The sequence below is a fragment of the Manis pentadactyla genome, chromosome X, assembly GCF_030020395.1.
Source record: "Manis pentadactyla isolate mManPen7 chromosome X, mManPen7.hap1, whole genome shotgun sequence".
Lineage (NCBI taxonomy): Eukaryota > Metazoa > Chordata > Mammalia > Pholidota > Manidae > Manis > Manis pentadactyla.
Window position 1 is genome coordinate 35,635,126 of NC_080038.1, and position 72,089 is coordinate 35,707,214.

The 72,089-nt window shown below is 41.9% G+C and overlaps 1 protein-coding gene and 1 long non-coding RNA gene across 2 annotated transcripts; one reads left to right on the top strand and one right to left on the bottom strand.

The window, feature by feature from the left end:
• Positions 1-16,307: 16,307 nt before the first annotated feature.
• LOC130681763 (uncharacterized) lies at positions 16,308-22,279 on the bottom strand. Its single transcript, XR_008995036.1, has 4 exons — positions 22,227-22,279; positions 21,478-21,656; positions 18,170-18,279; positions 16,308-16,568 (listed from the first exon to the last, which is right to left on the bottom strand). It is a non-coding gene; the product is annotated as an uncharacterized LOC130681763 (long non-coding RNA).
• Positions 22,280-28,144: 5,865 nt separating this feature from the next.
• Positions 28,145-52,296, top strand: NYX (nyctalopin). The gene is made up of 2 exons (XM_036895377.2): positions 28,145-28,218; positions 48,158-52,296. Exons 1-2 carry the CDS (start codon positions 28,182-28,184, stop codon positions 49,552-49,554), a joined length of 1,434 nt encoding a protein of 477 aa, XP_036751272.2. The 5' UTR covers positions 28,145-28,181; the 3' UTR covers positions 49,555-52,296.
• The last annotated feature ends 19,793 nt before the right edge of the window (positions 52,297-72,089 follow it).

The following is a 72,089-nucleotide window of genomic DNA, read 5'->3' on the forward strand; positions in this document are numbered from 1 at the left end:
CCTTTTTTACTATAAAATAAAACACAGACACAGCAAAACAAATACACGACTTAATGAATTACTTTTAATTAAACATCCTTGTAACTACCACCCAGGTCAAGAAACAGAGCTTTGCCAGACACCCTAGAAATGCCTTCATGTTTCCCATCCAAACATAGCTCCACCCTCCCAATAACCGTGATCCCCATTTTTATGCCAATCACAGAAAACAATAATTTTATAACCCAATTGTGCATCTGTACATATTATTTAACTTATCTTTCAAAACTTTTATTTAAATGGCTTCTAAGTCACTTTTAACCTATCTTCCCCCTCTCATCCTTTATCTGTTGAAGGGCCTGAGCCATTTTGCCCTGGGCGGCTTCCCATAGTCTGGATGTTGCCCATTTATACGCATGGCGCTGTCCGCCATGCTCCCCTGCCCCATGTCTGAGGATATTTTGGCTGTGAAAAGGAAGAATGGCAAACGTGAGTGCCTTAGCAGCCTGTCCATGGTCTTTTCCCAGAAATCTTGTGAATGGGGCTGGGGCATATTTAGCTCTCTGTGGCTGTGCTGGTGCCCAACAACCCCAGCTTCCCTTATGGAACTCCCTCCCAGTGTCCCCCACCGCACCCCATCCCAGGGCCAAGGGGACTCGCACACAGCCACGGTTTCCTGGCTTCCTTCCTGGTGCTGTCTGGCTTCAGTGAGGAGATGGGGAAGCAGCCAGCCCTCTCCACAAAACACGATGGAGAGCCTGCCTGGGATGGGGCCTGTCTTAGCACAAAACCACTTTGCAGCAGGTCAGGCAACCTCTGCCCACAGTAATGCTTTTGGTAAGTTGCTTAAGAAGTGAGCCAGTATCTTGGGACATGGGTGATTGCCCAGAAGCATTCTCTGTCACAGTCTTTTACTGCCCTGGCCTGGATGGGCCCACAACAGGGGCTGGGCTGCTCTAGGAGGCAAAGGGAACTACTAATCCAATATTACCCTTGGACCTGAGCAAGAGGGCCCTGCCCTGTTATCCATGCTGTGGAGGGTGCTACATACCACATGCGGAATAGGCGTGCTAGCGACTGCACAGGTGCTGAAGCTTTGGGATCCAGCGGTCAGTGCTGACACAGCCCTGAGCCCTGCCCTGTGCCCTTCTCTGGACAGCCACTTCCTAGACTAACACTGCTCAGGCCCCAGGCAAACATTCCTCAGAGCCTGCAGTGTGTGTGTGTGTGTGTGTGTGTGTCAGAACAAAGGTGACTATTTGTCCATGCCCTGAAGGCTTATGGGCTGTGCCTCCTCTGCTCTTGGAGCTGGCCAATGCATCACAGTGTGGGGAGGATTTGAGCTACAGAAAGCTTAGGTGAAAGAAAAGACAAATGAACTTGCCAAACCCTTGCTTCCAGATAGCATGAATGCAAGAAATGCACACATAACCAAGGATCATTTCTTGCTGACGCTGCTTCTTGTTTCTTTTTGTGTTGTCAAATTGTGGTTCCAGAGGGACCACATGGTGGCTAAGGAACACCATGAGATATTCCACAATTCATATTATCTTAAAGCTATACATATACGTTGATATCCATACACAGACACATACACATGCACACACATGTAATGTGCAGGAAGCATGGTATCAGTTTTCTCTAATGGCATCCAGATGGGCATTGAATCCTAATGATGCCACAAGTTCTCTATTTATGAAAACATTTAACAAGATTTAATTAAAATTTCAAGTTAATAAAATTTCAGCATGATTCAAACCACTTTGTCTTTAATTCTGATGTATACATTTTAAATAGGCATGTGGTGTGGGGGCCTACAAATATGGCGGCTGGGCCAGACCTCCTCCTTGAACACAATGTCAGGCAGCTCAGAATAAGTCCCAGCAGCCCTTGCTAACTGCAAACTGCTTTCTTTACAGCTCAAGGCCTGAGCCATTTTCCTTTGAGAATACCACTGTGTCCTTCTTTTTTTCTTTACTTCTAATATTTCAATTATGAACAGAGATTACTTGATTAATCCTAAAAACCTTCGACTGTTTGAGGTAGCCCAGAGTAGTATGATGTCAACCTTTCTTTAACTCATATTTTTCTGTTCCTTCCAAATTCTCTACTTTTCTAAATTTTCAAATGGTCCAAGTTGCTTTTATAATCCAAAAAAAAAATTCTAAAGAAAAAAAGACAAGCTTCTGTTGTCATGCAGGATGTAGTTCTTTTTGATTAGGAATCTGATTCATATAAATCCCAATACATTTTAAGAGAATCAGTTCAGTTATTTTGATCTGACTATTGATCGAGCACTTACGATGTGCCAAGCACCATTCTGGAAAGGTTTCATTTTTTGAAAGAAAACATTTAAAGTTCTCTTGTAAAAAAAAAAAAGCCACAGAGAACTGTAGGATGAAGCCAAATGGATGGTCATTAGGAATGAGGAGAGGAACAGGAGGTAAGACTTAAGACTGAATTGATTTGGGATTTGTTTATTTTGTCCCACATCTAAGTCTTCTTACTTAAAAAATGACTTCAATATTCTATACACAAGCTTATGCAGCAAACCCAATTTTACATGGATAATAAGTAATTATTCTAATGAAATGGAATAATTTTTCAGATGGGTTTTTGTGACATATGTATGAATCCTTCTGTTTAAACAGGAATAGGCAAAATTGGTGAGGGGGATTAGGAGGTATAAACTTCCAGTTATAAAATTAAAAAGTAATGGGGATGAAAGGTACAGCGTGGGAAATATAGCCCATAATATTGTAGTAATGTCGTATGGTGACAGATGGTAATGATACTTACCGTGATGAGCATTTTGTAATGAATATAAATGTCAAATCACTATGCTGTACACCTGAAACTATTATAACAATATGTCAACTATACTTCATTTAAAAAATACATTAAAAAAATCTCAATGAGAATGCATAATAATCTAAATCAGCCCCTTTCATGGAGTCACGGTGTCGAAGGCCAGGAGCCATCCGGGCAGACCAGGAGTCCTCTGTGGATTTTGCATTGATCGGTGATTTCGGCTTGCTGCTCAGAGGTATAGCAGAAGGGGTGCTAAGATCCCCCTCCCCCTCAGCGTGGAGGGCACGGTGTGATGAGGCACACCCCGATGAAGCTGCTAACTTGCCAGCTGCTGAAAAGGGCAGGCAGGGTGGAGACACTCGGGAGTAGCTGGGAGCACAAAGTTCAGTCCAGGCCTCATGCCCCTTCCTGGCCAGTTTCCAGGCCTCTAGTCTCAGCATTTGAAATGGGAACATTTTGTACAGTGGCCCCAAATTGAAGAGAGGTCTTCACTTCCCTTGCGGGGTGGAAATGGCATCCCCCAGTCAGCCTGGGGTTGGGGACTGTAGAAGGAGCAGCCCCACTCCGTCTATCTGGTGGTAGGAAGGAAATGGTGAGTCCTTGCTGTCTATCTGCTTCAGGTACTGGCTTCAGGTGCTGTGTGGCCGAACCAGTCCTAGCTGCTTCCTGGTTGACACTGAACTTTAACCATGATGGAACTGCTTACAAAAGCAATGTTGTTTCCTCATGTTTGTAGAACTGGAAGAAAGCTCCTTAAACTCTTGCCAAAGTTCATTTTGATATGATCGAGTCACTACAGCCAGTACCATCCTTTGATCTGGGCAAGAGGGACCCATACCCTGAGCCCTGCATTTCAGAGAGCCCCACAGGTCACAAAAAATATGCATAAAACACATTTATTAACAAAAACACAGGCACCTCTTGGCTCAGGGTCAGCTAGTGGGCATCGGCACAGCCCAGCCCCTGACCTTGAACATCCATTCCCGTTACCGACAGTGCTCAGGCCCCAGGAAACACTTCTCCACAGTTTAGTCCTGTGACCTTCAAATGAAAGGTGACATGGCCGCATGCTGTGGAGATGTATGGGCTGTGCTACTGAAGATGCCAGAGGTGGATGGTAGTCGGAGTGTGACGAGGAGGGCTGGAGGAAGTGAAGTGTTTGGTAAGAGACAACATCAATGAACTCATCAACTCCTTCTCAGAACATTCAAATATAAGCAGCTCCCGCAGTGGTTCCGGGTGTCCACGCTCTTGCTTCTCTTAGAATGCCAACTCATGGTTCTAGAGGGACTAACGAATTAAAGTGATTTTCACAACATGGCAACTGAAGGACATCAGCAAAATATTGAACAACATTTGAAAACATATAAACAATATTTTACAACATTTAGCAATATAAAAATATAAATCATATTACTCTTAATTTGATATATATATATATATATATATAGGTTTGGACTTAATGTGTGAAATGTGATGTCAGGTTTTAAATGTTGTCTTGCTGTTTCAAAATATTTAATAAGAATTAATTACATTTTCAAAGTACAGCATAGGGAATATAGTCAACAACATTGTGTTATCTTTGTATGGTGACAGATGGGAACTGCACTTATTGTGGTGACCATTTTGTAATGTACTTAATTGCCAAATTACTATGTTGCACACCTGAAACTGATATAATATTGTCTATTAACTATGCTTCAATTAAAAAGCAATTAAATTTTCAAAAGCTTAAATTTAAAATGTCTTTATTTAAATAATTTAGATCAAAATTTGACATCTGTGGATTATATTTGCTATTTAGTTTTAAAATGTTTTTATCGTAGTAAAATGTGCATAACACAAAATTAACCACCTCAGCTATTTTTAAGAATACAGTTCAGTTGTATTAAGTCCATTCCCATTGTTGTGTGACCATCACCACCATTCCTTTCTAGAACTCTTTTCATTTTATAAAACTGAAACTCTGTCCCCATTAAACATTAACTCCCTATTCCCCTCTCTCCCAGCCCTTGGCAACTGCTGTCACTTAATTTTAATACACAGTTTTGAATATTTTAGAAGAACAACATTTTCGAAAGATACAAAAATGTTCAAATAGCTTGATCTTTACTATCTATTTTAATTTAAAAATTTGATGTAAATATCTTAAATATGTGTGCAATTTTAGTGCAATCACATCCTGTGAGATAAAAGAAAAATATATATATATATGTCTCTGTCCCCAGTTTCCTGGCACAGAGATCCTAAAACCCTTGTAAATTCCCAAGTAATAAGAGCACTGGGAGCATCTCTTGTTCTAATATTCCGTCTTTGACCCTGGGTCCTGACACAGGGCTCCTAAGTCCCTTGGAATTTCCTGGGGGACAGCAGTGTCTTCTGTCCTAATGAGGTGGCTCCAGGATGGAGGCTGGTCACCAGAGAAACCAAGCTGTGATCACAAGCTTGAAACTTTCAGCCCCACCCCCAACCTCCAGAGAGGGGAGAGGGGCTGGAAATAGCCTTCATGATTGGTGGTGCCTAGGTGAGGAAGCCTCTGTAAAATGCTTTAAGTCCAGGCTGGGGAAGAGTGGCCTCCCCGGAGAAGGCCTGGAAGCTCTGCACCCCTTCCTGCAGACTTTGCCCTGTGCGCCTCATCTGCATGTTCATCTGTATCCTTTATCTTATCCTTTTATAATAAACTGGTAAATGCAAGTTAAATAATTTTCCTGAGTTACGTAAGCCACTTGAGCAAATTCATTGACCCCGAGGAAGGGGCTGAGGGAACCTCTGATTGATAGCTGATTGACCAGAAATGCAAGTGACAACCTGGGACCTGAGATTGGCATCTCAAGTGGCAGCAGGGACCATCTTTTGGGACTGAGCTCTCACCCCGTGGGATTTTATGCTAATTCCAGGTAGTTAGTGTCAGAATTGAGTTAAATTAAAGGACGCTCAGCTGGTGTTGCAGAGAATTGCTTGGGGAGGGAAATCCCTACACGTCTGGTGTCAGAAGTGATGTGAGGGTGACAGTTGTGTGACAGCAAAAGCCATAGGTAGGAGGAAGACTGAGTTTTTCCTAACACACTTCTTATGTTGAAATCCTTTAGATAATTACTATCACTAGAACACAAAGGATGTGAACTTTTTGATTATAGTAACCTAATTTGTGATTTTATAAAATAAAGGCAATAAAATAACCTTTATGGAATACTTGGGCTAATATTTGAATTCTATACATCTTTATTATACATCCAAACTCAGAATTCATAGACATGCACAAATATAACTGATTTCAGTAGTCTTTGATATTTTGCTGACTTTTAGGCATATCAACATCATAGCTTTACATATACACTTATCAATTTTGTCATTGTGTGGGTGTATTTGTCAAGACAGGAAAATAGAACATTTTATTCAACATTTGTTAGTTTGGTGCATAACTTAAAGTCTTTAGACATGTGGTATAGGGCTCTCCATTTGTACTCTTGTTCTGGACACCTTAAGGTAGCTAGATTTAGCAAATAAAAATACAGAAGCCAAGTTAAATTTGAATCTCAAATAAATAATGAATACTTTTTTTAGGATAGGCTTGTTTCATGAAATATTGGAAATATACCAGAAAACCGTGCATTGTTTTTCTGAAACTAAGATTTACTGGGAAGCCATCCTCTACTTTTTCTAGCAACCCTACCTGAATTCCTCAGATGTAAGGAGGAGACTTGCCTACAACCCACTCTAATCTGCTGTGAAATTTTACTCAACTTTGTGTAACTGGCTAGGGTGTTTTAAAAAAGTTCTTCATTGTGAAGGTGAAAAACAGAAAAGGGCCTACAACTTACATGTGTGATTTAACAAAAGGTTATAAAGCAAACACCCATGTCAATAACACACAGATGAATACATAGGACATTGTTCCCACTGGAAGTCCCCAGGTGTCCCTTCTGATCATAGCCCTCTTTTGTTCTCAAAAAATAATCCCTCTCCTTACTTTTATAGAAACCATTTCCTTGCTTTTCCTTATATTTTGATCACTCACATGTGCATTCTAAAACAATCCGGTTTAGCTTTGTCTGTGTTTGAATTTCAGAGAAATCAGTTATACTGTATGTACCTTGGGGGTGGGGGCTAAACACGCTATGCTGTGCACGTAGCCTTAGTTTGTTCACTCTGTCTGCTGTACAGTATTCCATGGTATGGATATTACATAAGTTATTTATCTTTTCTGTTTTTGATAGACAGTTGGGGTGTTTCCAGTTCGGAGCACTCATAAACAATGTTACCATCCCTATTTTTGCACACATATCCTCGTGTACATATACAAGAATTTTGCTAGGAATACTCTAGGTTTTAGAGTACCTAAATATGGAGATTAAATAAACATTCAAATAAGATTCATTGTACATATTGGAAGTCTGTGCTTAAGAGGAATGAATGAAAACAAATGGAAGAATCCTAGATTTCACCTGACCCAATTCAATGAGCAAACTATTGTTAAAGCTTAAACCAGAAGGCTGTGTCATTTCATGTACCTATGAGAATACACAGTTCCACCCCTCTTGCTTCTTTTACTTAAACTTAGAAACCACAGGTTTTTTGTTGGTGGATTTCTGAAGGTCCCAGTCCTAGGAAAAGGGAAATACAAACTGGCCATCCTCAGTTTTCTTGATCTTTTCCTTTTTCTTGCCAGTTTTGTGGTATCTATTAGGTTGTTCCATCAGTTCACCTCTAATTATGGTGTCTGTGTGCAGGGAACAAGACTTGGAAAAAAGGCATAAACAGCTCCTGATGACCCAGATCAATTTTTTCCAAGTGAAATATCTGTAACTAGGCCAGTAATCATATTTTCCTGGATAAAGATTTGAGCAAATTTGGGAAAAAAGTTTTAAATCTCACCAATGCATGATAGGAGGGAACAGTTGAAATGCAAGATAATGTAGGCTTTGGTTCAATATTTATCCAGGCCCTTTCAGTAAGAAACATATTTTTAGTAACATCAACCCTGTTCTTTGAAGAGAGGGAGCTTCTCCAGGAGTAAAGGGATATAAAAGTTTTAGAAGGAAACATGAGTGATCTAAAAAAAATTATTTTGGTTGGAAAAAAGCCTTTTTAAAATAGGTCACCAAAGCAGAATCCACAAAGCAAAAAACTGGTCGCTTTGATAATATAAAATTTAAAATGTCTATGTGAATAAATATACCATAACTAAAGAAAAAGGTAAATACAAACCAAAAAAAATATTTGAAATGCACATGGCAGACTATAGGCTAATTTCCTGAATATACAAAGAGCTCTCACTAATGACCAAGAATAAGGACCAGTAATCCAGCAGAAATGGGGAAGGTCAGGAACAGGGAGTTCACAGAAAAAGAGGTATAAGTGGCTAATAAGCATGAGGTGAGATGCTCAACATAATTTCTAATTAGAGAAATGCAAATTAAAACAACAGTATTCACTTATCTAATAGTGAAAGATATGAAAGTTAGGTAGAATCAGGTCCTGGTGGAAACAAAAATTCTCATGCTCTCTCGCTATGCATGCAAATTGGCAACTCCTGTAGGAGACAATTTAACAGTACCTAGCCCTTTGGCAATGTTGAGCAGTGTAAAAATTGCACAAACTCTTTGACTCAACAATTCTACTTCAAAGGAATTTATCCTACAGATATACTGAAACAAGTGGGTAAAGATAAATGTAAAAGAATGTTCACTGTTTCATTGCTTGTATTGTTCAGTGATGGGAATTGGTTAAGTAATTTGCAGTATATCTTTACTGTTGTAGAATGAGGTAGATCAATTGGTGCTGATGTGGAAAGACCTCCATGGTAGGCATTAAAGGTGTTCTTGAATGTTCTGCCTCTCTTCTCCCTCCCCACACAGGGGAGGGTTGCATTTACCCATCCTCTTTGAAGACAGGTTTGGCTGTGTGGTTTGTGGCCAGTGATATCTGAGCAGAAGTGACATGCCCCTTCTCGGTGTGGGACACCCCTTTCTCCCTGCCCCGGTGATTGTGGACACAAATGCTGAGATGGAGCCTGGGTCTCTGAATGACTGTGATGAGCATGGCCCTCTTATCTATCCAGGTTAGATATGTAGCAGGAGTGGGAAAGAAACAGTTAAACCACTGAGACTGTGAATGCTTTTCCTTACCTCAGCATATTCCAGCCTATCCTGACTAATACGCTTGCCAAGATAATTGTTAAATGAAAAAAAACCTAAGTGCAAAAAGAGTGATCTCATTTGTATGTGTGTGTGTTTATAGGCTTAAGAAATTTCTGGAAGGATTCCTGAGAAACTTAATAAGGCTTACAACAAAGGTGTTGAAAGGAGGCAGAGTTGGGAAGGCAATTTCTGCTTTTCACATTATAACATTTCACATTATAGTTGGATTTAAAACAACCACCATGACCATGGTAAGTTTACATTTAAAATTAGCTAATATTTCTACAAACAGATTTCTACAGGAATGTTCATAGCAGCCTTATTCATAGTAGCACCAAACTGGGAACAGCCCAGATGTCCATCTGTAGGAGGATGAATAAGCAAGTTGTGGTACGTTCATATAATGGAATACTTACTATCCAGCAGCAAGGATCAACTACACTAAATGTAACAACATTGACACTCAGACAGATGTGACATTGAGCAAATGACACCACACATAAAAGAATATGTACAGTTTATTCCATTGATGTAAAGTATAGAATTTGCCAAAGCTCATTTATGGTGTTAGAAGTCAGGATAGTGGTGATCTAATGGAGTGGGTAGTGGCTGGGTTCTGACTGGAAATGGGCCACATGTAGGGCTTCTGGAGTAGAGGTCACACAGATGTGCTCAGTTTGTGGAAATTCATGGAGCTGTATCTCATCATATGTGCACTTTTCCATATATAGACTACACTTCAACAAAAAGTTCGAAACCAAATCTAGTTGATACAAAGAATAAACAAATAGAAATTGGCAGACCTGGGGCAGGCTGTCCTGGCCAGTAAGGCCCTGCCTGCAGTGGCTTCTCAAATGCAGACCTGGGCACGTTGGTGCACTGAAGCCCAGGGAGCTCCATGTCCTGGTGTAAGCCCCCAAATAAAATCTAAGAAGGCTACATTACCCTCCCATGCATGACCTCAGCGTCAGCCAGCCGCTTAGCATCTCATGAAAAAACTCTGCATGAACATCCACTGGAGCCTGGGTGGTGACCAGGGCTTTCTACTGGGTACAGGGCGTCCTTGGCAACCAGGCCAGAAGCCTCGTTCTATTGCAGGAGTGATGCAGAAACACAGGCTCAAATAGCTGCCGGCCTCTTGGCGGTAATACTCAATTAGCTTCCTGCAGGACACTTTCTGTTTTGTTTTTAACATTAAAAAATTAGTTAATTTAAGCCATTATATTGAACAAAGAATTGAATGAAAAAGTCTTACTGTTTAATCAATTCCTAAATAGTGAAATTCCTGGGGTCCCAGGAAGTTAAAACTACTTTCACAACAATCTGAGACATTGTTTGCCTTTTCTCTTGGCATGGCAGTGTCTTTCTCTCGCATGTACAGTAGAGTTTTCCAAGGGCTATCTATGTTTGCTTGTGCGAAAGATTGAAGGGAGAGGCACTTGGAGAATCCAGATGTCTTCTATTAAGCCTGACATGAGAGATTTGCAAAAGTACAGAGCAATGCTCCTTTTCTTGCTAATTTTTTTTTGTTTTAGAAAATAGTTATTTTTCATATATGATTTATGTTAATATACAATAGATTTTTTTATACTTATTTTAAGTGCATTGATGAACAAACACACATTTTAAAAATTGCTCAGTAAATATCAACAGCTATAACCAACATAAATAAAAGCTCTTTGGGGCCCTCAATAATTTTTAAGAGAGTAAAGGGGTTCTGAAACCAAAACAATTGTGAACCACTGCTAGCTCTATAGTTTTTTGTTTTTAACTTTATTTTATAATAACTTTAGATTCATAGAAAAGTCACAAAGCTAGCACAGAGTTCCCAAGCACCCTTCACCAAGCTCCCCCTAATTTTAGCATCCCACATGACGTACATGGTACATTACTCCAGAACCAGCATAGGTGCATTGCTATGAACTCTACTATAGACTTTGGATTTCCTGTTTTTCTGCGAAGGTCATTTTTGTTCCAGGTTCCAATCTAAAAGTAGTAGGTTACATTTAGTTAAAGCATATAGGTTTTTCTAATTTTCAAATTTCAGGAATCGTCTTTATATGTTTTTTAATTTCTGCACTATGGTGGCTGCATAACATTCACCCTTCTCTGCGCTTAGGCTCTGTGATATGCAAAGCTTACACAACCTAAGGACAGAGCGTGGGTGGGGTGGGGAATGTTCACACACAGCATCCACAGCAAGCAGAACATTAGCATTACCCCAGAAGCCCCTCTCATGCCCTATTTCAGATACTCTCTCCAGAGGTAACTACCAACCTGACTTCTAAAAGCATAGAACAGATTTACCTGCTTTTGTGCTTCATGTAAATGAGATGATACAGCCATGTGCTCCTCTGGGTTTGGCTTTTTCTCTCAGCAATCTGTTTGTGAGATTCATTCATTGCATGTACTAATTCATTCATTCTCATTGCTCTATAGCAGGGGTCAGCAAACTTTTTCTGAACAAGGCCAGATGTAAATATTTTAGGCTTCCAGGCCTAAATATGGTTTCTGGTTTCTGTCACAATGGCTTAACTCTGCCTTGGCAGCATGAAAGCAGTCATAGACAGTACGTAAACCAATGAGCGTGGCTGTGTTCCAATAAAACTTTATTTACAAAACAGGCAGCAGGCTGGACTTAGCCTGCAAACCATGGACTGTAGATTCCTACATTTGGTATTTCATTGTGTGAATATCCACAACTGATTGATCCACTCAACTTTCAGTGCGAATTCAAGTAGCTTTCAGTTTGGGGCTGTTAGGTTGATGTTACTCTGAACATCCTAGTACATGAATTTCTCTTGGGTGTATATCCAGGAGTGAAATAGAAACTGCCAAACAGTTTTTCAATACAATTGTACCAATTTACACTCCCGGCAACAGTGCATGAGAATTCTGGTTATTCTATATGCTTGTCAACAGTTGGTATTGTCTTTTCTTTTGAGCCATTCTGGTGAGTGAAGTGGTATGCATTATGGTTTTAATTTGTAATTCCCTGGTGATTAATGAAGTTGAGCAACTTTACATGGGCTTTTGCGAAGTTTGTGTTATGCAGGAAAATAGATATGAGCGGGGTGGAAAGAAAATAAGGCCAGTAAATCCACTAGAAGGGACTTAAAGAGTTAACCAGTTAAAAATAAAAGGCTCGAAGGCCAGGAGCAACTTGGCCTAAAAGTATGAATACTCCCCAGATAAGGAAAAGTATCTCAGCAGAGCCTATGTCTTCACTGTGTCAATTAGCACATACCATTGTAAGATTTACTTTAGCACCTGCTCAAAGGCCCCGCTTATTCAGGAAGAATTCTATCTTAAAGCTAAGATTGCCTTATAGTGAAATGGACAGTGGTTCAGCCCACCTTGGAGGCAGGGCAGACAGTCTGATTGATATGCTTCCAGACAAAAGCTGATATCCTGGAAAGGAATCAAAGCAGTATATTTCTTGTGTTGAGTTAAAAAAGAAGAAACTTAATGTCTTATCAAAGATGAACATTCTGGGACAATTTGGCCGGTCTGCCCCTGGCCCTTTGTCACTTTCCTGAAAATCCTCAACGTCCTATAAAACCCCAGACCCTAAACCTTTCAGTGCGCTGTTCTCTCTGAGGTCGCTCGCACTTTGTAAGTGTGTAGACGTTCTGTCTTTCAATACAGTTTAAACCTTTCAGGGTGCCTCTCCTCCCTGAGGTCGCCTGCTGCACTTTTTCTCTCTTTAAGTAACTTTGAATAAAACTTTTACTCTGCTTCACTACTGTGTCTCAGCCCTTTAATTCTTTGTTGCGGCGGGGACAAGGACCGAGGAGAATACACAACACTCCCCCAACAGTTTGTATTCAGGTCCTTTATCCCTATATATTTGTTATCAACAAGTGCCTGCTATTTCTCTTGCTTTTTTTCACTTTACATTATTTTAAGTGAATATTTTAATATTTTTACATGATCCACATGTTATTAAAATTTTTGCTTAGATGTCACCCATATTGCTATATATCATGCTGTTTTCATAATTCACTATTATCAATAATCTGAATGCTTTTGTTCAGTATAGCATTTTTGAAATGTGTGTATGCATTCTTTGAGTTATACTCCCCAGAATAAAATTACTGTGCTAAAGAGTATGAATATTTTATAGTTCTTGTTATATATGATAGTGGCATATTTTGTATTATGTCTTCATTCTTTAAAAAAATATTCTCTTATAAAGTCATATTGTTTAATTCTTTTGGTTACAAGGTACAGAAACTTAACTCAAAACATTTGAACCTGAAAGGGAATTTCTTGGGGGGAAGGGGCAAGAGAAGTTGTTATTTAATGGGTACAGAACTTCAATCTGGGATAATGGGAAAAAGTTCTGCAGAAGGATGGTGGTGATGGTTGCATAACAATGTGAGTGTACTTACTAATGCCACTGAATGGTGCTCTTAAAAAGGGTTAAAATGGTAAATTTTTTGTTCTATGTATTTTACCACAGTTTTTAAAAAGGAGGGGAGAATTTCTTGGCTCTAGCAACAGGAGCTTCAAGCATGGCTGGATCCAGGAGCCGAAGCAATATCATTAGAACTCCGGCCTTTTTGTTCCCTATCTTAGTTTTTTTCTTTGTGTGGGCTTCAATACCAGGTAGACTCTCTCCACATGGCAATTGAGCTGGTCACCAATATCACTAGGTTTATGCTCTCCTTAACCCTCAGAAGCCTGGAGAATTTATCATGATTCCCTCTCCCTAGCATCTATATCAGTTTCTGAAAAGGGCTCTGATTGGCCTGCTTGGATCACGTGCCCATTCTAGGACAATCACTGTCTTCAGGTGGATGAGTTATTCTGGCCATCTGGGTCACCCTCTCATCAAAGAACCAAGGGACTGACAGTTCCACCAAAGTCATACAGAGTTGGGGAGGGGAAATTCACCAAAGAAAGAAATGACCTCTGTTACCCTTCTGGTAACAGAGAAGAAATGGGGCCAGGCAAAAGCAGCAGATGTCCACTACATATGATCTGGATTTCCTGTGTAACCCAAGCACTACCAAACAGAGCATTAAAGTGTTTCAAAACATTCCTATGTGATTGGCATTTTGTTATTTAAAAAAATGTAATGCTTTGTGGTTTGACCACTTGGTGGATGGTATTTCTGCTGTTCTGTGAATACCAGACCTAATGTGTGGAAAAAAGTCATTAACGTGTGCTAAGTTAATGAAAGAATGAGTGTGGTCTAGATAGGATCATGTTTGTTTTGTGTGTTTGTTTGAGGATGGTTTAATCTATGTACATTTGAAGAGACTATATTAATTTGTCCCATCTTTAGTTTCTCCACATGTCTGTTAAACTCATTATTGTTTAGGGAATTGTCTTCTGGCATGTAGCACAGGCCCTGGAACCTAGTGAGGATCCCTCCCCTAATTTTTATTAAGTGAATTATTCATTCACATAGTAGTTTCCAATTTACTCTTTGTCTATTATGTCCAGAAATGGAATGATGAGAGTTCTAATTAAGGTAATATTTGTTTGTCTTACATCTTGCCTTCTTGTCCATTTTCTTTTCTGGACTTTGTTGCAATGGTTTTTGTAACATACACATTCAATATCTTTGTTTTTGATGATTTAATGTACATTCGGCTATTATGTATTGACCTTATTTATTTGTTATACTGCCTTTTGCTGTGACATCTGCTTTATCTCCTATCAAAATAGTGATCCCAGCTTCTTCTGTTCACATAGAAATATCCTCTTACACTGCTATTCTGTTGATTTCCTTTGTTTGTGTGTCTCTTGTAGGCAATAGATTATTAGATTTTGTTCTTTTAACAGTCAGTGAGCTGCCTTCTTTTTATAGTAAAGCCCAGCCTGTTTACAATTAATGCTTTAATTGATGAAATTTTACCATATCCTATTTCCTTTCAAATTTATTTTAATTTTTACATATTCTCTCTCTTTTAATTTGTAGACTTTATGTGGGTACTTTGAACTTTCTGTTTCCTTTTGAATTATATCAGAAAATAACCTCAATTCACCTGTTTTTCTAACATTGTCAATGTATTAGGCTTTTACACAACTGTCCAGTTATGGTATTTACTTCTATTGTTAACCTGGGATACACTGAATTCTCATGTAAGAATGTTAAAAGTCTAGTTTTGAAAACTTTATTCTCTGTTCTCTGCTCTCCCACCCCCATTCATCTGTGGTTGCTAGATATTCTTATTAAATTTCAATCTGTACCAATTATTTCTCAAAATATTTACTGATTTATTTTGCTTTTACTCTTCAAGCTTGTCCTTTAGTAATGTTAGAATGTACTAATCTTTCATTTGAATCTTGTTATTTGCAAATCTCTTTGTCTCTAAATTTTACTTTTGGGTTAAACCAGATCTGGGAGAGCTGTGTGCCTGTGCCCCATCATTATGGGCATTTATAGCATGATGTTTATGGAAATTTGCTTTGGCATTATTCCCTCCATCTATGTTAAAGACTATAGTAAGAGGTAGCCCTATTTAATTCTTTTCTGTATTTATTAGAAGTGTATTTATTAGAGATTATATGGAGATGTTTTTGAAGGCTTTCTGTTTTTTTTTTTTCAATATGACAGTGCCTTTATGTGGACCTGGGGGAAATTTTTTTCCTTAGTAACAGTGGGCTTGTACAACTGATTGTATTCTATCTTTGACTGGGCTGCTGGAAGTTAAGAGTCAAATTTGAAAGTCACCTCTGAAAGTAATATGTAACCTTATGTTATGAATTTCAGGCATTAACCTTAGCTTCAGCCTATTTTTCCCATCTCGTTTTCCTCTCTGTCCAACTTCTTTACTTGGGTTAGAAAAGATTTGGTTAGAAAAATTCTTACTGTAAATATCCCATGTATTTATTTTTATTTTTACTTCTTTGTATTGTATGCTACTAGAATCCCTTTTGGAATGAGGTTAAGTTTCAAATAAAAACAAATAATAATATTTTACTTACATATTCCAAGTCTGTTCAATGATATTTCCAGAAATACAGGCTGAGCATCTCCAAATTTGTGGCTAATCATCTGTGGACATCCACTGCACTAGAATTTTGTAGCTTTGCTTGATAATCCACTTAAGTGAAGTAATACTCTTCAATCTTTATGATCATCTCTACTGTGTGGCATTCTGTTGTTTCCAAAAAAATCTTACACCCAAGGAAAGCACAGAGAACTCATCACTGATGTGATATTCATAAAATGATTTTAAAGATGGCCTTGGGGATCTGTGATGCAGGATTTTTGCATTAAATTTACTGTTCATCTTAATGTTTGAAAAATAACAGTGCTTTTCTGCACTTTCACTTAACCTGGTGGTTCCAGTTGACCAGAGATTCCCATGAGACCATTTTTGCTAGAAATCTAAGCCTCATGAGATATAGCATGAGAAATATTTATTAGTTTAATACCTGGTGATAGCACTATTTGTTGCTCACCATGCAGCCATTCCCCCATCTATGTGGCTAACAAAGCCCTGATTTTGTTTGGGCAACATGTGCCCAGCCCCAGGGGACAAGGATGCTTGGGTTCAGCTTATCATAGCCAACTTTTTCCCCTTTCTCCAAAGACTTGCTTTCCAATCTTCCATTGCAGTTAAGAGTAGCCATGTGACCCATCAATGCCAATAAGCTTCAAGAAGTCTGCTGGAGCTTCTGAAAGACAAGAAACCAAAATGTAGTGGTGGTGGAATGGGAAGAAGAAAGTACCACGGTCTTTGATGACATTGCTGAACCAATCCTGAGCCCACCTACCTCAGACCTCTTATTAAGTAAACAATAAGTGTTTTTATGTTTTAAAATGGTGGTTCACAAAGTGCGTTCTGGAGATCTTTGGGGATCCCTGAGGCCCTTTAAGAGGTCCCACCAGAACAAAACAATTTTCATAATAATATTAAGATGTTATTTGCCTTTTTTATCCTCATTCTTTCATGAGCATACAGTGGAGTTTTCCAGAAGCCTCCTCATGTATCATATACAAAGTAGGCAGAGAATACAGCTATCTTCTATTAAGCCAGATAAGAAAAAGATTTGCAAAATATAAAAGTGTCATTCTTTACCATATTTTTTGTTTTGGAAAATGAAGTTCTTTTTTATTAAAATGTGCTACTTATGTTAACACATAATGGGCTTATTATTGTTATTTTAAATTAATTAATACAAATTTTTAAAGTTTCTGTTAAAAATGCCTCCTGATGTTGTACACCTGAAACTGTTATATTATGTCACCTATACATCAATAAAAAACAGATTAGTAAATAAAGCTTCTCAGCTTTAATTTTTAATACAATAAATGCTGACAGATATAACCCACATAAACAAAGGCTTTTAGGGATCCTCAATCATTTCTAAGAGTGTAAAAGAGTCCTGAAGCTAGAAGAAGTTTGAGAACTGATATAAGGCATTATTGATGGATTTTTCTGTCAATTGTTGCAGAAATTGTTTATTTCTGAAAAATATTCCTGAGTGATACAGAATAGCGGCTCTTCTTGGGGGAGAACTGACTTTGTTTAGAAAAGCAAGATGGCAGGCCATTGTGACTGCAGAAAGATGGGCTGGGGCCACTTGGGAATGAGACAGAGAGAGAGCCAGACTGCTCGGTATAGGAAAAGAATGAGAATTTAGAGTATTTCCCATGAGTTTGCTAGGGAGAGAAACAAAGGAAGGGGCAAGTGGCTGGAGGTGGAGCTGAGTGGAAGAGAGGCCCAGGGGAAGGGGTCCTTAGTGGGGAAAGGTGGGTGGGGTGATGTTAGGGAGAAAAATAGATAAGAGCAGGGTGGAGAGAGAATAAGGCCAGTAAAGCCCACCAAAAGGGATTCAGAGAGTTACCCATTTAAACCTAGAGAGCCAGAAAAGACTCACAGAGCTAATGAATTAATCAGTTGAAGCTCCAAAGGCCAGGAGTAACTTGGAATGTCCAAATAGTCCCTAGATAGAGGAAAGTATCTGAGCACAGCCCATGTCTTCATTGTGTCAATTAGATCAAGCCATTGGAAGAGTTATTTGCTAAAGGCCCAGTTTATTCTTTAACTTAGTCTATATGCTGTTTTTTCCTCCTCCAGCCACTAATCAAGTAATTTGCAACCTGGGCAGGAGACAGGCATCATGATTAATTTAGCAAACAAGCCCAAATATAAACAGCATAGAAACATAGGAAAGATTCCATCTTAAAGCTAACATTGCATTTTAAAATCCAGAAAGCTAAGAAGTAAGATTCTTAACATATTCTTTAGCAAACAGACAAAAACTCAACTCACCTTGGGGCAGGGCAGGTGGTCTTGACTGATATGTTCCCAGAGGAAGCTGCTATTCTGGGGAGGAACTGTATCAGTAAATTTCTTGTGTTAAGCTAATTTCGTAGAATTACCTGGAGGATTGATAATAGAAGAGATGTAATGTCTCTTATCAAAGATAAACATCTTGAGGCCACTTGACAAGTTTACACCCCCTTGCTCTTTGTCACATTCCTGAAAAAAATCCTTAAAGGGGGAACCCCAACATTTCAGTGCTCCTCCTCTCTGAGGACACCCACACTTTTTCTCTCTTTAAGTGCATAACTTTAAATAAAGCTTTCTCACTGCTCAACGTAACTGTGTTTTGTCTCTGTGCTTTTCCAGTAGTAAGAGTTTTCGTTTCTTAGCGATTTCATTTTATTTCCACGTTTCCCCTTGTTTCTGCTTTATTTCTGTTAAGTAGTGGGGGCTGCTGAGACCTCAGATTTGGGCCTGAGAGTTCCCATCACCTAGGTGACCCTGGCTTCAGGAGCTGGTGAGGGAGACTTCCCTATACCCACAAGGTCAGCAAGCTCCCGCTCCCTCCCACTGCACTTGCCTGCCCTCAGCTGCCTGCAAGGCTGCTGCCATTCATTACTACTCTCGCTTTAATAAATTCCTTCTTTACCTACACTGTTCGGACCTGCACGAGAACTCTTTTTCGTTCAGAGCCAAGGACCCTCCCCTACACAGGTTGAGGTTTCACTTGGTGCCCAGGGAGAGACCTCCCAGATGCAGCTGCTGGGCAACAGTGAGAGCAACCCATTGCTGCCTCCAAATCCTCAGCAAAAGTCTGCTACACATTCATAGCAGCCTAGGTAAGTGGTGTCTTGGGGAGCTCGAGGAATAGGGGCTTTATTACATGTTAGGGCTGACTTGGCATAGAGGGGAAACAAGAGGTGAGATGTGGGTGATGAAATTCTGAACAAGCCAGAAATTAGAACCAGAAGTCACTAGGTGAAATGTACCATTCTCCTGCCCTATCACCCTATCCTACTATCCCCGTAGACACTGGAAAAGGACACAGGGTTTCCCACCATAAGGGAATTTGAGACCACAGTATTAGAATTTCAACAAGCTGCCTTGCTGGAGTTGATGCCTTGCTGGAGTGATTTTCTGGAGGGTTGGGCATTCAATGGCAGAAAAGTTGCTGTCACCCCTTTATGGGTAGGTGCCAAGAGACAGGAACCGTGCGGCTCTTCACCTCCTGGTGTGCTGAGGACTTAAAGGGCAGGTACAGGTCTAGGGTGAGGGGGTGGGGTGTCTTTCTGGAAGCAGTCCAGTTGATTTTCCAAGCATGTAATTTTATTATTGCTGCCCTCTAGATTTTTGGCAGACTTACATAAAAGATGGTACTTTTAATGTTCATTTATTCTGTTTACAAAGAAAAAGGTTTCTCTTTCCAGCATGCTTTTATTCGGATATGGGGAATCTGTACTTATTTAATATGCTTTGAAAGTCTAATGAGGAGTTAGTAAGCATTTGGAAACTTTGCGGCTTTCAGGATGAAAGCAGAGATCTGTGGTTATGACATCATCCGTGTTAATTACCCCTTTGCAAAAATGTGTCTGAATTGAGAAGAGGTGGGTGTGTCTATGTGGGTATTTAATGTGATGATTAAAATATATTAATGATAGTTTTCACTTCTCTAGCATGGTACATCTTTGGGTCTTCTAAAGTGCTTCCACAGGCTTTAATTAGCCCTTAAAACTCTACTAGGAAGAAGTCAAACATCCCTATTTTACAAAAGAGGAAAACGAAACACAAGAAGAGTCTTGTTTGGGGGAAGGATTTCGGTAGAATAAAGCTCTCTCCCCATACCTTCAACCTTTCTTTGCTTGGACCAAGAATTGACATTCACAGCCTTTATAAATGAGGAGCACAAATTTAATCATACCTTGACATGCTAGACAGCTGAGCCAAAAAAGCACATTTTGGGGTCTGTAAGAAATTATTGCTTATTATAAGCCACCCCCTAATGTTATGTACACAAACAACTGCAAACAAGGACACCAGAACAATAAATCAAATCAGTCATAAAACTCAGAGGTTCTGATTCTGTGTCCTCTTTAGTTCAGCCATTTTAAGTTCCTGGTTATATATGGAACTATTTTAGACCAAAAAAGGAAGGAGTGATTGCTAATTATTTTACTTTTCGTAGGTTATTTGCATTTTCAAATGAAGGAAATATAAGAAAATTGATAGGAATGCATGGAAGGAATGCAGAGAAAAATAGAAAATTTTCTTCCCGCCAAATACATTTAGCTATATATTTGAGAGGGGCCAAATGAGGGGTATACTTTAAAAAAGCTATTATGAAAAAATTTCAAACACACAGAAAATTAGAGACTCCAGGTATTATTCATCACCTAGTTTCCACAGATAACAACTTCCTGCTATTTTTGTTTCATTTCTCATCTACCACTTGTTTTGTGGAAGTATTTTAAAGAAACTCCAAGACATCATTTCACCATAAATACATCTGTATTTTTTCCTAATGCATAAAAAGTTTATGAATAGAACCATAATACTCCTTATCACAGCCAACAGGAAACCAGTTCTGGATATTATCTAACGATCAGCCTGTATTTCAAACTGATTGTTTCAAAACTGTCCCAAAATTGCATTGATTGACGTCTCTTAAGTCTCCTAACAGATCTTCCTTCTTCCCCTTCCTTCTCAGTTCTGTTAATTTATTGGAAAAACTGAATCATTTGCCCTGTAGAACTTTCCACAGTCTATATTTAGCTGATTGTATCTTTGCATCTTTTAACATATTTCTCTATCCTCCTTATTTCTTTAAATAGTAGCTAGATCTGGAGGATTGATTAGCTTCAGATTTTTTCTTTTTACAATTCGGAATATTTCAGTGGTAGTGCTGTGTACTTTCTTTTACGACACATCAGGGGGCACCTAATATATGGTTGTGCCATTCTGGGGACATGTTAAGAATGGTCAGTAGGATCCATGATTTCATTACAACATAGTGATTTCCTCATTCTATCACGTCTGTGTTTATTAGTTGTGATTCTTGTATAAAGAAAAACTTTCCCTCATTAACTAGAGTATTTGGTTCCTGTGAAATACAGTCCATAGACGAAAGGCAAGGTAAATGCCTGATTCTTTCCCTTTAGTTATCAACTTTCAGAATAATGTCCTGGTAACTTCCAATGTTTATTGTTGAGAGTTTTTCTTTTTTAAGTATTATTATAAACTAATCGATTTAACAAACATTTTTTATTGGATGCGTTTTCATTCATTACAGTCATTATTTTAATTGATGCTTGACCCACCTTTGGTTAGTGGAACCACTCAACTTTCCTTCTACCCAAGTATCTTTATGGGCTTGTCTTCTGAAATGGTAAGATGTTCCAGGATCATTGTACTTAGCCTGCCCCAGACCTGGAAGCAGCCTTTTTGGCAACTCTGGTTCCTTTCACTGCGAAATGAAGAGTCCCATTTTTGCTGCAATCTAAAGAGCGATGACTTTAGAAGAGACGCCAAAGGGAGTCTATCTTTGGGCGGTGTGCAGCGTTTGTTGAGTGAAAGGACAGGAAGGGCCCCTGGACCAGCTCTTCATTTACAGATGAGCAAGTAGGCTATCAGCCGCCCTCAGGGCTACACGGCCGGCGTAGGAGGGCACTACGCTGGAGACCCTCCCCAGGGTGTGACCTTTGCCAATCAGGCCCTCGCCCCGCCACCCCTTCCAGCCGGACAATCTGAGGCTACCGACCGTGACTAACGTTTCCGGCACAGCCTCGCCCTGGGACTCTCCCCGCCCCGCCCAGCTGGTGAGAGAGGCGCGGTGGGGGCAGGAGCCCGCGAGGCCGGGGCGCCAGCGAGGCTAGGGCGCCAGCGAGGCCAGGGCTGGGAGCCGCCCGCCCGGGCTCCGAAGCCCTGCGCCCTCTGGCGGCCACGCCGGCTGGGGTGGGGCTTGAAGGGGCGGGGCTCCGCTCCCGATGCCCCGCCCCTTCGACCCGGAGTCCCACGGGGCTGAATTTGGACGCGGGCGGAAGCTGCAGGGGTTTTGCAAGGATTTTACCTTAAGAGGAAAAATTCACTGTGCCTCGCACAGTGTGTGGTTGCAGCCGGGGCTAGCTTGCTGAACCAGTTCTCCGACGCCCTAGAAGGGACAGAGGGAGGAGCTGGGCTGAAACGTCCCGATCTGTGACTCGCCGCCTGCTGCCCCTCCATTACCGCGCTGGCGCGCCCTTCACCCCGGGGGACGGAAGGGGGAGCGAGCCCGCACCCCGCTGGTGTCCCGGCCAGCAGTTGCGGCGACGTCACTCCATTGGGGTCAGCGGAATGAAGGCACCGTTTTCTCTTACCCTCCCCTCCCCCCAGTTCCAGAAAGGAGGCCCCTGAGCCCAAGGTGATCCAACCAGCCCCCACGAAGCTGGGTTTCGATTGGAAAGTGGACGGTGAAACCACAGGGGAAGTAAGATAGTTTGCTAATAGAGAACAAAGGAGTTAGGGGCTTTAGCCGCAGAATGGGTTTAGGTAAGGTGGTTGAGGGGTGCCTGGCAAGAACTGGGGTGGCTACCATCCCCTTCCCCTTCTCTTCATGCGGAAGTGGGAGTGGCCACAGGGGATCGGGATTATATCCTGGTCTTGCCAGGGTCCCAGAGAATCCCAGGGACCAGGGAGGCAGGAGGACTGGGTCTTAGCAACACTTGCATTTAACTGTCCCCCGGGAGCAGGTCACTTAACCTTTGTGGGCCTCAGTTTTCTTGGTGAAGAATGGTGGTCTGGACTAGATTGTGGAATATACTTCAAGTACAGTAAGGCCGGGAAGTGTGGGTGCCTGTCTGGAGACCACCCAGTCAGATAAAAAGGTGGGCCAGGGCCAAGTCTGTCACTCACCCCAGTCCTCTTTCTGTAGCTCTCCCACAAATTCTCACGTGGGCTTCATTAGCAGACATTTGTGCCCCTCTGCCTGTGTGCCAGAGTAGACCCATCGCTAATGTTAGTGGCACCCGGGCAGAAGTACACACAGAGAGGACCACATACTTTACGTCTAAATATTTAAATGTTATAAATTACCCTGACAAACTGTTAAATTAAATATGTCCTGTTTTCCTACCTTGACAGATTAACCTCCATAGCAATCTGGAAGGCCAGGTTCAAGTTTGGAATTCTTGTATTCTTCAGCATAACGAGCTGGAGCTTGGCAGCACAGAGAGTGGCTCCAGCTCAAAGCCTGTGGCCTGGCTTCCCTCGCTTCACATCCTTTCTCCATCCCACATCACAAGAGACACCTTTCTCACACATGTGTCCTCATGTGCAAACAGCTGCTTCTTAAGGGGCCACTTCTCAGGTGTGTGCAGTGGGGAACCGTCCACCTTCAGGAGGATGGACTAAAAAGAGTGGGTTCAGAATCTGTTGGGTTGGGAGTTCTGAGGTTGCCGGTACATGGTTCTGGTTGGGCATGTCCCCTGGCCCCATGCCTCCTTGCCCTGCGTTTCCCTTCTTGGGGAGGAAGAATTTTCCTTTATCCTTCTAGCTGGTCTAAGATTCAAAGTGATGTGAGACAGATTAGTCAGAGAAAATCAAAGTTAATTACATGCATATGGGGAATCCACATAGGCGATTCCAAAGACAGGCAAAATGAGGTGTGTGTGCTGAAGTAAGGAAGAAGGTAGGGGTCTGTGGCTTCAAGGGAAGGAAGGCAATTCACAGGAAGAGGTAAATGAGTAAATATTTGGTAAACAAATGTTTTCTTGGCTTCACAAACACAGTGGGACATAAAGAAGAATTTTAAACAGACTTCGCTAGGTTCCTCCCTGTTTACCACCCCTAGATCATATTATACTGTAGTTACCCTATGTAATAGCTTCCTTCCTGGAGCAGGTCCTCTATGGAAGTTGTTAGGCAGTTAGGGGGAAGGTAAAAATTTATTTGAGTATTTTGGACCTTGATTGTTTTCAGCTCTGACATAATCTGCCTGCCAAAGTGGCAGACCTTGATTGTTTTCAGCTCTGACATAATCTGCCTGCCAAAGTGGCAAATCTTGGGGCAGCCTGCACGTGGCCCCTATACCCTCCATCTTGCCCAGTCTGAGGCTGCTACTGGCCAGGTGTTGTGGAGGTACAGACTTGGATCAAGCACAGCCCCTGACCATCTGAGGCCTGCAGGTGAGGGTGGAGGGTGCTGGAAAATGACTTATTTCTTTGGGGAGGTAGCACTTGGGCTAAGCATGCTGGGAAGGTTGGGGTTTCAGTAGGTGAAGAAGTGGGGAAAGAAAGGAGCAAAACGCCTGGGGACAGGCCGTCAGGGTCAGCGTATCTGTGAATTGTGACCACAGTGCAGACAGGCTAGAGGTGAATCTGTGTCCCCTGAATGCCAGGCAAAGCCTCCGGTATCACTGCATCACAATGGTGGAGGGGTCAGCCCCAGAGGGGCAGCCTCGACCATCAGATCAGGATAACCCTACAGTCCATCCTAGGGCAGCTTGGCATTGGACAAAAGTCCTGACACCCCTCCCTGCACCATGCCACCTTGGTAATCAGCACTTCTTCAACAATTCCAAACTGGGGGAGTTTAGCTACTCCCAGCTTTCATAAGGAATTTTGCCCCCGATCTGCTGCAAGAGATGACCCTGGAAAGAAGTTTCTTTAGACATCAGTGCATCTCCATCATTTTGCGTAGTAGCCAGAGGCTACTGGAGCATAGACAGCCCCTCATCTCTGGGAGCAGTGTCTCCTAAGGGTGCGAATTGGTGTAGAAACGCCCCAGCTCCCTGCCCTGCAGTTGAGATAATTCTGAGATGTGTGCTCTACACCATCTCCTGCGGTTTGCCACAGGATTAGGCTCCACTTGCCCAGTGTCAACTTGCCTGATAACACCAGACTTCTTCCTTCGCCACCCCTCTGCTGGCGCTTCCTGGAATCACCTCCCAAATCAAGTACTTCCAATTCCTTTCCTTGACAAACCAAAAACTCTAGGGACTGAGAGCTCTCTGAAATAAAAGGGTCTGTTGAGCTGTTACAGATGCTGGCCAGATTAGGACTGAGTCCTGGGGCAGGAAGTTTCTGCATCACCAGCAGCAAAGCCAGCTAACAGAAACATGTCTGCCCCACCCAAAACAGGCATACTTATAAGGGGGTCTCAAAAGTAAGTTGTTCATATTCACATTGGCTACAGATACAGAAGGCGGACTAATGTGAAGCTGGGAAAGTCCGGGGTAGGGTTGGTGATGATGATCAGACACTGGTCATGCCCAAGGTGGATGCAGTGGTTCTGGGGACCTTCTAGATCATTGTTGAAATGACTTTGTCTGTGGAGTCTCTGGTTGGTTAGGGCCCACGGCTATTGACTGATGAACTTATCTTGTCTCTTTCCCCCATTCTCTGCCATTCTGTCACTTAATTTTAGGACATTTCAGAATTTTTTCCTTGTCACCCTTGTCTCCGGGTGTGCTTCTGGAGGAAACCAAACGAAGCATAAGGACATTTAATGTTGCAGGTGGGCCTGAGGTTCCTCATCTGTAATTACAGGCATTGCATGAAGCGATCGCCGACTTCCTTCCAGGGCTCCGCTGGGACCTTGCCTTATTTGCCTCCTAGTAGATGAAATAGAGCACCATGCTTTGTTTCACTTGGCATCAGGCTAATCATGCCTGCACCCTCGGCCCCAGCAGAATGGTCTCCATGTGGCGTGTGTACACGTGTACAAGCAGGAGGAGTCAGGAGCGGAGAAACAGAAAGCATCTGGCTTAGTGTTCAAGCCCCCTCTGAGAGTTCCTATAGGAGGCTGCTGACCGCCTGAATCCATGAACCCTAAGGAGGAATTTTGTCTCTTCAGTTCATTAGTCCCTGCTAGCTGCCCCAAACCAATGCAGCAGGAATTACAAAGAAACACTAGGGCTCCCACGCCCCTCTCTGCTGACAGAAGCTTTTCTAGAAGGCCACCTGCAAAGGCAAAGTGTTGCATTCTGGGCCCCCTCTATTTCATATGCTCACTTAGCATACTCCTCCTCCCTTTTCCTGCCCCTCTCTTCTCAGCCCCCACGTGCATCAGGACGCAGAACCGGAGGGGTGGTGCTAACAGCCCTGGCAGCCCCCAGGTGGCTGCAGGCAGGGCCACCTCTATCTTTGGATAACAGGATTCTGTCTGAAGTTCCTCCCTAGGAGTATGCCAGTCAACCCCACTTCCTGTGACAGCCCCTCCCCCTCTTGATTTTTTCTTCTTGGGAACAAGGTTTTAATAACAAAGCTGTTTGTCCCCCAAGTCAGTGGTGCGAGCAGGTTCAGTGGATGGGCCCCTGGCTCTCTCCCCTGAGAGTCTCTGATTGCTCCTTAACGCTCAGGAGAGTGTCCAATTCACAGGCAGAGAAGGCTTTCCTCAGGGAAATTCCTCGGCCCAGAGCCACAGGCCCACTAGCCTGGAGAAGGCTGAAGGCAAGGTCGACCCAGTAAGCTAGGACAAGGTTTACAGGAGCAGACAGGCTGCTCTCACAGCCATCTTTGAGCTTCTGGCCTGCTGTGGCGGGAGGAGAGGCTTCCTTGGGCCAAGGTTTGGAATGAAGGCCACACGGATGCCTCCAAAGCCAGTGGTCATGAAGGGAGTCCTGCCCACCACTCCCATCTGGGCAAAGTGAGCCCACCCCTGGGACAGGGACTTCCTCTGGGGAGCTTCCTCCCCACCGTATCCCTACCCCATGCCCAGTATGGTTTCCTTCCCAACAGAGGTTATGAAAAATTCAGTCATATTTTGGTTTCTGAACTTTACTGAGCATAGGACTTGTCAAAATGCAGAGGCTAATTCCAAAGATCTGGGGTGAGGGTACTAAGGTTCCACATTCCTAACTGGCTTCCCAATGCCATGGCCACTGCTGGTCATGCCCACGCTCTGAGTAGCAAATCCTATCTGTGTCCTGGGGGGTTGGAGAAACCTCAGCCAGATTCTGAAAATGGCCCACAGACCCTCTGCCTTAGGCGGTAGCTGACACAGCATCCACCCAAAGCTGGGAGACCAGCCTTACTATAGGGAAGCATCCTTTCCACAGTCTGTTTTTGGATCACCATCAGCCACTCCAAAGAGGAAATCAGCAGCCTGCATTTCAGGAAAACATCATTATTTTCAGCTAGCCTGTCCCTTCCCCACCTCTCCAAGTTATATAACATGTCCTTGTTGGAAATGCTGATAATATCATTTGGGCGGCAGAAAGCCAATTCCCAGCTGGAGGCTTCGGGTGGGGCTGGGGCAGGGGTCAGGGTAGGAGGTGGACTCTGTGGAGGGTTTAAGGAGAGAAAAGAGCCAGGCAGATGGAGAGGCCAAGGCCTGGGGATAAAGCTGATCGGTGTGTCAGCAAAATCTGTCACTGGCTTTGGTGATTGGAAAGGCAGACACATTCTTTCATCTCAATAATCCTCATCTGATACAGGATTTTCCTGCCATTAAATCTGGAGAAAGAACACTAAGCACTCAAAACTGCACAAGCAACCATTCCTCCTCATGCCCTGCACACACGCACGTGTGTGAGCATGCACGCACGCACTGCTTTACTTCTCTGCCGGACCATTTTTACTGTCTGTGGCTGCCTGACTTGGGAGATGGATGGGCTGGGGGAACTGAAGGGCACCTTGGAGGAGTGGGACCAGGCAGACCCCCAGGACAGTAAGCGACATTTGGGGACTATTCACTAATACTTCTCTGCAGAGGTTTCCTGTCTGTCCATTTTCTCGCTGGGCTGTCAGTGAGTCCATCTGAGTTGCTGTCAGGATTTTAGCCTGATGAAGGGTTTCCAAACAGATCCAAGCTGTCAGTTTTGGGGGAGCTTCTGATTGGATGTTACTTTTCCTCTTAACCCAACACCAAGATCTATGGGGAGAAACCAGTATGAAGAAGACGGAAAAGGCTGGACATTTGGGGGAGGAAGCATGGAGGTGTGGGGAAGGGCCTGGTTGTCAAGGGACCCCTCCTGGCACTCTGTGACCTGTGCTCTCTCCCCTCAGGTAGGGATCCCCCAGCTGGGCGGTTCGAGGCCACCAGGTGCATGAAAAGCCACAGGTTGCTGGTCCTTCTGCTACATGGTGAGTTCTGAGGCCTGTTCCTTCTGACCCTCAGCAGACAGCTGCCAGTGGGTGCAGGGGTTGGGAAGCTCATAGAAGATGCTAGAAGATGTGTGGAAACCACAGGCCTTCTACCCAAGGAGCTTGTTCTTCAAGTGGCTTCTGTGAAAGCTGTACTTGGCACTTGGCTTCCAGTTCTAATTAGATATCACTGACAGCGCAATCCTGTGGGAGGGGATGGGGAATGAGAGGAAACAGCAGGTGGTGGAGGTTTTGTTTGTTTAAAAAAGAAAAACTCCTGAGCAAAATATATGAAATAACTTCTTGGCAATTTTCTTATTCCAATTTCAGATATGAATTCATTGGTGTAATCACCAAAAACTACAGTGGTTTTATAATCACATTATTTTAGCTCATTTAATTTTAAAATATACCTTAAAGAAACCATGTTTCTAAAGGAAGAAGGGATGAAAAACTTCATGTTGGAATGATGTGATGATGGATGTTTAAAACTTTTTTCCAAGTTTTTGTCCTATTGTTATATGGGTTTTAATATAACAAGAAGATGCATCACACAATCTTTTCTATACTTCTTTAGGTTTAGCTGCTCAAATCTAACTGAGGTAGCCCACGGAAAAAATTCCTTGTTAAATTCTGCAGTAAATGATTCTACACAAAAAATCTGTCCTTCTGACCCCTGGATGAATGTAATTATTTGAGGTTCTAACTACCCACATAATAGATCGCTGTATGCAGTGTTGGTAGAGAAAATTTTACCAGGTAATTCTAAAAGGGTAACAATAGAATTTTCTTTCTATTGTTTCAAAAGGTAAAAATTGGTCTATTCAATGAATCGACAGGTACACACTGTACCTCCAAATACACCCAAGGGATAGTATGAGGAATATTAACCGCATAGCCTTTGTCCTTGAAAAACTTACATTCTTTTATGGGACACCCCATAGATAAGTGAGGAAAAAAATTGGAACAAGGCACAGGGAGCACTATGATAAATAGGGCATGACTTCCTACCTTGAGGAGCCTTGAAAGCACAAAGGTTGATATAAACAGCTAGCTCCTTGCCATTTCTCCTACCTCGAAAGGACATGAAGTTTGATTCACTGGGACAGAATGTTTGCTTCCAAGAGCCAATATTGTTTTAAATGTGTACCAAAAGCTCTCTCGTTCCTCACAGGATGCAGACAGTATTCATATCTTGCGTACAGCAAAACAGGAACTGTCCCTGCTGTAGAAACCCGAAATATATCCAGACTTCTTGTGACAAGTTGGAGAGCTTAGCAGTGACATCATTTGCTAACAATAGATGCACTTAAAATTAATGACTGTCTCCACATTCCCTGGCACCTTAATTTGAAACACTCTCAGCAGCACAGACAATATTATTCTGACTACAAGTCACACGGATTATGGATGACATGTTCCTGAGAATAAGGCAGGGGTAGGGCTCTACCTCCTCAGCTAGGAAAAAATAATTAAATGAGCCTGCCAAAACAAGGTCATGGTGGAATCCAAAGTGGCTCACAGCAGGGAAAATCTGGGGCAAAATGGAAACAGAAATTCTCCTGACATGAAGGTCACCTGGAAGTGCCTATCCTCTCACCGCTCTCCCATGTCAACCCCTTTGGGGTCTTCCTGCTGTCTACAGCATATTATCCCAACTCCTTAGCTTGCTTCACAGAGTGGCTTGCTCTGAACCATGGTCTTTAAAAGAGGGCCACAGTTTGTGTTTTATTCATGTTGCTGTTTCTAGAGTCTAAGACATAGTAGGTGTTTAATATGGTTTGTTTGTTGAATGGGTAAAGCTGCCCAGATTAGACCTATCACAATATCTGATAAAGGTCTTGTGTAAAAAAAACCCCATATATATATGTTAGGGGGGCGTTGTGTATTTTCCTTGGTTCTTGTTCTCACCGCAACAAAGAATTGAAGGGCAGAAACACAGTAGTGAAACAGAGTAGAAGTCTTATTTCAAGTTACTTAACATAAAGAGAAAAAATGTGCAGGTGACCTCAGGGAGGAGAGGTGTCTTGAAAGGTTTAAGTTTTATTTAAAGAGAGAAAGTGCACATTCAGAGAAGGGGGAGTGTGGGCTACTTCAGAGAGAGAGGCGCACTGAAAGATTGGGAAAAAGTTAAAGTTATGCACTTAGAAAGCGCAGGCAACCTCAGAGAGAGGTGCACACTGAAAGGCTGGGGTTCCCCCTTTTAAGAATTTTTCAGGAATCTGACAAAGGGCTAGCGGTGTGGACTTTTAAGTGCTCCCCAAATATTTAAAATTAATTTAACACAAGAAATGTATTGCTCTGATTTCTCTCTGAAATACTGGCTTCTTGGTCTGGGAGCATATCAAACAAGACCACCTGCCTAGCCCCCAAGGTGGGCTGAGTTATTGTCTGTTTGCAAATAGTAAAGTTAAGAATCTTACTTCTTCCTGAATTTTAAAATGCAATCTTATCTTTAAGATGGAATCCTTCCTGCTTTTTCCTATGTTGTTTACGGCTGGGACTGCTTGGTAAATTAGTTGCCCAGGTTGCAAATTACTTGATTAGGGCTGAAGGAGAAAAACCAGCATATAGGTAAAGTTAAAAAATAAGCTGGGCCTGAATGATTAACACAATAAAGACATGGGCTATGCTGAGGTACCCTCCTTTATCTGGGGAATATTCAAACATTTCTAGGCCAAGTTGTTCCTGGCCTTTGAGCTTTAACTGATTAACTCATTAACTCTGGGTCTTTTATGTGTTTCTAGTTTTAACTGGCTAACTTTTTGAGTCCCTTCTAGTGGGCTTTATGGCTTTATTCTCTTTCCACCCCACTCATATCTATTTTCCTGCCTAACATATATATGTACATGTGTATATATATTTAAAACACTTCAAACCCAATAATAAGAGAACTCAATTTTAGAAAATCAGCAAAAATTTTTGAATAGCTGTTTCATCAAAGAAGACATATAGATGGTTAATAAGTGTATGAAAAGATGCTCAGTATCACTAGTCATTAGGGAAATGCAAATCAAAACCACAATGAGATACCATTTCACACCCATTATAATGACTAGAATCAAAAAGACAGTAGCAAGTATTGAGAAAGGATGAGGAACAGCTGGGACTCTCATGCTCTGCTGGTGGGAATGCAAAATGATGCAGCCTCTGTGGAGAAGTGTGTGGCAGTTTCTTCTATAGTTCAACATATACTTAGCATATGACCCAGCAATCCCACTCCTAGATAAATTAGAACTGGAAACACACATCCTTAAAAAGACTTGCACACAAGCTTTCCATTAGCTTTAGGCCCAATAGGTGAAAACTGGAAGCATCCAAATGTCTATCAACAGGTGACTGAACACACAATTATACACTGTATGATAGAATACTACTCAACAATAAAAAGGAATGATCAATTGCTATTCAGAGCAGCATAGATGAATCTTATGAACATGATTTTGACTGAAAAAAACCATTTGATTCCATTTATATGACGTTCTAGAACAGGCAAAACTAATCTATAGTTCAGAAAGCATATCAGTGGTTGCCTAGAGCTGAGGATGGAGAAGAGACTGCCCTCAAAGAGACCTGAGGGAACTTTCTGGGTGGTAGGAAGGTTTTAAATCATGATTGAGGAGGTGGTTACAAATTTTATACAAAAAGTATAAATTTGTTATACTTACTGAACTGTATACTTAGAATGGGTACATTTTAATGTAAGTAAATCATACTTCAATACACTTGACTGAAAGATAAAAGGAAGGCTGTAGGGAGAGTGGCTGTACCCCAAGGAGAACAAATTCTTCATTATTGAGTCAGGCAATGTGGAGAGTTGGACAGTGAGTGTGTGAGATTCATCAGTGTCATTGCATAGATAAGTAGCCCTTTCCTTTTGATTGCCAAGGAGTATTCCCTTGTATGGGTGTACTGGTTTGTTTATACATTCCCCTATTCTTGAGGATTTATTTCCAGTTTGGGGCGATTATCAATATTTAGGCTGGGAGGCCTTTCTGGGCTTATGTTCTACTCCTCAGATGGGAAAGTTCTCCACCTTGAGATCCACAGGGCCTGTGAGGCCATCAGCAGACCACCCTTTTGGAAACAGACTGAGTTCTCCATCCCCCATGGCTTACATATAATAATGCCAGAAAAGCTGTAGTGTGAATCCATGATCCTTTCTTTCCTGTCACCAAAGGTGCCTATGTAGTGTGGGGAGCAAATTCTGGGGTCACCTTGAGGTCAGAGGCCATGGGATGGACTCCACCGCTGCATTTCTGTTTTCCCCTACTGCATTTCTGTTTTCTCCAGCTCACTTTGTTTTGAAAATCCAGCACTGAGGCTTGGCCTGTGGGGCAATTGGGATAGCATTTGCCAAGAGTGGGAACGGAATGATTTCTAGAGCCAAAGTGGCTGAATAGATTTTGCTGAAACCAGAAAATTGACCATATTTTCCCCTGCTATTTTGGTTTCATGAGACACACGTTCTTTGAAAACAATGAGAATGAAGAAACACTTCAAACTCAGTCTGTGGTTGAAAACTCCATGAGTAACTGTTCTAGAAAAACTCAAGGGGGAGAAGCACATACTTGAATAGCTGAGGACCTACGAAGAAGAAATTCCTCAGCTGGGCTGCATTAAGACATCATTCTGTGGGGCATCTGAGCCTGGCCACTGCTGCCTCCATGCAGCTTGGGGGCTGGCCAGTACACCAGGCCAGAATGCAAAAGCAGGGACCCATTTCCAGAATTTGCCCACATTCAGGGATACCTTGTAATTTTTTTTGAAGAAAAATTCATATAACATAAAATTAACCATTAACCATTTTAAAGTGGACAATTCAGCAACACTTAGTACACTTATGGTGTGCAACCATCATGTCTAGTTCTGAGACATTTTCATCACCCCAAAGGAAACCCTGCACCTTGTAAGCCATGGCGTAACCCCTAGGTAAGCACTTGTCTACTTTCTGTCTCTATGGGTTTGCTTATTCTGGATATTTCATATAAATGGAATCATACAGCATGTGGCCTTGTGTGTCTGGCCGCTTTCACCTAGCATAATGTTTCTGAAGTTCATCCATATATACTATTTGCCAGTACTTCATTCTTTTTTATGGTAGAATAATACTCCATTGTGTGGATATACCACATTTTGTTTATCCATTCATCTGTTGATGGACATTTGTTGTTTCCATCTTTGGGCCCTTGGGAATAGTACTGCTATGGACATTGGTGTACAAAGTATTTGTTAAAATATCTGCTATCAATTCTTTTGGGTATATACCTGGGAGTGGAATTGCTGAGGCATATGCTAACTCTATGTTACACCTTGTAACATTTTCTTTTTTAATTAAGGTATCATTGATATACAGTCTTAATGAAGGTTTCACATGAACAACATTGTGGTTTCAACATTCACCCATATTATTAAATCCCCCCCCCCATTGCAATCACTGTCCATCAGCATAGTAAGATGCCATAAAGTCACTACTTGTCTTCTCTGTGCTATCCTGCCTTCCCTGTGACCTACCGATATTGTGTGTGCTCATTATAATGCCCCTTAATCCCCTTCTACCTCCCTCCTCAGCCACCCTCTTCACCCCCTTCCCTTTGGGAACCATGAGTCCCTTCTTGGAGTCTGTGAGTCTGCTGCTGTTTTGTTTCTTCAGGTTTGCTTTGTTGTTATACTCCACAAATGAGTGAAATCATTTGGTACTTGTCTTCCTCCACCTGGCTTATTTCACTGAGCATAATACCCTCTAGCTACATCCATGTTGTTGCAAGTGGTAGGATTTGTTTTCTTCTTATGGTTGAATAATATTCCATTGTGTATATGTACCACATCTTCTTTATCCATTCATTTACTGATGGACACTTAGGTTGCTTCCATATCTTGGCTATTGTAAATAAAGCTGTGATAAACATAGGGATGCATATGTCTTTTTGAATCTGGGATCTTGTTTTCTTCAGGTACTTTCCTAGGAGTGGAACTACTGGGTTAAATGGTATTTCTATTTTTAGTTTTTTGAGGAACCTCCATATTGCTTTCCACAATGGTGGAACTAATTTACATTCCCACCAACAGTGTAGGAGGGTTCCCCTTTCTCCACATCCTCACCAGCGTTTGTTGTTGTTTGCCTTTTGGATGTTGGCCATTGTAACTGGTGTGAGGTGATATCTCATTGTGGTTTTAATTTGCATTTCCCTGATGATTAGCAATGTGGAGCATCTTTTCATGTGCCTGTTGGCCATCTGAATTTCTTCTTTGGAGAAATGTCTGTTCAGATCCTCCACCCATTTTTTAATCAGGTTATTTGTTTTCTGGGTATTGAGGCATGTGAACTCTCTATGTATTTTGGATGTTAACCCCTTATCTGATAAGTCATTTATGAATGTATTTTCCCATACTGTAGGATGCCTTTTTGTTCTGCTGATGGTATCCTTTGCTGTACAGAAGCTTTTTAGTTTGATGTAGTACCATTTGTTCATTTTTGCTTTTGTATCCCTTGCCTGAGGAGATATGTTCATGAAAAAGTTGCTCATGTTTATATTCAAGAGATTTGGGCCTATGTTTTCTTCTAAGAGTTTTATGGTTTCATGACTTACATTCAGGTCTTTGATCCATTTTGAATTTACTCTTGTGTATGGAGTTAGACAATAATCCCATTTCGTTCTCTTACATGTAGCTGTCCAGTTTTGCCAACACCAGTTGTTGAAGAGGCTGTCATTTCCCCATTGTATATCCATGGCTCCTTTATTGTATATTAATTGGCCATATATGTGTGTATTGATATCTGGGTTCTCTATTCTGTTCCATTGATCTATGGGTCTGTTCTTGTGCCAGTCACAAATTGTTTTAATTATTGTGGCTTTGTAGTAGAGCTTGAAGTTAGGGAGCATAATCCCCACAGCTTTGTTCTTCCTTCTCAGGATTGCTTTGGCTATTCAGAGTCTTTTGTGGTTCCATATGAATTTCAGAACTATTTGTTTTAGTTCGTTGAAGAATGTTGTTAGTATTTTGATAGGGATTGCATTGAATCTGTAGATTGCTTTAGGTAGGATGGTCATTTTGACAATATTAATTCTTCCTATCCATGAGCACGGGATGTATTTCCATTTGTTGGTGTCTTCTTTAATTTTTGTCATGAGTGCCTTGTAGTTTACAGGGTATAGGTCTCTCACCTCCTTGGTTAGGTTTATTCCTAGGTATTTTATTCTTTCAGATGCAGTTGTAAATGGAGTTGTTTTCCTGATTTCTCCTTCTGCTAGTTCATCAGTAGTATATAGGAATGCAGCAGATTTCTGTATATTAATTTTGTATCCTACAACTTTGCTGAATTCAGTTATTAGTTCTACTAGTTTTGGGGTGGATTCTTTAGGGTATTTTTACGTACAATATCATGTCATCCACAAACAGTGATAATTTAACATCTTCCTTAGTAATCTGGATGCCTTTTATTTCTTTCTGTTGTCTTATTGCTGTGGCTAGGATCTCCAGTACTTTCAGCTTTTCGCTGGTAAGTATGATGTTGGCTGTGGGTTTGTCATATAGGGCCTTTATTATGTTGAGGTACTTGCCCTCTATACCCACTTTGTTGAGAGTTTTTATCATGAGTGGATGTTGAATTTTGTCAAATGCTTCTTCAGCATCTACTGAGATGATCATGTGATTTTTGTCCTTTTTGTTGATGTGGTGTGTGATGTTGATTGATTTTCTAATGTACTGTCCTTGCATCCCTGGAATAAATTCTACTTGATCATGATGGATGATCTTTTTGATGTAATTGTGAATTCAGTTTGTGAATATTTTGTTGAGGATTTTTGCATCTATGTTCATCAGGGATATTGGTCTGTAGTTTTCTTTTTTTGTGGTGTCTTTGTCTGGTTTTGTATTAGAGTGATGTTGACCTATAGAATGAGTTTGGGAGTATTTCCTCCTCTTCTACTTTTTGGAAAACTTTAAGGAGGATAGGTATTATGTCTTCTCTAAATGTTTGATAAAATTCAGTGGTGAAGCCATCTGGTCCAGGAGTTTTGTTCTTAGGTAGTTTTTTGATTACCAATTTGATTTCATTGCTGGTAATTGGTCTGTTCAGATTTTCTGTTTCTTCCTGGGTCATTCTTGGAAGGTTGTATTTTTCTAGAAAGTTGTCCATTTCTTCTAGGTTATCCAGTTTGTTAGCATATAATTTTTCATAGTATTCTCTAGTAATTCTTTGTATTTCTGTGGTGTCTGTAGTGATTTTTCCTTTCTCCTTTCAGATTCTGTTTAGATGTGTAGACTCTCTTCTTTTCTTAATAAGTCTGGTTAGGGGTTTATTTATTTTGTTTATTTTCTTAAAGAACCAGCTCCTGGTTTCATTGATTCTTTCTATTGTTTTATTCTTCTCAATTTTATTTATTTCTGCTCTGATATTTATTATGTCCCTCCTTCTACTAACTTTGGGACACCTTGCAACATTTCCTACTACACAGATGAATCCAATTTTTATAAAGTTGGTCCACCTAGACCCTTGGTTTTTGACTTGGGTTCTATACTGGAATCGCCTGCAGAGCCTTAACAGTACCAATGCCTGGTTCCAGCCCTGAAGATTTACTATAATTAGTCAGGTGTATGACCTGGACATTATGACTTGTGAATTGGTTAAAAGCTCCTCAGGTGATTCTAATGTGTCACCCAGGTAGAGAACCATTCTATACTCTTACTTGCTGTCTACTTGTACTAATAACTTCAGTATTCTGATACTTGGTGTCATATGTTCCACTCTGGGGTGGATTTCCACGTGGTCCTTGAAGTACTGGCCCCTTGGTGAGATTTAATCCTGTGACAACAGTGGCTCATGGAACCTGCCATTAGCTTGGCCCAATGCTGTCACAGCTGTTTCAAGCGTCACAACTCATCTATTCCTCATAATTGTCTGTCTGTTACAGATGGGAAAACCGAGATGTAGAAAGGTTCTCTGAGGTTTAAAAAATAAACAAAAAAGGCAGTATGAGAGAGCAAAGATGACAGGCAGTGGCATAAGAGTTTAGGAGAGAACTCGAGTGAGAGGCAGAGCCATTAGGATGAATGTTTTCAGACTGAACATTTGGGGAAGCCACCTATGTGGATCCGGAGCTGTGACAGAGGCTGGCTGAGCATGGGGCAGTCCTGAGCCCATGGCAGTCCTGCTGAATGTCTCATCTTCCCCTGCCAGAGTCCAGCTCCAGCGGGGGGGTGTGAAGCCCAAAAGGATGAGACGGAGTCGGTGCACGGAGAGACAGGACACAGAGTCAGATGGAGGTGGTCTCTTGACAAAGTGCCGATGACAGCTTTATTTATACCATTTTGCACAAGGATATGATTTTTTTTATTGTTCTGTTGATTAATTGGTATAGACAATTGATTAATAGGTATAGGCAAGCTTTTTTCTTTCTTCTTCTTTCTAATCCATTCATGGTTGGTCAAGTGTTAGAGAGGTGATTGTTTTCTGTTCTTTGACCGAAACTTTTCTTAGCAACATGTACTCTTTTATGTTTTACATTTCTATGCAACACAGTTTCTAAGTAGTGCATGTGACCATAGGAGCGTGCAGTATGTAGCAGTGACTATGGAGTCTATCAGCTCAGGGTGAAATACAGGTCACCTACTGCCACAGTTAGCTAGGATTCTTTCCCACAAAAACATTCTTAGAGGCTTTAATCAATTTATAATCAATGTAAAGTCATAAACTCATATCTTCACCTTATACCCCTTTATGGGGCACAGTAGGCAGCAAACTAAATTTCCCTTTCTTATCTACATTTCTCTTTCTTCTGTGTGGATACCAAAATCTCCCTGACATATGCTACACAGGTCTCCATGACTCCACTACTGCAGGGACTAAACAAGTTCTTACATGGTGAACAATGCAAGGGCATTCATATCATAGAAACTGTTTCTGTTTTAACTATAAATCTTAAACTATAAACAATCAAGTCAAAATGATGTATGATTATTCATTTGATTTTTATACTTTATATGTGAATCTCACATTTTCTCCTTTACATTTCTAATGAAATGTGATGTAATAGGTAGATGCAAGATATAGATAGAAAGCATGATTTGGTGCTGTAAGAGGGCAAGTGTAGATGATCAGGTCTGTGCCTATAGACTAGGTATTAATCCAAGCTGAATAAGGGCAAAACATCCACAGGTGTAGAAGATTTCTCTCAAAACTGGGGGGGTGAGCTTCTAAGCCTCACCTCTGTTGGCCCCCATTTTCTCACCTGAAGGCCCCCCTGCGACTGTGCCTGTCTTAGGTTGTTCCTCCCTTTAGGAATCTTACCCGTCTCTGGCTAACCAGCCATCTTCCGGGGCCATACAGGGAGATGTAAAGCTGGTGAGTGAGACAGAAGTAATGTTCTTTGAAAATGTTAGCTTTTTACTTCTTTGCAGATTTATGCCCCATGGCTTCTATGCCCAGCACTTGTCTTGAGATATCTTTACCACTTGGAAGAATTATGGTACTTGGTAATTTCACATATGAGGCACAAATTCTAATAAAGGGCTGTAATTAGGAAGAAAGAAGAAAAACTATAGATGTAGCAAATAGAAGAAAACATGAGAAGATTGATTAAGTGTCAGACAGGGTTATTCCATTCAGTATTCCCCTATAACTCTATTTCTCTAATTTTCCTATAAAACTCTTCATCACTAATTTCACTAGCATTGCAAACAAGGGGGGTATTCCCACTTAGGTGGAGATGGGGTAGTCAATGTTTGACTAGCTACCTGCAGGTTTTGGTATTCTATGCCAAGATTGCCATCTGGCCCCTGCGTGTTCTATTCTTCAGGAGCACTGTCCTGAAAAGCTTCTGGAAAGTTTATGTTCTCCTCCTTTCTGTGCTGCTTAGCAAAGGTTAGCTTAGTCTTTGGCAAAAATGCAAGCAAAAGCAAAGCCAATAGTATAATGGAGAAAAACAAAATCAAGGTGGGTAATAGGGGGAGCCAGCTGTGAAGGCCCCTGCTTTGTGGGGGTCTCCTCCAGCCTGAGCTTTGCTACACAGCTTGAGTAGCATGGCTCCCACCATTCCCCTCCCTATCTCAGACTGGGAATAAAAGCACTGAAGCCTTTTCAGAGTTCCACATAGATCCTTCCCCAAAATACTGGAGCAAGAAGAGAAATTGCTAAGCAACTGCCAATGAATTTGACCTTCTCTTCTCATAAGCTGTGATCTTTATTTTAATTTGGTGACTGTTTTTCTGGCTAAGGTATTCCCATGGAACTCAGCTCTGGACAGCCAAGGAGATGTGTTTTGGGAATGATCACTGCTGAGTCCAGGAGAGTCTATTTTTCATTTGGGTTTGGAACAATCAGGGATGGCCCAAACAATTTTGGGTCCCATTTTTTTTTACATTTCCTCTCAATGAATGGCAAGGAGCTTCCTTTAGGTTGGGGAGCACAGCCTGGTCCTGAATTTGAGTTGTTCCCTCTTTCGATGTGAAGAGAACATGAGGTTCTTTGGGGTAAAGGGGAGGAGCCAGTACTCAAGAGATTAATGGAAATTGCCTTACTTAGGATGTTGCTCAGGGATCTTGTTGCAAACAATGGAAACCCACTCTAGGTTGTTGAAGCTGAGAAGGGGTTTATTCAGGGATGTTAGGTATTCCCAGTCTTCCTGCTTGGTTCCTGCCTGGAGCAATGCCTAAACCAGTTAGTGGGGCAGTTCCAGGAAAGACCCTGTGGCCACCACTACTGGTAGACACACCTGAGCTCACACACATCATGCTGGGTGTTGGGTGCCAGAAATTCCACCATAGCAGCCTGAAAGATAGATGCTTCTGCCACCATCCTGGCCAGAAAATGGTTTCTGCCTGGCACCTGCTTCTGAATCCAAACCTTGCTGGGTATGTCTGAGCGAGTGAGTTAGGTCATGTGCCTGGGCCCTAACTGCAAGGGAAGTTGGGACAGAGGGTTTCTGGCTTATTTCCTGAGGCAGGATTTAAAATATAGGAAATTCCATAAATGTAGACAGAGTGCTTAAAAGGTGCTGAGTAGAGGGAAAAGGTGTCAGATGCCCACTACTATCAGAGGTGGTTTGGTTGCAAGGAACAGGAATCCACTCCACGCAGACGGTTTGAGTGAGTTTGTGAAACAGAAATGGGGAAATGTCACAGAAACGTCAATAGTAGGGCCTTACAGGAACTAGAGAGCCTGCCAGCAGCTTCCCACTTTCCTTGATCTCCATCTCTGTGATTTTTGCGTTGAATCTAGTCCTCTCTCTGCACCCCAGCTTTCCCACCTTGTCCCCGGCTCCTGCTCCCCTATAACTTTGACTTGCACATGGCTTTGGTACAAACCCCAGCCCCAGTGCTTTGCAGGTTGATGCTCACATGATCTCACTGCCTGTTCCATGTGCACGTGAAAGGAAGGAATCTGATTGGCTCTGCTTAGGTAAAATGTTCACCCAGCGTCCAAACAGCTGTGTCTGGGAGGAAGCGGCAGAGGCACGTGGGGCTATGAGTGGGATATTTTTTTCTTAGAGGCTGTGGTTGGCAACAGCTGCTGTCCAGCCATGGAAAATGAGAGCCAAAAGGGCCCCCGTTGGTCAGAAAGTTCAGGCCCTTCAGTTTACAGTTAGAGAAGCAGAAGCTCAGAAAGCCTAGGGGTGTGTGTGGGGGAGGATAATAGCATAGTAGAAAGACAAAAAAAAAAAGGTTAGTATCTCTTAACTACCCTGAACCTCAGTTTCCTCTTCTGTGAGAAGAAAATAATAGTTGCCATGCAGCGTTGTCATAAAATTAAATGAAAAAAGGTATGTAACAAGCTTAGCCCTGAGCAAGCACTAATTAAAAGTTGGTCGTTATAAGAGCAACAGAAACCCATAAAGTTAAATTAATTTGAGTAGTCTTGTATATGCACATAACATTCCTAAATTATGTCCTATAGATATTTGCTGTCTTTTGGGCTGTCCAGACCTTGTTCTGTTGAGTTCCCAGAGCCACTGCCAGCGGCTTTGTTCTAGGACTGTATATAAATGAAACCATATAGTATGTATTCTTTTGTGTCTTTTACTCAAGATAGTGTTTTTGTTGTTTGTATCAGTAGTTTGTTTCTTTTTATTGCTGGGTAGTATTGTATGAATATGTTAGAACTTATTTCTGCACTCTACTGTTGGGTAATTTCTAGTTTTTATGTATTATGAATAAGCCACTATTAGCATTCTTGTACAGTCTTTATGTGGACATTTTAAAAACATTTCTCTTGGGTAAATACCTAACAGTGGAATTACTGAGTCATAGAGTAGGCGTATGTTTAGCTTTAATAGATACTGCCAAAGTTTTCCTAAGTTGCTGAACTATTTTCCACTCCCACAAGCAATGTAAGACAATCCAGTTTTGTTCTATGTCCTTACCAACATTTGAGATTGTCAGTCTTTTGGATTTTAGCCATTCTAGTGGGTGTGTAAGGAAATCTCATTGTGATTTTAATTTGCATTTCCCTAATGGGTAATGATGTTGAGCACTTTTTCATGTGCTTAATGACTACTTAATATATTTTTTTGTAAAGTGTTCAAGTCTTTCACCCATTTTTTTTTTTGGTAGGTGATCTCTGAGAGAGAAGCATGTTTTATTTTTTTATTTTTTTATTTTTGAGAGGGCATCTCTCATATTTATTGATCAAATGGTTGTTAACAACAATAAAATTCTGTATAGGGGACTCAATGCACAGTCATTAATCAACCGCAAGCCTGTATCTCAACAGTCTCCAATCTTCTGAAGCATAACAAACAAGTTCTCACATGGTGAACAAGGTCTTACATAGGTCTTTCACCCATTTTTTATTTAGTTGTCTATCTTTTCATTATTCATTTGTATGGGTTGTTTTTATATTTTGTATAAGTTTTAAATATGTATACCGTGAGTACTCCTTTCCTTAATGGTATCTTTTTGAAAAACATCATTGTTGAGGTATAATCAACATATAACAAACTGAACATATTTAAGGTGTACCCTTCTGAAAACTTCAGCACAATCCAGACAATGAACAAATCCATCACCTCCAATATTCTTCCCCCTTTGTAATCCCTCCCTCCTGCCCACCTTGCTCTCCACCCATCCCCCAGCAACCACTGATCTTTCTGTTACTATAGACTAATTTGCAGTTTCTAGAATTTTATGTAAGTGGAATCCTATCATAAGTACTCTTTTTTTTTTCTGGCTTCTTTCACCCAGCAGAACTATCTTGAGATTCATCCATGTTGCATGTATCAATAGTTCATTCCCTTTTATCACTGAGTAATATTCCATTGTATGGATATATCATAATTTATTTACCCATTCAACTCTTGATGGGTGTTTGCGTTGTTTCCAGTTTTGGGTTATTATGAATAAAGCTGCTGTGACCATTCCTGCCCAAGTCTTTTATGTGGACATATGCTTCCATTTCCCTAGAAATAGAATGGATGGATCATAAAGAAGGTGTATGTTTAACTTTTAAAGAAACTGCCACATTGTTTCCAAATGTGGTTGTCCCATTTTACATTCCCACTAGCAGTCTAAAACAGTTCCAATTGTTCCAAAGGCTCTCAAACACTTGGTAAGGTCAGTCTTTCTAATGTTAGTCATTCTAATAAGATGCAATTCTAATTTGCATTTCCCTAACAACTAATGATGTTGACCATCTTTTCATGTGTTAGCCCTCTGTATATTGTTTGTGGTAAAGTATTTCTTCAAACATTTTGCCCATTTATTAATTGGGTTGTCTGTTTTCTTCTTATTGAATTTAGAGAGTTCGTTATGTATTTTGTATCCAAGTCCTTTATGAGCTATATACAGAGAAAATATACAGATCGTTCCTCCCACTCTGTGGCCCATTTTTTCATTCTCTTAACAGTGTCTTTCAAAGAGCATAAGTTTTTAATTTTGATGAAGTCCAATTCATTAATTTTTTTCTTTTGTGGTTAATATTTTTTTGTCCTAAGAAATCTTTGCTTATCACTAGGCCACAAAGATATTCTATGTTATCTTCAAGAAGCTTTATAGTTTTAGCTTTTACATTGGGTCTCTGCTCCATCTAAAATGAATTTCTGTGTATTGTGTGAAGTAGGGGTCAAGAGTCTTTTTTTATTTTCCAGGGATTCCAATATGAATCTTTAATTTATTGTGGTCTACCTTGAATTAATCTTGTACTGCTTCATGTATAGTGTTAGATCCTTATGAGTACAATTCAGCTTACTTCCCTTCCCGTCCTTTATGCTATTGCTATTATACTTTTCATTTATATGTTATAAACTCCACAATATCTTGTTATTTTTGCTTTAAATAGTCACTTGTCTGTTAAGCAATTAAGATGAGAAAAGAGTAATATTTTATGGTTAGTGACATATTTGTCATTTCTATTACTCTTCATTCCTTCCTGTAGATCTGATTTTCATCTAGTATCATTTTCCTATAGGCTAAAGAATGTCTTCGTTTCTTGTGCAGAATTGCTGGAGATAAATTTTTTCACATTTTGTTAACCTGAAAGTTTCTCTATTTTTCTTCATTTCTGAGGATACTTTCATTGAATATAGAATTCTAGGTTGCCAGATTTTGCTTTTTGTCCAGCAGTTTAAAAGATATAATTCTATTGTCTTATAGCTTCTTTTGTTTCTGAGAAGTGAGTCATCTTTTTCATTGTTGTTTACTCTATGTAATGTGTCTTTTTTCTTTGGATGCTGTAAGTATGGGGGAAATATCTTAGGGCAAAATACCTTTGAAACCAAAATCATCGAAGGGAGAAATAAAGTTTAAGAAACCCATTTATTTCTTACAAGCTGTCATCCCGTCTCTTTCCTTGACCAGGCTGCAGCAGAAGAGAGCTCCACCCAACCTCTCCAGTCTAGATAAACTCTAGCACCCTTGCAGGCCCTTGTAATTACCTACTGATATGTGGCCATTCTGTCCACCCCTTGAAACACCTATTGATATAGAGATGCACTAAAGCCAGGTGACAGATTCTGGAAATATTGCAATTTTACCCACAGATGCTTTAATGAATTTTCTCTATCTTCAGTTTCAGCAGTTTGACTATGATGTACCGTGTGTGTGTGTGTGTGTGTGTGTGTGTGTGTGATATTAGGATATTAGTGGGAATTTGCTGAGCTTACTGTTTTTAATCAAGAAGTTGTCTTCCATTATTTTTTTTGCCATATTCTCTCTATTCCCTCCTCTGGGACTTCAGATGCATGCATATTAGTCTAATTGCTTGATACTGTCCCACAGGTCATTAAAGCTGTAATCATATTTTTTCCAGTCTTTTTTCTCTCTGTACTTTACTTTGGGTAATTTCTATTGACCTGTCCTCTCTTCCAGTTCATGACTCTTTTTTCCTTCTGTGTCTAATCTGCTGTTTTCTTATCTAATGATTTTTTTAGAAGTTCAGATATAATTTCAGTACTAAGATTTCCATTGAGTTCACTTTTACAGTTTCCATATCTTTTCTAAAATTCAAAATCCCCATGTCTTCACCCATTACACCCATCTTTTTCTGTAAATTCCTTAACATATTTATAATAAATCCTTGTTTGTTAATTCCAACATTTGGGCTGCCTCTGAGTCTGCTTCTGTTAACTATTTGTTTTCCTTTTGGTAAGTGTCATGTCTTGCTGCATTTCTATTATCTAGTATCATTTGGCTGTATACCAGGTATCATAGATGATAGTTGTAGAAACTCTAGATTCTCTTATCTTCCTTTGAAGAATGTTGAATTTTGTTTTGGCAATTCAGTTAAATTATCTTAGCAGATAACCTTGATCTTGGGAGGCTTGGTTTTAGGCTTTGTGAGAGTAGGCCTACTTCAGTTTTGCCCTTTGTCCTGGGAAATTGTCTTTGCTCCTAAGGTGTGGCTTTCTGGGATTTCAATGGAAAGCTCCATGTATTTTACAAGCCCTTCTGACTTGGTGGACCTTGAACTCTTAAACTGTCTCTTATTACTGGGAAATTGCTGGAATCTCTGTTTAGCTCTTTTGGCCTTCAGCTCTTGGCTCCTTGAAGTCACTCCATGCCAACGCACTTAGCAGTCTAACAAGGATCTAAGGGGAGTCTGTATGCTAATGGCATGGCTCCTCTTTTGTAGCCACTCTTTTCTATGTTTTCCCACCTCAATTTCTAGGCACTGTGGCAGCTATACACTCTGACCTCTAACTTGTCAACCCAATAAGACTCTTGCTTTCTGCATAAGCTCTACTACCCATGCTCAGTATGGACTTGAAAACACCCCAAGAGGAAAAGCCAGTTAAATGTAGTTCTCATCTAGTTTATTTCTCTTCTTTCAAGGGTTGTATCTACTCTGGTTGCCTGTTTAGGTTGCTCCCTAGTGCCTTCAAACATAAAATATCATTGATATACAATCTTAAGAAGGCAAACATTTTTTTAAAAATATTTTTTCCAGAGTTTACACTAGCTATCAGGTGAAATGTTATCTGATACAAGCTACTCTGCCATTATTGCAAGCAGAATTTATCCGAATGTTATTATTTTTAAACATTTTGTTTTGGTGTCCTGTTTTTCTGGATCACTAGGTATATACTTAGTTTTTCATATTGGATAAATCAATACTGGAGTTTGGTTGTCTGTTCTGAGAATTTACTTGATTTGATTTAAATGTCACTAAATAATCCAGTAACTTAGTTACTCCTAATGGTTCTCAAAGTTTCAGAGGTTGAAAACAGGTCTCTAAACAATGACAACATCTTGAGTGTTTAGTTAAAATTTAAAATTAACTTCAGTCTATTTTCTGAAATAGGTAATGCATTCACATGGTTCAAAAGTTGACAGGAAAAAAGGATATACAATAAAAAGTTTCACTCCCACCCCCCTGGCACGTGTTTTTTAATAACTGGCAACTACATTTTTGATCTCTTGCATTATACAAGCAAAATGATTATATTCTGTCTGTCATAATCCCATGAATTCCTTGGCAGAGAATTTTTTAAAAAATCAGTGACATCCTCCAACAGGAATCATTACAGAGGAAGACATCAATTCCATTTAGTTCTGCAAACATTTACTGAGCTGTACAGTGTGCCCAGAACGTTAGCTATTGTCAAGTAGAAAAATGAGTCATATGGTTGAGATTGCACTTCTCTTAATTAGAAAGGAGAAGAGAGTAGAATGAAGGACTATTTGTAAGGAAATCTCATGCCTTCTATTTGACCCAGTTGGAAGAGTTAATAGAAAAAGGTCCCACCTCTGTCCAGCTGACACCTGGAGTTAAGGTTATATTCTTGGCCCTGTCTCTCTAACAGGGTGTCCCTCCAGCCCAGAAGCTGCTCTGTTTACAGCCAAGCTCAGCAAAGGGTCCAAGAATCTTGATGGAAGCTTGGTGTCTAGTTCACAGTTCTCAAAAGCTAAGTTAAGCCTCTGCAATGTCAGAATGTGGAACTAGCTACAGTTTACAATTGAAGAGTTGTTCAAAGGGCTGGGTGTTCTCCAGCCAAGTCTGAAAGGGCTGAATCCCCTTCCCAGCAGCTGAGAAAACATGGAGTGTCCACAACAGATGTACTGACAAGACACTGGAAGTGCAGCAAATCTAGAGAGGCAGCAGCAAGTATATTCTACACATGCCTTATGTGGTCACACTTTCGGATTCCCGCAGTGGCTTGGGTAGGCCAGCTAGGGTAATGTGTACATGGTGAAAGCGACACATGGTAGGCCAGGGTGTTTGCTATGAATTTGGGAGTACTGCTGAGGAGAGGGAGAAATTGTGAATATCAGTGGTTAGCTTTACACTGGGTTCCTCTGTTCCTCTGCAGGAATTTCACATCACGCACACTCCACCTGCGAGCTGCTGCTGGCCAGAAAAATAAAATCTGTGCATTTTCCATGGAACTAAAAATGGGGTTTGGGACCTTTGGCTACTGCAGGGCATCACACCATGCAATTTTGCTTTGCTGCAGATGGCAAGCCTACTGGAGGGCTTTGAAGTCTTTATCTGATCCTCCATTCAAATGCTCACAACAAAATTAATTTATATGCACCATTCTTTCCTGTGATGATGTAAAAATGTCTCTAGAGAACAAGGGCTGGTGAGTGGAAATGAACTGCACAGCGCACATAATTATTTTCTTGAGCTGCAGAAGGTCACTGATAGTTTATTTGGTATTCTGTCCTTGTGGCTTAATTTTAGTGACTGTTAAAGAAAAAAAAGATCTATAAGCTTTTCTTTCATTTCCAACCTCCTGTTCCTTAATCCTCTCTTCTTCAGGAGGCTTAATTTGCCCAGTGGGGTTTTCAGGACTTGAATTCTTATGGTAGGAGGGACTAGAGCTACACCAATAGAAATATAATACATGCCACGTGTGTTTAAATTTCCTAAGTAGCCAGTAAGAGGAAACAGTTTACATTAATTTTAATATTTTAGTTAACCCACATATACGTATCTAAAGTATCATTTCACCATTTAATTATTATAAAAATTATTGATGAGATAGTTTACCTTTTTTTTGTACTTAATAAATATTTGAGATCTGGATTGTATTTTATACTTCACAGCACATCTCATTTTGGGCTAGCCGCGTTTCAAATGCCCAATAGCTACATGTGCCTAATGGCTACAATACTGGGCAGCCCAGGACTAGAGCCCAGGCCACAGTGATACCTTCCAGGTCCCCCTACGCATGCAGACAATGAATCTTCTAAGCCTCATTCTAGAAGAGCATGAGTGATGATACAGTCAGGAGGGGGTTTAGAATGGGGTCAGATGCCAGAATTCCAGATGAGTTTTGCTGATGAAAATAACTAGAAAGCAAAGGGGAGGGCATCATGGATGGAGAACCTTGTTTAAGGTCTGGAGGCAGAAAGAGGCCATTTGGAGGACATGTTATGTAGGAGGTATGAGAACTTGGTGGAGGGCTGAATCCTGCCATGTGGACAGGTAGCGTTTTACCTGGGCTGACTGTTCCTTTTTTGTCTTTTCTCTCCCCTCCTCAATCCCCCATCCCCACCCCAGCAGTGGTCCTCGGCCTACCCAGTGCCGGGGCCGCTGCGGCCTGCACGCGCACCTGCCCCGCAGCCTGTGCCTGCAGCAGCACAGAGCATGGCTGCCAGGTGCGCTGCGACCGCGCCGGCCTCCTGCGGGTGCCGGCCGAGTTCCCGTGCGAGGCGGCCTCCATCGACCTGGACCGCAATGGCCTGCGCCTCCTGGGCGAACGGGCTTTTGGCACGCTGCCGTCGCTGCGCCGCCTGTCGCTGCGCCACAACAACCTGTCCTTCATCACGCCCGGCGCCTTCAAAGGCCTGTCGCGACTGGTTGAGCTGCACCTGGCGCACAACGGTGACCTGCGCTACCTGCATGCGCGCACCTTCACCGCGCTGGGCCGCCTGCTCCGCCTCGATCTGGCCGCCTGTCGCCTCTTCAGTGTGCCCGAGCGCCTCCTGGCAGAGCTGCCCGCCTTGCGTGAGCTCGCTGCCTTCGACAACCTGTTCCGCCGTGTGCCCAGCGCTCTGCGTGGCCTGGCCAACCTGACGCACGCGCACCTGGAGCGCGGCCGCATTGAAGCCGTGGCCTCCAGCTCGCTGCAGGGCCTGCGGCACCTGCGCTTGCTCAGCCTGCAGGCCAACCGCGTCCGCACTGTGCACTCTGGCGCCTTCCGTGACTGCGGCGCCCTGGAGCACCTGCTGCTCAATGACAACCTGCTGGCCGCGCTGCCGGCTGAGGCCTTCCGCGGCCTGCACCACTTGCGCACGCTCAACCTGGGCGGCAACGCGCTGGGCCTTGTGTCGCGTGCGTGGTTCACTGACCTGGCCGAGCTTGAGCTGCTCTACTTGGACCGCAACAGTATCGCCTTCGTGGAGGAGGGTGCCTTCCAGAACCTCTCAGGACTCCTCACTCTGCACCTCAACAGCAACCACCTTATGGTGCTCACTGGGGCCGCCTTCCAGCCTGGCTTTTTCCTGGGCCGCCTCTTTCTCTTTCACAACCCGTGGCACTGTGACTGCCGCCTGAAGTGGCTGCAGGACTGGATGGAGAGCTCTGGGCATGTAGCTGACGTGCTGTGTGTCTCCCCCAGCTCTGTGGCGGGCCTGGACATCTGCCAGGTGGCTTTTGGACGCTCCTCTGAAGGCCTCTGTGTGGACCCCGAGGAGCTGAACCTCACCATGTCCAGTCCAGGCCAGTCCCCAGAACCAGAGGCCACCATGGTGAGCAGGTTCAGCAGTCTTCTCTCCAAGCTCTTGGCCCCGAGGGCCCCAGCAGAACAGGCCGCCAACACCACTGAGGAGCTGGTCAGTGCCTCACTGTCGAACAGCCTTCTCTCTTATGGAATGGGAGGCTCTGGCCATAACACCAGGTTTCTCTTTGGCTCTAGTCTCCTGCTCAGTGTGGCCCACCACGTGGTGTTTGTCTAGAGGTGGACTGACCCTGCCACACTGGGATGGCCCAAATTGCCTTGGACAGTGGAGGAAAGTTTCATTAACTGGGCTTGAGGGTGTTTGTGGTGGGGGAAGAGGGGAACAGGTTGGGGCAGGTGGTGAAAATTCCAGCAGAGGTAGGAAGAAACACTTTGCCTACAAAGAGGGCCCTAGGAAGAGGGGAACCGTGGGAAATGCCATGGTGGTGGCTGGGGCTGGAGGGGATGCAGGATGGATTTCTGCTCATGTCACATGGGCATCAGCTGAAAGAAAAGACTAGGAATTGGAAGCTCCTAGGGCTACAGGGCTCCATCCCCAACCCTTCCCCCCACCTTCCAGGATACAGACCACAATGCCTGAATTAGAATCAATCCATTGGCTAAACAAATACTAAGAACTGTGCCAATTCTTATAGCCGGACAACCCAGTAAACTCAATCCCTTTGTTTTCTACCACAATCATCCAGTCCCTCTCCCAGGGGCCTGGGGCCCTGGCATCCAGGAAGATGGACAGGACAGGAGAGAAGGGGGATGGGAGAGGGTCTTAGTCCCAAGGAGGTGGCAGCGGTTTCTGGGGTCTGATATGTGTTAGGAAGCATTTAAAACAAAGACCCGTTTCATTTACTCCACAGTTATTCCCAAGGGGTGGCCTTAGCTGAAACGGATCTTTAGGGCAGGGTAGGGATAAAAAGAGGGGGAGTGTTTGTGGAACAAATACATTTGTAAAATCCTAAAATTAAAAAAAAAGTAAACCAGGTTTCAATACTGCAGCACTTTTCAGAGTCTTTCATATGCAAACATGCATTGTGACTCTCTGGGGAGGCCATAAATCCTCTTAGCATTTTGTGGGAAGAGTGTCCAGAAGACACAGAGATGCTATGTTAGCAGGGCAGGGAGTCTCCAGCTTGGATTTACCATTAGGTGTGGAAATTATTATGGGCTGCACACTTTGGGACTGAGTAGCAGCCAAGTGGAAGAGAGGCGGCCAGGAGCTGAGAAGGGGGTCTGAGAGATTTCCCAGGATGAGAGTTGGCCAACTGTAAGCCCCTAGGCCTGAGTGCCAGAGCGAAGGCTGTCTGCTAAATACTTCATTGCACACATCTAATGAAGACTACATGTATCACCATTCTGGAAAAACTTAATCTTAATGTCCTGAGTTCCTCTCTGTATTTGAAGTGGTGGGTTTTCAAAGCCCACGTGGATTCAGGGTGCACGGAGCTGTCATTTCTTCATGGTGACAGTGTTGGTGTCTGTAGGTAATACTAGGTATTAGAAATGTGGCAGGAGGCACCATTGAGGCAGGAATGTTTTTGTAACCATTAGTGGTCACCAGTGCAATTAAACAGGTTACATTAAAAAACCGAGATAGAACAGAAAAGTCACAGGGCATCCTGTGTAATGTTATAAGAGTAAGTATTGCTTTGTAAAAGTTTTTATTTCTATGTGTTTGTTCAGATTATATATGTATGTACATGTGTGTTGGTGGCAGCATACAACTTATATATATGTTTTTTTCTTTTTTTTTTATTAAGATATCGTTGATATATACTCTTATGAAGGTTTCACAAGAAAAACAATGTGGTTACTACATTCACCCTTATTATCGAGCCCCCCCATACCCCATTGCAGTCACTGTCCATCAGTGTAGTAAGATGTCACAGAGTCCCTATTTGTCTTCTCTGAGCTACACTGTCTTCCCGTGACCCCACACATACCATGTGCATCAATCATGATACCCCACAATCTCCTTCTCCTTCCCTCCCCACCCTCCCCACCCTCCCCCACCCCTCCCCTTTGGCAACCACTAGTCCTTTCTCGGAGTCTGTGAGTCTGCTGCTATTTTGTTCCTTCAGTTTTGCTTTGTTCTTATACTCCACAAATGAGGGAAATCGTTTGGTATTTGTCTTTCTGTGCCTGACTTATTTCACTGAGCATAATACCCTCCAGCTCCATCCATGTTGTTGCAAATGGTAGGATTTGTTTCTTATGGATGAATAGTATTCCATTGTATGTACCACATCTTCTTTATCCATTCATCTACTGATGGACACTTAGGTTGCTTCCATATCTTGGCTATTGTAAATAGTGCTGCGATAAACATACGGGTGCATATGTCTTTTTGAATCTGAGAAGTTGTTTTCTTTGGGTAAATTCCTAGAAGTGGAATTCCAGGGTCAAATGGTATTTCTATTTATATGTATATTTATAATTAAGGTATTATTGATACACACTCTTATGAAGGTTTCACATGAAAAACAATGTGGTTACTACATTCACCCATATTAAAGAGTCCCCCCCATACCCCATTGCAGTTACTGTCCATCAGTGTAGTAAGATGCCACAGAGTCACTATTTACCTTCTCTGTGCTACACTGTTTTGCCCGTGACGCCTCACACCATGTGTACTAAACATAATACACCTCAATCCCCTTCTCCCTCCCTCCCCACCCAGCCTCCCTCACCCCTCCCCTTTGGTAACTGTTAGTTCCTTCTTGGAGTCTGTGAGTCTGCTGCTGTTTTGTTCCTTCAGTTTTGCTTCGTTGTTATACTCCACATATGAGCATACAGCTTATATTTTATTGTGGGTTATTGTTAAAAAGTTTGAAAGTCACTTACCTGGTGCATGCATAATTTTTTTTAACTTTTTATTTTGAAAACTCTGAAGCCTACAGAAAAGTTGCAAGAATAGTGGAATGCACATTGGCCATTTACCTATGTTCCCAGTTGTTAACATTTTGCTTTCCCTCTCTTATTGTATTATTAATATTTCTTACTAACACTTTGTGTTAGTTGCAAATGTCATGACACTTCACCCCTAAGTATCTCAAGTGTGTATTTCCTAAGAACAAGGACATTGTCTTATACACAATACTATCATCAAAATCGGGAAATTTATCATTGATAGAGTCTTATTATTTAAAATATGCTCTATTTTGAAATGTCAACAGTTGACAAAAATGATTTTTTTAGCAGTCATTCTTTTTCCTATGGGTGGAAAATAGGATTCCCAGATTAAGGCTTGTGTTCATTTTGATCACAATACTCAAAATTGTAAATCTGCTGACAGACATTCTTTCTCCAAATGTCTTACTTTTCAAATGTGAGAGAACCAGATGAGGTCAGAACTGTTTGTTCAAACCATGTGTTGTGGCCATGGTAACTGAGTGAAGATCAGGGGCGTCCTGGAGACCAGATCTCTGCGTTTGGGTAACCATGGAAGGCCACAGCAGACACATAGCAGCTTGTGTTACTGAGGAACAGGATGCCACCTTGGGAGGAATGTCTTTCCTTTCACTGCAGCGGGTTCCTGAGAGTCAGCAGCAAAATGCTGCCCCAGTTCTGCCTGGTGTTTAGATGGCCAGCTTTTTAATTAACATTTGTTTGACCGAATGTTTTTGAACAAGTATCAACACTGAAACAGCCTCTGGGAAGACAGATTTGTATAGAGTCACCCAGCCCCCAGCAGAATTCTGGTAACATGAGAGTTACTGCCAAACAGATCCAGAGTCTCCTGGAGTGAGTTTCCAGTGAATTGTGGCCATTATGAGCTCTCATGAGAGAACAGGCAGTGGAGAGTTCCCAGTTTTGAGTTCACTAAGTTTCTCACCCCATCACTGGTGAATTAGTACCTTGAGAAATATTAAGGTACTATATAGATTCTGCTAAGCAAAGCTGTGTGTACGTGTCAAGATGGCCCACGTTATTCCGTGGTAACAAACAACCCCCGAAGTTCAATGGTTTACTAAGGGTTATTTCTTGCGTATGCTACATGTCCAGTGTGGGCTTATTAGGGGGCTCTGCTCATTATAGCCATTTAGGGACCCAGGCTGATGAAGAATCTGCCATTTTAGGACACTGTTGTCCAAACATGGACTCTAGGTTTGCTGCAGCAGAGAAAGGAAGCTTGGGAGAGTCATGCATCACGTTTAAATGCTTCCACCCAGAGCTGACACACGTTGCTTTTCCTATTTCATTAGCTTAAAAGGTCACACAGCTACATGTAACTTCACCAAGGTAGGGCAGTATCGTCCTCCAGTTTGCCCAGCAGGGGAGGAGAACAGAATATTGGTGAACACTAGCAATGCTCCGAAACACTCTGGCAGCTCCAGGCAGCTAACTTGATAGAATCAAGTGTGGACGTCTCTGAACTGTCAGAAGAAATAATGGCTTGAGGGGGAAATCTGATGAGCAAGTCGCTACCCCTGTTTGTCTCTCCTCCCAGCATCCCAACTAGGCTTTGAAACCAGTATTTGCTCTAGCCAATAGGAATGCTGAAGCCATATTGTATTAGTTCTTTTGAGAAAGGAGAGAGAAAAATCTAGAGACAAAAGGTTCATATTTTCCCCTTTAAAAAAGATGTTCCACACAAAGACTCAAGTGACAGTATTTAAATCCCTGGAAGCCTGAGCTATTTGGAAAACTCTTTCTCAGAACCCCCCTGGCTGTTTCTAAGAGGTCTCCCTGTGGTGGTTCCACAAGGACAACAGCCCTCCAGCCCACCCACCTCTTGACAGACCACCAAAATGCCGCCCTCTGGAGGACACTGTGTGCTGGGCACATATGTCCCTGGCTGTTGGTTCTCTCTGCTATTCTCACCCTGACAAAAAGGGAGGGGTTCCTACTCTCCTTTGATCCTCTTGCCCGAGGATGGCTTGGACCCACCCCAGAATCCCTCACGGCACAGAAGAGCCGACCAGCTGAGAAGTGAAGAGCCTTCTCTAAAGGGGTCGGTGTAATGGAAGAGAAGTACCCCTCTGCGCACTGCTGGATATGTCCATTGGCAGAACCTCCAGACCCCAACCCCTTCAAGGCCCCTGTGGCTGGGCTGCCTTAACAACCCCCCAACTGGGAATGCCCAGGCCTTGCTGTGTTTCTGAGACCAAACTCCCAGGGAGAACTATTTGCTTGTACCCCAGTCTAGGGCCTACCTCTCCAGCCCCACACCAGAAACTCCATTCTACAGGTAGTGGCCAGTCTTGCCTCTGCCACGTTCCACATAAGACGTCACACACAGTCCCATGGTGGGGTCCATCAGAGCCAAAGCGGCTAGTCATGTCCAGATCGTCGGCCTGCCCGCCTCTCTGCCCACCAGTCCCTTCTTCACCCCAGCTCCACGTTGCCTGGAAAATACATCTCAGAGCTACAAAAGAACAAATCAGTTCTGAGGGCACCAGTTAGCCTAGTGTTACACAGAATAATGTGATATTTCTCTCCAGAAAGTTCCAAAGACTGGGAGACACAGTTCTGATAAAAGATACAGAAATCCCCTCCTTTATAAGTGTTAACATGTATAGCCAATGTTTTTTTCTTATCTTAAAATATACTCCGTTTTTCTGTTTTCAAACAGGACTCTTCACTTCCTTCTCTGAGACAGATCATGTTCAGGTTTCCTGCCAACAGCAGGGGTGGGTCCCTCCTTTCTATTTGCCAGGGGCCTGATGGCCTCACAGTGTAGAGGACTGTCTTTCCCAGAGGCCCACCCAAGTCTCCACCCCAGAGGGCAGAAACTGTTTGTGACATTGAATGAGTTTTCCAGGTTCCAGACATCTGAGAGCTCCATCTCCACCCTGTTTATTCTGCTGGAGAGGGAGTGTCTTTGCACTTCCTGACTCTCCTGGGTGACTGATGGCGGCTTGCATGGCCTTGCAGCTGGTGTGGTCAGGAAAGGCTGAGGGGGACAGGAGTCATACCAGGGGAGGTGATATTTTATGTTTTAGGCAGCAATAACTACTGGATCTCTGCTCCCTGTCCCCTCTGCGCCCCCTCCACACACACACTCTCCCTCTCACTCACTCATTCACTGTTCACAGGGGCTGGGCTGATTGGAAAAGGAGTCACAAGCAGTCTAGGGCCTCAAAGAGGACTTTGGGATCTGTCTCCCTGTGACTTGGGGTGCAAGGCTGGAGTGAGACCTGGGGTGCAAGGCCCTCTTCGTGGTGTGCGTGGCCAACTTCAGTTGCTGAATAAATGTTACTTATGTTCTTTCTATTTGTGTTCTAGGCACAGAAAATTTAGAAGCCCTTAAACAAACATTTGCAATTTTCAAGGGAGTTCCCAGGAAATGTTGCTGACTTTTATAACTGTGATCCTGAGAGGAGAAAAAGAGAGCATTTGTTCACAGCCTGACTGACCAAAATACCAACCACAGGGAGGCTTGTGGACAGCTTAGCTCTGGGGTTCCTGGCAGCCTAGCAGGAGTTCTCTCTGGGCACACATGACTTTGTGGCTGAAACCCACTCTTGGTTCTCACGATCCATTAAGTGGGTCATGACATTAGTAGTGGCAACTAGCATTAAAAAATAATAGTGACAAAATAGATGGGAAACTTTAGCATGCATCACAGATAGTAAGAAGTTATTTCATTAAATTTTTGCTTCAGTTAAATACATATGTGAATGTGTGTGCGTACTGGAACACAGTATAAAAATGTATCTGTCACTGTGGAACAGCATCATGATACTTGAAAGCCAGTGTCATAGATCAGTTTGATTCCTTATTTGTTTTCAGAGAGCACAGGATTGAAAGTAAAATGCAGGACTCCATTTCCTTTGTTGATTATTCTTCTCCCAGCCAATTTATTTACTTGCATCACCACCAAAAAATGGACTTGCCTTATTTAAATTCTATTTTAGAACCTGGTTAGATCAAAAGAAGTAAGACTGGGGGTTTCAAAGAGCACCTGGGCAATTAGGAGTTAGAATCAAGGTGTTCTTTGATGGGCCTGAAGGGGCAGGGTGAAGTGGTGTGTGCAGACCAGGTGGCTAATGAGTGTGGGGCTCCCACAGGGAGGTTCTGTAGAGGCCCACAGAGCACTAAGGGTTGTTTCATTTAATAAGCTAATAACTAATAATGAGAATGCCTTTGAATGACCCTGTTGGTGTCTTGCAGTGATGTCTATTATTAGAGCATCTAAAAACATTAAAAAAAAAACAACCCAAGTGTAAATGATTACAGAGACAGTGATCATTTAGGATAAAACCTGCTGTGTTACCTCTTTGTCCTGTTCCTAATATGATATATAACTTTCCTGCTAAAATGTTCCCATTTTACTAAAAAATGCTTGTGTGCCAGAAAGCTAATGCCTAATCATCCATTTCTCTCATTTAGGTATTGTTATCCCCATTTGATAGATGTAGAAACTGAGCTCTAGGGGGTTAGGGAATTAAGTGACTTGCCAAAGGACCAGAGCTAGTAAATGGCAAAACTGGGATTTGAATGTAGGTCTCTAAGCTCCAGACCCAGAGTAAGCCTCCCTGCCTCTAGAGAGTGACATGGCACTTTTCCCCTCTGGGAACTTTTCTCTTGGGAAGCTAATAGTTGAAATTCAGAGAAAATGACTGAAAAAGGATCAAGAATTATACACTATGATCAAGTGGGATTTATTCCAGGTATGTGAGGCTGGTTTAACACTTGAAAATCAATGCAATCTATCATATCAACAAACTAAAACAATCATATAATCATGCCAATTGGTGCAGAAAAACCATTTGACAAAATCCAATACCCATTCGTGATAAAAACTTCCAGCAAGTTAGAAATTGAGGGGAATGATTTGAACTTGAAAAAGAAGCATTTACAAGAAATCTATAGCTAATATCATACTTACTGGTGAAGGACTGAATGCTTTCCCCTAAAATCAGGACCAAGGTGAGGATGCCCACACTCACCAGTTTTATTTGACATAGTACTGGAAGTTCTAGCCAGAGAAATAGGTCAAGAAAAAGAAATTAAACATATAAATACTTGAAAGGAAGAAATAAAATTGTCCTTCTTTGCAAATAACACAATTTTCTACATAGGAAATTCCAAATAATATACCAAATAACTTCCTTGAACTAATAAGCATGTTCAGTGAGAACACAGGATGCAAGATCAATACACAAAATCAATCATACCTCTATATATGAAGAAAGAACACATGGAAACCAAATTAACAACACAATACCATTTATAGTTACCCCAAAGAAAATGAAATGCTGACATATAAATTTAACAAAACATGAACAGCATCTGTATGGAATGCTGATGAAGGAAATCAAAGATGTAAATAAACGGAGGGACATACTGTGTTCATAGATTAGAAGACTCAACATAGGAAAGACGTCAGTTCTCCCCAAATTGATCTATGGAGTAATGCACTTTCTATCATAATCTCAGCAAGGCTTTTTGTAGATACAGATAAATGTATTCTAAAATTTATATGGAAAGGCACACGCCATAGAATAGTTAAACCAGTCTTGACAAAGAAGAATAAAAGGGGAGGAGTCACTCACTCTATGTGATATTAAGTCTTACTCTATAGCTACAGTAATGAAGACAGTGTGTAACTGTCAGAAATAGGAACATAGAAATATAGATCAATGAACAGAATAGAGAACCAAGAAATAGAGCTACACATGTAGGCTCAGCTGATTTTTGACAAAAGAGCAAAAGCATTTCAATGGAGAAAGGATAGAAATGGTGCTGGAGCAATTGCACATCCACAGGCAAAAAAATGAACCTTGACTTAAACCTCACACCTCATACAAAAATTAACTCAAAATAAATATTGAAATTAAATGTAAAATATAAAATTATAAAACTTTTAAGAAAAAAAAACAGAAAATCTAAGAAAGAAACTAAGTATCTATCAATGAATGAATGGATGAAGAAGACAAAATATATATATGCAACGGGATATCATTGGCATCTAGGACTAGGCAAAGAATTCTTAGACTCGACACCAGAAGTATAATCCATTAAAAGAAAAAATGGACAAATTCTATCTCATCAAAATTTAAAAGTTTTGTTCTGTGAAAGCCCATGTGAAGAGGATGACAAGACAAACTATAGTCTGGGAGAAAATATTTGCAAACCACATATCCCACAAAGCAATCTCAAATCTCAAAACTAAAAATATAAACAATATAATTACAACATGGGCAAAACAGAATAGAGAGCCCAAATATAAACCCACACATAATTTATGGCAAAGGAGCCAAGAGTATATTATGGGGAAAGGACCGTCTCATCAATAAATGGTGTTGGGAAAACTGGACAGTCACATGCAAAAGAATGAGACTGGACCACCATCTTATACCATACACAAAAATGAACTCACAATGGACTAAAGGCTTGAATGTAAAACCTGAAATAGTAAATCTCTTAGAAGAAAACACATGCAGTAAGCTCTGTGACATCATCCTGGTGATGAGTTTTTAGATTTGATACCAAAAGTAAAGGCAACAAAAGGAAAAATAAACAAGCAGGCCTACAGCAAACTGAAAAGCTCTGCACAACAAAGGAAACCATCAACAAAATGAAAGGCAACTTATGAATAGGAGAAAATATTTGCAAATCATATATCTGGTAAGGAGTTAATATCCAAAATATATAAAGAACTCATACAATTCAATAGCAAAAAAAAACCCAAACCCCAAACAATCCAATTAAAAAATGGGCAGAGGATCTTCATAGGTATTTTCCCAAAGAAGATATACAGAGGACCAAAAGGTTCATGAAAAGATGCTCAACATTACTACTCATCAGGGAAATGAAAACCAAAAACACAGTGAGGTATCACCTCACACCTGTTACAATGGCTATTATCGAAAAGACAAGAAATAACAAGTGTTGGTGCAGAGGTGGAGAAAAGGGAACCCTTGTGCACTGTGGGTGGGAATGTAGATGGTGCTGTCACTGTGGAAAACAGTATGGAGGTTCCTTAAAAAATTGAAATAAAACTATCACATGATCCAGCAATCCTTTTCTGGATATTTATCCAAAGAAAATGAAAACACTAATTTGAAAAGATACCTGCACCCCCATGGTCATTGCAGCATTATTTACAATAGTCAAGAGATGGAAGGAAACTAAGTATCTACCAATGGATGAATGGATGAAGGAAACAAAGTACATATGGATATGGAATATCATTCAACCATCAGAAAAAAAAGAAAAGAAAATCTTGTCATTTTGCAACAGCAACATGGATGGACCTGGAGGGCATTATGCTAAGTGAAATAAGTGAGACAGAGAAAGATAAATTCCATAAGATCTTACTTATATGTGGGATCTAAAACACAAACAAAACAAGTGTGGAGATACAAAGAACGGCTTGGGATTGCCAGAGGCTAGGGGTGGGTGGTGGATGAAATGGGTTAAGGGGGTCAAAAGGTACAAACATATGTCATGGAGATGTAATGTACACCATGGTGTACTATACCTAATAATACTGTATTGCACATTTGAATGTTGTTAAGAGAGTAAATCTTAAAAGTTGTCATCACAAGAAAAATGTATGGTGGTAGATGTTATCTAGACTTATTGTAGTGGTCATTTTGCAATATATACAAATATCAACTATGTTGTACACCTGAAACTAATATAATGTTGTATATCAATTATACCTCACTATAAAAAGGGAAGAGTGTGCACACATGTCAAAATTCATCGAGCTGCACACTAAGATGTGTGCAGTTTATTGAATGTGTCTCAATGTTAATATTGATAGTAATGAATTTTTTCTTAAAAAAGTGAAAGAAAATGTCAAAAGGCATGAAGAGATATTTTGCCAAAGAGGATATAAAGACAGCAGATAAGCATGTGAAAAGATGTTCAACATCATTAACCATCAAAGAAATGCAAATTAAACTGCAATGAGATAATGCCACACACCTATGAGAATGGCTAAAATAGAAAATAGTGACAATACTAAATGCTGACAAGGTTGGAGAGAAACTGGATCACTCACAGATAGTTGGTGGGAATGTAAAAGGGTACAGACACTCTGGAAAAAGTTTGGTGATTTCTTCCAAAATGAAACATGCAACTACCATATAACTCAGCAATTATACCCTTAGTCATTCATCCCAGTAAATGAAACCTTACATTCACATACAAAGCTTTACATACATGTTCATAGCTGCCTTATTCATAACAGCTAAAAACTGGAACCAGCTTAGAAGTCCTTTGATGGGTGAATGATTAAACAATCTGTGCTAGTTCCACACCAAAGAATACTACTCAGCAATAAATTGGAATAAACTAGTGCTACAAAAACTTGGACGAATCTCCAGCAAATTACACTGAGTGAAAAAAGTCAATCCCACAAGTTTACATACTGTATGACTTCATTTACATAAGACTTTTGAACTGACAACATTTTAGAAAAGGTCTAACAGATTGGTGGTTGCAGGGGTTAGGGACTGGGATATGGGAGAGGTAGGTATTGTTATAAAAGGGCAGTAGGGGAGATCCTGGTAACAGGACAGCTCAGTATCTTCATTTGGTGGTGGATACATAAACTTACAGAGGTGACACAATTTTATAGAACTAAATACACAGGTACACATGTGCACACACACATGTACACACACAAATGGGTACAAACAAAATGGGGGAAATGTGAGTAGGACTGGTGGGGTGGATTGTATCTCAATATCAATATCCTAGTTGTGATACTGTACTCTAGTTTTGCAAAATGTTACTATTTGGGGAAACTAGGAAAATCCTCTGTATTATTTATTTATTTATTTTTCAATTTTAGTGTCATTAATGTACAATTACATGAGCAACATTATGGTTACTAGACTCCCTCCATTATTTTGTATTCTTTCTTATAATTGCATGAGAATCTACAATGATCTTAATAAAGATTTCAATGAAAAAAAGATTCCAACATTTGGATCCTTGATTTTCAAGGTAAAGGATGTTTCACAACCTCTTTACATTCTTGGCATGGTATTGTATGGGAGCAGAATTTGCCACCCCAAAATATGCTTCTTTGGCATAAGGGTTATTTTAGGATGAATTATTTTTACCAAACTGCAAACACAGAAGAAGCTCTGAAAACCCAGTAGAAGTTATCTTCTGTAAGAGACAATTACATAAATAAGGAAATCTCCATTTGTAAGGGTGTCTCCCTACTGTACCAGGAAGAGGGGGGTAACTCTAAATCTCTAGAAACTCTTATCAATGAAGAAGGTAATGACCTAGATCTGTATAACAACCTGGCCCTTGTTCACTGGGCTTTTCCTGGTCACCCCCATAACTGGCCCCCAACCCCAATATCTTCTTTGGTCTGTAGCTGGAGATGGGATTTCAGGTGGTGGCTTTGGCCATTTCAGAGACTCAGTTTTCCTGGGTCTCTCCCATGTGTACAGGAGGTAGACATATTATTAAACTTGTTTGTTTTTTCTCTTGTTAATCTGTTTTATGTCAAATTAATTATTAGAGCAGCCAAAGAACCTAGAAGGGAAGAAGGGAAACTTTTCTGCCCCTATGGCACTATCTTCATATTGTTCCTCTGTCCCCTTCATCTTTCAAAAAAACCTTACTAGTAAGGAAACCAATCTTCACTATTAAACATGGCTGCATTTTTGTGGCTTCCCCCTGCTCCCCACTCACCATTTTCTTTGCTAACATTTTTTGCATTCTCTAGTTTTACAATATGTTCATCAGCAAAACAGAACACTGTCCGTTATGCAGGGCAGCATCAAAAGCTACCCTAAGGCTTTGGAATGATTTCCTCTCAAACTGAGAAGTGTCAGTGTGGGGTTCCGGGCATGGGTTTTGACCTTGCAAAGTAGCCCGTTGTAAGTCCGGGGAGAGGAAATCCTGGGGCAAAATACCTCTAAAACCGAAATCAGTCAAAGGGAGAAATGATGTTTAAAATCTGTTTATTGCTTACAAACTGCAGTCTGGGACCGTTTCTCTCTTTCCCGCTCCAGCAGAAGCAAAACCAGTCCTCCCCTCACCTCTAGGATACAGATAAGCCCTCCTTGGCCATTGATATGGAGATGAACTCTCCACCTCTGAGGAATGATGCAAATGCACTAAAGCCATACTTCTTTCCACCTCTGAACACCTATTGATATGCAGATGTACTAAAGCCAGGTGAGATATTCTGGAAATATTACAATTTTAGCCACACCCGTCTACTTAGGAACTGGTCTCCAGATGGGTGAACCCACCACTCGTCACTAATTTCAGTCTCTGGCCAACCAAGAACGACTTGAGCTGCCTGGTTTCCCAGACCTATGGCTGACGTGGCAGGGTGTACGCACTGTGACTAATACAGTGACTGCAGGAATGGCCTTCCAGAAAGGCAAAACTTGCCTCATGTCCACCTCCTGACCCAGTGCCGAAGGTTCCATTTCCTCACTGGGAAAGTGCTTTCACCTCAAAGAGCTATTGTGAGAGATGAGAGTACAAATAGCAGTGAAGCACCTTGTACAGTCAAGGAAAAGTGAGTCACCACTTGAGTTTCAAGTAGGATTGAGCTAAGCTGTGAGTAACATAAACCCGCAAATACCAGTGGCTTAAACAAAGCAGAAGTTTATTTCTCTCTGATGATAAGTTTAGTAACATGTCTACTTCCTGTATCCATGAAAGAGACCCATGGAAACTGAATAACTCCCATCTTCAGCTAAAGACAAGGAAGAAAGAGTGGTGTGTGTGTGTGTGTGTGTGTGTAAAAATCTAAGTTGGTACTAAAGACTTTCCAGAGATTGAATCTCCCCTCCTTCCTGGAAAAGCAGGGAGACACCCTTACAAATGGAGATTTCCCTTATACATGTAAATGTCTCATAAAAGGTTAACTTCTGTTCTCAGAGCTTCTCTTGTTTCTCAAAATGATCATCTCAAAATAATCCTTACAACAAAGAGGTGTATTTGATCTGACATGCTCTGCTCCTGTTCACAAGGCAGCTCTGCTCCACAAAGCTCTTAAGGACTGCGATTCCTCCTGCATTATTGGCCTGTGGTGTGTGTCATCTCATGATCCAAGAAGGCTGCCAGAGAACCACCCATCTCTAAAAAAAAGTACACTCTTGTGTCTCCCCTGCTTAATATTTGGCTTTTGATCACCAAATGTGTTGTTTCCCTCAGCAAGCAACTCTGGGACACCAGCTGGGTGTCCTACAATTTAACTCAATTCTGACATTGTCTACCTAGATACAGTGTCACAACTCAGGTTAAGGCTCAGTCCTATTATGGGTTGAGTTTGTTCTCCTCAGTCCTCATCTCAGCAACAAAGAATTAAAAGGCAGAGACAGAATAGTGAAGCAGAGTGAAAGTTTTATTTGAATATACTCCAAGGGAGGAGCGGGCCAGAGACAGGGTAGACAGAGGCCCCGAACTTTTAGAGGAGGGTCTGTTTATCACTACCTAGCTGGGAGGCTCCTCTTTGATTGAGAGGGTGAGGTCATTTGATTGACAGCTCCAGTTATACACCCATTCCTTTTGGTGTACCCATCTTTTCCCAGAACACACACAGAAAACGGGGGCAGGGGGAGCAAAACCCCAGTTTTATTTTAATGAGGTTTTATGATGAGGTGCGGTTTAGGCCATTCTTAGTTTTGTTCCATTGTACCTGTGTTGGGACCTGACTGGGATTGTTTTGGCCTGGTCCCCATAAGCAAGTTTTCTCCTTGCAAAGCCTTTGTTGCCTTCATGTGGGACCCCATACCTGGGTAAAGTTTGGGCAGTTTTTCCCTTGAACCTTACCTTCCCCTTCCCTGGCTGCTCATGTCTGTCTTTCTACCTAACAGTTCTACAACACTGCCCCCGCCCTACCCCTTCAGACTCCAGTTTCAAGTCCAGGTTGTCACCCATGGTTCTGACTGACCAGCTATAAATTGGAGGTTCCCACGATCCCTCTTTTGGGTTCGATTAAGTTACTAGAGCAGTTCACAGAACTCTGGGAAAAATTTATTTACAGGGGAAAATTTATTAAGAAGGGGAGCAAAATATGCCTCTTTGACATATTGACTATTTTAAGGTGATTAGCTTTAAGAAACTGCAGACACAGGAGCAGCTCTGAAAACCAAGTAGAAGTTACCCTTTTGTGAGACATTTACATGTATAAGGAAATCTCCATTTGTAAGGGTGTCTCTTTCTCTGTACCAGAAAGGGGGTGATTCTCAATCTCTAGAAACTCTTATCAGTGCAGAAGGCAAAGACTTAAATCTGCCTAACAATCATACCCTTGATAACTGTGCTTTTCTGGTGCACCTCCCATAAACTGACACCCCAGCCCCAACATCTTTCTTTTGTCTTTGGAAGGAGATGGTACTCAGGGTGGTGGCTTTGGCCATTTTGGAGTTACTCAGTTTTCCTGGGTCTGTCCCATGCATACAGAAGGTAGATACATTAAACTTATTTTTCTCTGGTTCATGTCTCATGTTAACTTAATTCTTAGACCAGCCAAAGAACCTAGAAGGGTAGAGGAAAATTTTTTGTTCCACATGTAACTCCCCGGGGAAAATCTATTCCTAGCCCAGGGCAAATTACCTTTGGAACCGAAATTAAAGGGAGAAATAAAGTGGGAGAAACTCATTTATTGCTTTTGAACAGTCATCCACTTCAGCTCGCCCCTGTCTCTTGCCACCTGGCTGCAAAAAAGGGACCCACCCAGCCCTCGCTCCCTCACGTAATCACCTACTGCTATGGAGATAAACTACTTCTCTCCACCCCTTGGGAACACCTATTGATATGGAGATGTACTAAGGCCAGGTGAGAGATTCTGGAGATACTGCAATTTTACCCACACACAGAAATTACGAAGGATATTAAAGAATGCAAATGAAGCCAGAGGAAGAGATACATATGGTGAGGTTTGGAAGGGACCTGAGCGCAGGAGTTTCTGTCCCCTTGGAATTTGGGCTGTGCCACCCTCCCAGCAGGTGGATGCATTCTTGTTCAGTCAGGAAGCTCTCCAGACCCTGTCCTTTTGGGTCTTTGTGGAGGCATGATTGAATAAATCCTTGACCACTGGTGAATAATTCGATTTACAGCTGCTCCCAGGAGATTGGGCTGTGGGGCTGAAATTTCCAACCCTCTGCTCGCAAGGTTGGTTTCCCTGGCAACTAGCCCCCACCCGTGGCTGCTCCTTGTGAATAACAAAAGACATCTTGGCTGCTCTCACCACTTAGGAAATTCTCTGGGTTGTAGGAGCTCTGCCAGAAAGAAGGAAGAAGACCACATATATATTATTATAAATCACAACATCGCACTGACACATACACATTCCAGCCAGAAGGAGGGTGGGAGGGGTGAGGAAGAACATATCTTCTTTCAAGAATGGTGTCAGGAAGTTGCAGATACCCTTCTGCTCACATCCTGTTGGCCAAACCCTAGTCACATGACCAAACTAAAATGCAGTGGAGGCTGGGAAATGTCATTTTTATCCCATTTGGTCGTGTATGCCACTATTGCTAGAGAGAAAGGGAAATTATAGAAAAACAGAGCCTGGCACACCTTGCTTGATCCCCCCAGGAAAGGAGAGGCTGTTTGGTAACTCCCACCAATAACTTACGGGGAGGGGGGCCATCAGTCCACAGACTTGGATCAAGGCAACCAAAATATGCACATGTGCTTTTAAATCCCGCCAAACTTCTCCAGGGTAACATCGGGCCTAAAAGTTGAAGCTCCTCATCACCCCCATCCCAGCCCCTGGGAGAACTCGGCCCACTTAACGACCTTATAAATTATTTAGAAAGAAGTTTAATGAGAGATTAAATGAAACAGCCTTAGCAAACTGGCTGGGCAGGGGGCTGTGCTGACTCAATGCAGCCAGGCCCCAGGCTCTAGGGGCTTGCTGGGTGGGTGTGAGTAGGGGCCCATTCTTGCCCACTGTTAGGGCTCTCTGCTTCTTGCTGCTTTCAGCACCCCAACCCCCACTGCACCCCAGGTCTCTATAGGGGGAACTGCTTTCTTGGCTACTACTTCTCCCATTCCTGCTGAGGGAGGGCAGGGACATGGGACAAGCATCATGATTAACTTTTCCTGCCTATGGTGAAAAATGCCAAGATATAAACAGTATAGTAGGAACAGGAGGGACTCCATTTTAAGGCTAAGATTCCATTTAAAAAACCAGGGAGTTAAGAGGTAAGATTCCTAACACATTTTTTGGTAATCAGCCAACAACCTATCTTAAGGCAGGGCAAGTAGTCCTAACTGATATGTCCCCAGTCCTTGAGGGAAACCACTATCTTGGAGAAGAGCAGAATCAATACATTTCTTGTGTTAAGTGTATCTTACAGGATATCTAGAGGACTGACTGTGGATGCTGACATAATGTCTCTCACTGGAGAGACACATCATGACACCACATGTCAAGCCCATGCACCCCTGCCTCTGACTTTTGCCCTATCTTGAAATCTTTAAAAGACAGAATCCTAAGCCCTTAAGCACCTCTCCTCTCTGAGGTTGCCTGAACTCCTCTTTCTTCAAGTGTGTACTTTTTGCCTTAAATAAAAAATTCTCACTGCTCAACTTTTTGTGTTTTGTCTCTGCACTCTTCCAGTGGTAAGTGTCTTTGTTACTTCATTATTTCATTCTATTTTCTGGACTTAAGCATCAGTCTTCATTCTCTCTGTCCTACTTCAGACAAGTAGGAAGGGCTACTGAGATCTCTGGTTTGGGTTTGCAAGTTCCCATCATCTAGGTGACTGGGACAGGACAGTACCTGTATGATCATGCTCGTTAGCCTGCCTGAAAGTCTCCTTTCTTTGCCTTTGGGAAGTTCTCGGAGCATAATCTCACTCCGTCCAGTGCTCTTCAGCGACCCCAAATCCTGGGGTGGTAGGAGCTTAGTTCCTATGCTGAGCAGATCCAAGCGGACACTGGATGTCAGGTGACCCTGTCTTCAGGAATTGGCAAGGGATCTGCCCTATGCAGAGCAGTAGTTCAGTGGCTTCCCTTTTCCTTTCTCTGCTCTTCCTTGCTCTCTGCTGCCTGCAGGAATGTTTAATGTATTCCTTCTGTACCTATACTCATCAGATCTGTTCGAGAATTCTTTCTCCATCAGAGTCAAGAACCCTCCTCCGTCCAGGCTGAGGTTTCACCTAGTGCACAGGGAAAGACCTCCCCAGATGCAGATGCCTGACAACACTATGACCTACTCCAGTCTCATCTAGTTGCCACCAAGCAGTTTCTGAAAACATCAGGGGATGGGAGTTGGGCTCTCTTCTCTTTAGAACTTGGTGGTTCAACATCTGGAGGAAAGATCCACTTAAAAGAAACCATGTTACCCTGAAAAAAAACAACTTAACCTCTTCAGGTCTTAGTTTCTGCATCTGTAAAGTGAGCATGATACCCTCCTCTGGGGTTGTTTTGCAACTGTGGGACATAACTATGCCTGGCATGTAGTACATGCTACTTGACAAATGGCTTCCCTCCTGCCTACCCCCATAACCACCCACACATGGCACAAAAGCTGGGTAAGTTTTCCCAAGGCAGACCTGGCAAACTCCTGTACTGACAGGAGACCTTTTCAATGGGGTCATTAGGTCATAGCTCATGGGAACTTGCAAAAAAGGCCAATAAGACTGATTCTTATAAAATATCAGTTGTGAAAGGTTGAGGTGTTCGGCAGAAAGACAGATATGAGTGGGATGAAAAGAGAGTGAGGCCCACCAAGAACTCAGGGAGTTAATCACATTAAGCCAGAGAGCCAGAAAGGACTCATGCTCTTTGCAATGTGAGTTCATTCCACATGCTTTGAATCTGGGCCGACCTTGACACTTGCTCTAGCTAATGCAGGTGAGATAGGGCAGAGAAAAGGGACAAGCATCATGATTAATTTTCCAAAAAAATGCCGAGATTAGCATAATAAGAACAGGAGGGACTTATTTTAAGGCTAAGATTCCACTTTTGAAAGAGAATTGGGAAGTTAGACTAACATCTTTGGTAATGAGCCAACAACTTAAGGCAAGGCAAGCAGTCTTAGCTGATATGTTCCCAGTACTTGGGAGTAGCCACTCTCTTAGAGAGGAACAAAAGGTTGTCCTACAGAATTACCTAGGGGACTGGCTGCAGACAATGACATATTGTCTCTCACCAGAGATGGACATCATGGGACATGCTCAGGAGGTATTTGGGAGGGCTGGGGAGGAAGACATTTCTTCTACGTTGCAAGGTTCTTCTAGCTGGTCTAGGAATCAAACTGACATGAGACAGATTAACAGGAGAAAAACAAAAGTTTAATTACTTAGGTTAGGGGAAGCCATAGACCTGGATTGCACAGTCACAGACAATGAGGTATACGTGTCATTCTGAACTAAGGAGAAAGGGATAGGGGACTGAGACCTCAAAGGAAAGGGGAGCAACTCAGAGGAACATGAAAATAGTTAATATTTGATAAACAAAATACTTGCTGAGCCACAGAGAAACAATGGGGGTGCAGAGAGGAATTTTAACAGACTTGGTCACATCCCTCCTTGTCAACCCCTAGTTTACATGATAATATAGCTATCCCTGGCGGTAGCTCTCCTCTTGGAGCCTTCCTCCACCTAAAATCTTTAATGCAGTTGTGGGAGGGGGAGGTCAAAGTAGCCTCCTGAGAATTTTGGGCCTTGCTGGTTTTTCAGCTCAAAATGATCTGCACGTCACAGTGGCACATCTAACGGTGGCCTGCCTTGGTTCCTACAAAGTGTCATGATGTGTACAGCTTATTGCCAACTGCTTCAGGAAGAACAAATCAGACTGAGAAAAATAGTGAATATATTATATATACATACATACATACACATATGTAGGAAATACGTCATAATGTTACCAATAAGTAAGTCTAGGAGAAGGGTTTGTATAAGGGTCATAATAATATTTTCATAATTTTTCTGTGGGTTTTAACATTTTTCAAAATAAGTGTAATAAAAAAAGAAGGAACAAAACAAAATGTTTAAAGGCCTGAAATACCCTGCGGTAGTTCACACCTGTGGGAGCACTTTCCACTAGATGACTTGTAATGTTTCAGCATTTTGGGCTGGTCCCAAACATGTTTATGTCCAGGCAACTGTCACCTTGGAAATTGGGAGAGTGCCTGGCCTGGGCTGAGGCACTGAGGAGCAGCAGAGACATGTGGCAGCAGTAGGTGAGTGGCTGGGAGGGGAGGGCAAACCTGGCCCAAGCACCCTCCCAAAGGGCAGAAGAGCCTGCAGCTGGGGTCAGAGGTGAAGATCAGGGAGATCTGGGAGGGAGCCGGAGGCCTGAGAGTGTTGCCTCAGGGCCTCAGGTTGGCCCTGTTCCCAACAACCACTTTAAAACTTCCATTTTCCAGTTCAGAAATTAGCTGCTCACCTCACAGTTATTTGCAAGGCATGTGTGGGTAAAATTGTAATATTTCCAGAATCTCTTGCCTGGCTTTAGTTCATCTCCATATCAATAGGTGTTTCCAAGGGTTGGAGAGAAGTAGCCATCCACATATCAATAGGTGTTCCCAAGGGGTGGAGAAAGTAGCATCTACATATCAATAGGTAATTACAAGGGCCAGCAAGGGTTTATCTGGACCTGAGAGGTTGGGTGGGGCTCTGTTCTGCTGCAGTGTGGTCAAGAGAGAGACAGGATGACTGCTTGTAAGAAATAAACAGGTTTCTTAAAACTTTATTTCTCCCTTTGACTGATTTTGGTTTCAAAGGTATTTTGTCCTGGGATTTTCCCCCTGGAGTTACAGATGGGTCAAGTTTAAAGCCATGGACAGTTCCAGGGCAGTGGAGGGAGGGAAATGGGCCCTGTTGTTGTTGCCAGGCAGCTGCATCTGAGGAGGTCTCTCCCTGCACACTAGGTGAATCACTAGAGGAAACCTCAGCCTGGATGGGGGAGGGTCCTTGACTCTGGACAAGAAAGACTTCTTGAGCAGGTTGGATGAGTGTAGGTTAGGAAAGAATTCATTAAAGCAAGAGCAGCAGGGAATGGCAGGTCCTTTGTAAGCAGCAGAGAACAGGAAAGTGAAGCAAGGAAGAGGGAAAGTTCTCGGCCTAGGGCAGATTCCCTTGCCAACTCTTAAAGCCAGGGTCACCTGGCATCCTGTGTACAATCTGTGCTTGGATCAGCATGGACTAACCCCTCCCACTCCAGGATTTGGGGAAGCCACAGAGCACAGGATGGAGTGAAATTACGTTCTGAGAACTTCCCAAAGAAAGGAGATTTTCATATAGGCTACTAAGAGCAGATGACACAGCTGCAGTTTCGTCTGGGTCACCAAGGCAACGGAAACATGAAGGCCCAAAATCTGAGCTCTTAGCAGCCTCTTCCTACCTATCAGGAGTAAAGCAGAGACAAAGTGAAGACTTGGAAATAAAATGAAATAGCAAGGAGACAAACTGCAATAATTTGAGCAGTGAGAAAGCTTTATTTGAAAGTACACACTTAAAGAAAGGAAAGTGTGGGCAACCTCAGAGAGGAGGCATGCTGAAAGTTTGCGGATTCTGTCTTTTAAGACTTTCAAGACTGGGACAAAGGGCAGGGGGTGTTTGTTGGGCATAGGCTTGACATGGTCTCAAGATGCTCATCTCTGACGAGACACCATGTCTCCTCTACTCTGTTATCAGTCCTCCAGCTAATTCTGCTAAATAAACCTAACACAAGGGATTTATTTGTCCTTTTCTTCTCTAAGACAGTGGTTATCCTCAAGTAGTGGGGACATATCAGTTAAGACTGTCTGCCCTGCCTTAAGACAGGCTGTTGGGTTATTGTCTGATTACCAGAGAATATGTTAGGGATCTTACTTCTCAACTCTGCTTTTAAAAAATGCAATCTTAGCCTTAAGATGAGGTCCCTCCTGTTCTTACTATACTGTTTATATCTCAGCATTTTTCATCATAGGCGGGAAAAGTTAATTATGATGCTTGTCCCATGTCTCTGCCCTACTTCACTATCAATGTCAGATATTTTCATTTACTCTTCAACCAGTTCACATTAGTGCAGCACTTACTCTGTGCTGGGCACTGAGCTAGGTTGCTGGGGATGAAAAATAAGATGCAGTGGTCCACTATCAGTGCACATGTGCACAGAGCATTGTAATTTGGGGAGACGAAGGCATAAATTCAGTGCATGGCAGACACTGGAGAAGGCTGTACAGAGTACATGGTTCTTGAGCTGCGTTCTGAAGTGAGCAGGGACCCCTGGCTGGAAGAGGGGGAAAGGCATTCCCGACTGAGGGAACAGCAAGAGCAAAGCCACGGAAGCTTGGGAGGACATGGTCCAGTGCAGTTGATGGCAAGATGGCTGGGGCAATTAGTGTCTGGTGGAGAATGTTGGAAAATGAGGCTGGAGAGGAGACAGGAGACTGGAAACATTTAGTGAGCACTTACTCTGGCCCTGGTACAGTGCCAAGTACTTTACAGATATTGGTTGAGTTTTCACTGTGCTCTGAGGTATTATTATTGTTTTTTTATTAAGGTATCATTGATATACACTCTTATGAAGGTTTCACATGATAAACAATGTGGTTACTACATTCACGCATATTATTATTATTATTATTATTTTTTTTTTGTAGGTAATTATTTTTTATTGAAGGGTAGTTGACACACAGTATTACATTACATTAGTTTCAGGTGTACAACATAGTGATTCAACATTTATATACATGACAATTCTAGGTACCCTATCACCATACCAAGCTGTTACAATATCTTGACTATATTCCTTATGCTATACATTACATCCCGGTTACTTATTTATTTTAAAATTGGAAGTGTGTACTTTTTTTTTTTTTTGTGAGGGCATCTCTCATATTTATTGATCAAATAGTTGTTAACAACAATAAAA

What these genes read in the sequence shown, in the direction of transcription:
- NYX (XM_036895377.2), top strand. Translation starts at nt 28,182, where the DNA reads ATGAAAAGCCACAGGTTGCTGGTCCTTCTGCTACATG. An exon ending in GCTGGTCCTTCTGCTACATG is followed by an intron (nt 28,219 to 48,157) that starts GTGAGTTCTGAG and finishes TCCCCACCCCAG; the next exon opens with CAGTGGTCCTCGGCCTACCC.